The sequence below is a fragment of the Anomalospiza imberbis genome, unplaced genomic scaffold (genome assembly GCF_031753505.1).
Source record: "Anomalospiza imberbis isolate Cuckoo-Finch-1a 21T00152 unplaced genomic scaffold, ASM3175350v1 scaffold_45, whole genome shotgun sequence".
NCBI classification, from domain to species: Eukaryota; Metazoa; Chordata; class Aves; order Passeriformes; family Viduidae; genus Anomalospiza; species Anomalospiza imberbis.
Window position 1 is genome coordinate 153,540 of NW_027100060.1, and position 70,673 is coordinate 224,212.

General features: G+C 52.2%; 1 protein-coding gene across 3 annotated transcripts; it reads left to right on the plus strand.

Annotated features, from left to right (window-relative positions):
• Positions 1–32,808: 32,808 nt before the first annotated feature.
• On the plus strand, positions 32,809–47,768 carry LOC137466857 (serine/threonine-protein kinase pim-1-like). Of its 3 annotated transcripts, none has more exons than XM_068178491.1 (4): positions 32,809–33,079; positions 33,721–33,900; positions 34,156–34,305; positions 47,699–47,768. In XM_068178491.1, exons 1-3 carry the CDS (start codon positions 32,824–32,826, stop codon positions 34,260–34,262), a joined length of 543 nt encoding a protein of 180 aa, XP_068034592.1. In that variant the 5' UTR covers positions 32,809–32,823; the 3' UTR covers positions 34,263–34,305; positions 47,699–47,768. The 3 variants fall into 3 exon arrangements, with proteins under 3 accessions (XP_068034592.1, XP_068034590.1, XP_068034589.1); XM_068178489.1 differs by lacking the exon at positions 47,699–47,768 and adding an exon at positions 34,537–34,657; XM_068178488.1 differs by lacking the exon at positions 47,699–47,768 and having other exon boundaries at positions 34,156–34,350.
• Positions 47,769–70,673: the final 22,905 nt, after the last annotated feature.

Here is a 70,673-nt window from a genome sequence, read left to right on the forward strand (position 1 = left end):
CGTCAAATTTACGTGGCTAGAGGGTGGTGTGCAGAAAGGAGACAGAGGAGTCCTGTAAAAGTCCCTTGATTGGCATAAAGGGAGAGCGTGCATCAGGCGTGTGTCCAACGCAGTCTCCCAATCACTTGGATCAAGTAGCCTTCTTTTCTTCTTTCCCGGCTGCATTATCTTTCATTCCCTTTCCCCCTTGGCTGAGCTACTTGGAAGGTACTCGGGACTTCCCGATCTGCCCATCATGTCCCCCTCATTACGTGCCCTCTATAAAACACACGATCCACGATCATTTCAACTAGCTAAATCAATTGATATTTTTAGTGAGCTTTACTGATTGACATGGACTGCTCCTCAGCCAAGGCCATGCTAAACTCCTGAACTTAGGGAAGAAGAACAAAGACTTTATAGGGTTGTGAGAGACGAGGTGACATTTTGCTGAAGCCAAAAGATTATTAAGCTAAAGAATGAAAGCTGTTGGTTCTATGTGTTGTTGTTTGTGGTTTGGATATGTTCTGGTTGGTTTGTTGGGTGTTGCTGGAGAGGGGCGGGGTTGAAGCCCTGACTAAAAAGGAATTCAGATGATGGGGGAGTAGACAGAAAAGCAGGTGGTCAGGAGAGAATGGAAGTGCCCCAGTACCGAGCCAATGGGAAAGGGGACAGGGACTGCCCCAGCCGGGAAATGCCCGAAAATTTTCCACTTTGTTGGAAGGTGTGTGTGTTCTGCTCTCGGGAGGGACATGCAAATTCGGCTCGGCTGAATCGGTATGAATGAACAGTTGTTGCCCTCATTTTTAAAAGTGTTAAGTTTTCTTTTATAGTTCTTTTGAAAGTTTTAAAGTTCTCATAAAACTTTCTTAGCCTTCTGATAATGTTTACATATTTCTACTAAAGTTCTCATGCACTGTTCATGCAAATAATGATTGTTTTACATTCTTCTTTGTGGGAGGAGAAAATTAATAGACTGTTAGTTTGACCAGTGTGGTTACAGAAGTGGCAATTTCATCCTCCAATCTACTGCCACTTTTAGAATTCTATATATTGCAAAGTCAGAAATAAAATTAACTCTTTTTCTCTCTTGAACTCATCAAGCTTCTGTGTACTCCTTTGGTGCCAAATAGCAACAAAGTTTCTTTTTGCTTTGAAGACTTTGTCCCCATTTAATTGTGTCAAAAAGCCTGTTCATTTCTAACAGGATTATAAATATTAAGTTCTTCACCCAGGGCAGATTTAAAGCCCAAACTCCCATGTCACGTCCCCCAGACTTCCGGAACATCGCCAGAGCTCCCCCAAACCCTCCTGTCAGCCCCTGGAAACGCCCCAGAGACCTCCCAATCCCTGTTTCAACCCCGCAGCTGCCTGTAACTCCCCCAGACCCCACCCCAGCTGCCCATAACTTCCCCAAAGCCCCCCCAAGCCCCATATCACATTCCCTGACCTCAAACAAACCCTTATTCTCCCCCCTGCCCCCCTGCAATTTCACTCACACACGGCCATGGCCTGAGGGGACACGCTGGTGGTCTTCAGGTGGGAGCTGGCCAGGGCATCCTGACAAAGACCTGCGGAGCTTCAGCCTTTGCAGGGGAGGCTGGCAGCAGCTGCACCCCCAAAACAGCCCCTGCAGCCCCCTCAGCCATGCAGCTGCACTGCTGGATGACTGGCTCTACGTGTCTGGAGGTGCAGGGGGGGCTCAGGGCATCCTAGGGTGGGCTGGTGGGATTTTCAAGAGGCTACAGGGCCAAGGGGCCTGGAGGATCTGGAAGTGCTGGGGGAATTTGGGGAAAGGGGAGGTTGGAGGGATTTGGGGAGCTGTGTCATGACTGGCTCTATGTGTTTGGAAGTGGGAAGGCGTATCAGGGGGTCCGGGGCAATTTCTCGGGGGGCTTTGCAGGGACTATAGTGGCTGGGGGAGCTTCAGGGCATCTTGGGGGTGTGGGAGCATTTTGGAATGAGAGGGGATACAGGAGGGCTGGGGGAAAACGTGTTCTATGTCTTTAGAAGTGGGGAGGGGACTGGGGGCTGATTTTGGAGCCTCCACTGATTACTGGGTGCCCCCCTCCAGCAAAGGGCCAAGGCTGTTTTCTCCTCCCATCTGGGAGGGGGGGTGAGCTTTGAGGATCCCATCTTCAGTCGGGGGGGTCCCTTTGTCACTGAAACTGTGTGAAAATGAAACATCTCCAACAGCAAATTCAGGGTTAGAGAATCAAAGGCGTTACTTTATACTGGTCAGGACGTGCAACAGAAATCATTGCATCTACACATTGCCCGGGTGTGCAGCCAGCAACACACGGGCAGGAGGACACAGATGGCGCTTCCTGGCTGGGAGAGGGCTTGTGGCCATCTCCAGGCACCGGTCTGACAGGGATCCCCGCAGCTCCGGCCCTGCACAGCCACTCTGTTGCCAGCACAAAGGCTTCAGCAGAACCAGCAAAGGCCAAGGGGCTACTTTTCCCTTCCCCACTGCTGGCCTGGGCCGCTTGCTGAGCACAAGGACCCGTTTTCCCCTCTACCCCTGTGCTCTGCAGACCCTGGGCAGCAAATGAAAGATTCTGGGAGTCTGTCTATTACAACATATCCTACATTTATATGCTAAGGAAAAAGGAAAATAAGGAAAGAACAATGTTGAACAAATCAAACATTGCTTCTGGCTCACGTGGCCCCAGCAGACAGAGCTTCTGGGATCAGCTCTCTGCAGAGCTCCAGCAGTGCAGCCAGCCGAGCCCTGACAGACGAGGCCGTGTCCTCCATGCCCTGTGGAGCTGATCATGCAGGCTGTCGAAGATGGAATATCGAGCTCTCTCTACTGCCTGGAGGACGTACAGTGTTTGAATTGCCAGGCTTCCGACGGCGACGCTGATGTCATCTGCCATGCCTTCAAGGGCTGAAAGAGAGAGGAACAGAGCCATGGTCAGTTCCCGGATCTGAGGGGACCCGAAGAGACCCCCGTTCCAGGGCCGTGCCAGCCGGCTCTAGCCATGGCCAGCAGGGAGCAGGGACCAACAGGATCAGCCCGAAGCTGCTGGCCACGAATCCCCCAGGTGGCCCTGACGTCTCTGTGTGCTCTGCCCACACCGCCCCTCGTCCGCACAGGGAGCAGAGCCCTCGGCAGCCGGGGCAGGGCTTGCAGCTCCCCCGCCAGCCCCCGCTGACAGCCCGCTGCCCTCACTCACCCTCACAGATGAGCTGGAGCTCTTCCTTCTTCCCCCTGAGGTGCTGCCCGGCCATCCCTGTGAACACAGAGCCTGTCACGGCCCAGCGGCACAGCTCCCTGCCAGCGGCGCTGCCAGCCCTGTGGCCACACGGCCTCCTGGCCCGGCAGGGCTCAGCCCGGGCCCTTGCCGCACGCTGCCGGCCCAGGGCACGGCTGCGAGAGGGCGGCAGCAGCGCCGAGGCCAGGCGGGGCTCCACGGCGCCGGGCCCGGATGGCGCTGCCGGGGCAGCAGCCGGGGCTGGGGCCGAGCTGCGGCGGGGCGGGGAGGGAAGGGGAGCCCGGGCTCACGGCTCACCGATGAACCTGATGGCCTCCTCTCGCAGGGACTGCTGCGGGCTGTCCAGGTACTGCAGGGCCCGGCGCAGGTGCTCGGCCGCTCGGCTCCTGTCGTCGGCCAGCTGCAGAGAGCGGCAGGAGGGAAGGGTTGGCGCGGGCTCAGCCCCTGTGCCGGGCGCTCCCTGCGCCCAGCCCCGGCCTCCCCTGCCCGCACAGCCCTGAGGCGCGGCCAGCAGCCGCGGGCGCCGGGCTCTGGAGGGGGCAGAGGGGCGGCTGCTGCCCCGGGAGCCGCGGCGCCGCCCCGCCCCGCGGCCCCGCCGGGCCGGGGCTCCATCGGCCCCGGCTCGGGCCCACGGGAGCCTGGAGAAGAGCCCGCGCAGCCTCTGGGTGCAGCAGCGGGCAGGGGCACAGCTGCCAGCCCACACACTGAGCACCGCGCTCAGGGGGCTTCTCCAGCCTGAGGCTGGCACTTCCAGGCCGTCCTTACCAGGCACTCGGTGAACTTCCACAGCTTCTTGTTCTTCACCAGTTTTTGAAGATCCCTCCTCTTCAGGAACTCAGCCACACAAAGCAGCGTTTCCTGAGAAACCTGGAGAGCAGCAGAGATGCGGAGATGGCCCCACAGCCCAGGGCGCAGGACCTGTGTCCCTGTGTCCCTGTGCCAAGGCCTGGAGGAGGCTGCAGCCCACGAGGCGCTAGGGCAGGAGGCAGCTGAGCCCCCTCCCAGGGGGACAGCAGCAGCCCATGAGTCCTCACCTGTGCCACATGCTGATTCTCATCATGGCAGTGGAAGAAGAGTGGCAGCAGGCTCTGGCGCACGTGTGTCTTCAGGGCCTTCTCTTCCTTTTCCAGTGGAAGAGACACCAATGTTTGGAAGAGCAGTATGGAGAGCAGCTGCACATGGCTATTGTCCTGTATGAAAGGAAGAAAAAAAGACCTCAGCATCGGCTGCACGGGGCTCAGCTTGGCTCAGGCCTGCAAATCCACAGGGCACAAAGTGTCCAGGCAGCAGTCAGTGGCCGTGGCTGGGGGCAGCGAGCCTTACGTGGTCAAAGAGTGGCAGGAGCGCCTCAACCAGCTGCAGTGCGATGGGGCTGGGTATCAGCATGGCCTTGTCCCAGAAGATAAAGCTGAGGAGCCTGACTGTCATGCTGACTATCTCTCCATCTGCGTCCCACAGGAGCTCCACAAGACTTTCAGTCAGGCTCCACATTTTTTCGCTCTGTGCGGAACACAAGTTTGTGAAACGCCATCCTGCTGCCGCAGGGCCTAGGGGCCAAAGGGCTGTTCCGAAGCACTTGGGCAGTTGAACCAGGAGGCAGGAGAGCTGGGAGCAGCTGCCCCAGCGCCCAAAGCCCAGCCAAGCCCAAGCGACTGCATTCCCAAGCGCAGCCTCAGCCGCTGCCCCCTTCTCACCATCAAGGGATCATCGATGAGCACAAGAAGGGCCCTGAGCGCCAGGCGACGCCTCTCCCTGCACTCGCTCCGCAGGTGCCTTGACAAGATTTGCAGGATTCTCTTAGCACCACGTTCACTCAAGTTCAGGCACTCAAGAACCTGAAAGGCACAGGGCAGTGACAGGGGACCTGGCCGGCAAGAGCCCGGAACAGCACAGGGCTGGGCCCAGGCAGCAGCGCAGGGCGCGGGCACCGTCCCAGGCAGTTGCGGCTACGAGAGGGCAGAGAGCTGGGAGGCAGCTGAGCGAGGCAGCGCTGGCCATCAGGCTCACCTCCACAAGGAACGCCAGGGCGGGCAGTTCCCAGCGTGGCTCCTGTGTGCTGAGCAGCCGGAGCAGGTCGCGAGCGATCCTTGAGCACAAGGGGATGGAGACACAGGACATCTCCCTGGCAGGAGAAAAAGAAACCAAGACTTTGGGCCGGGGGACAAACCTCTCCCAGGACTGACTCACAGAGGTCTGGCCTTTCCCCAGCATCCTGTAAGGGCCCTGGGCTATTTGGGAGGTGGCTCCTTGTGGGCCCCCTCCTCTCCCAGCCTTTTCCAGTCGGCTTGGCTGTTCCTTGGTGACAAGGCCCTCTGGCCCACGACCACGGGGACTGTGTGGGGCACCCTGGGCACTGAGCACAAATGTCAGAGGCAGTGGGGAGAAGGGGGTCTCACCTGGCCAGCAGACCCACGGCATAGTGGTGGGTGTCAGCACACAGCAGCGTGTCCCAGCCACACTTGCGTTCTATTGCCACCACCACATCCTCGTGCTGCATTTGGCAGAGCAGGGACTTCAGGGTCCGCACTGCAAACCTGCATGCAGAGCAAAGCCCAGGTCACGCTGGGAGCACTGGCTCCTGCCCTGGGCACCTGGCAGGGACAGGAGGACTGGCATGGAGCACCTGTTGGGGTTGGTGGCAAGGCCGTATTGCTGCTGGCATCCCTTCCAGAAGGTATCGACCTCCGCTGGCACATCCAACGTGCTGAAGAACACTTGGAAGAGCAGATGCACAAAGAGGCGGGGGAAATACACGGTCACTACATGTGGGACACAGGGCATCTGGAGGATCTTCCACATCACCACAGTTGCCTGCAAAGGACAGAGCAGCCCGAGACAGTGCTCAGTGCCGAGGTGTCCGTGTGGCAGGGCCCGAGCATGGGAGGGAGAGGCCCGGAGAGACACAGGGGGAGCACCGGGCCTGGTGGCCCTGAAGCTGCCCCGAGGCCAGGTTTCAGCCCAGCGCCTGAGGCAGGGAGATGCAGTGGGGGAAGGAGGATGCAGAGCTGCTGGACAGGTGGCCTTGGGGCCAGCAAAGGCCAGTGTCAGAAACTCACAGCCAGGACAAAGACACCCGTTTTGTCCCCATCGGAGGTGCACGTGCTGTGCTCTGGCCAGCTCCCCAGCACATCGAGGAGTATCAGCTGCGCCGGCTCCGCAGTCCTGGGCGAGCACATGATGCTCTTCCACATGGTCAAAGCAGCTCTGTGGGGTCAGAGCTCTGTCTCAGAGGAGTCTGGGACACAGCACCGTGGCCTGGGCGGCAGCGGGGAGCTGAGCTGGCTGCCAGCCCTGCCTCTGCCCACTGCCCCTCGCCAGCAGCACCCAGACAGCCCAGCCCTGTGGGGACAGGTCCCTGAGGGCCAGCGAGGAAGCATGGCAGAAGGCTCGGGGGCTGACGTGCCAGGGCTGGCAAAGGGAGCAGCCAGAGGGCCCTGGAACTCTCTGTTGGTCAGACACCTGGGACAGGCTGTATAGGCTGATGGGCTGGGGAGCCCTGAGCCCTCTGGGCAGGTGGGCCCCATACCTGTCACAGGATGGGGCCACACGCAGGAGCGTCATTACTACGTCAGCAGGCTGCTCTTTGGTGAGATCCAGCAGGGCCCTGTTCAGCCTGTGCTCAGCAAACTGATTGGCCATGAGCCACTGGTGGATGTACCTCACCATGGCAGGCACCTGGAGAAGGCACGGGGAGACTTGGAAAGCTGCCAGAGGGAGGAATGTCCCCAGCTTCCCCAGAGAAGTGCTTCCCTTGCCACCCCACTGCCATGGCCCTCAAAGCCAGGGATGTTCCACAGAATGCTCCAAGCGCGGTGCTCGGCTGAGCAGTGACAGCAGGCCCAGCCCAGGTGGGGATGGCTGCAGGTACCTGCGCTGTTCTGCGGAAGAGGCCACGGGTGCGTTCCTGCTCTTGTGTGCGCTGCACGGCTGCATCTGGCAAAGAGCGAGCGCAGCCTGAGCTGAGGGGCTGCGGGCGAGGCCGGAGAACACAGCCCAGCCCTGCGCTCCCCAGGTAGGAACAGCCCCGGGATGTCCCAAGGGATGGAGCACGGCTCTGGGGTGTCTGTCCTGGCCCCTATTCCGTCCTGTCCATGGGCATGTCCCCAGGGGATGGGATGGGATGGGATGGGATGGGATGGGATGGGATGGGATGGGATGGGATGGGATGCAATGGGATGCAATAGGATGCAATGGGATGGGATGTGGCCAAGCTGGCTGCAGCCACCAGCCCTGCAGCCCAGCAGCCCAGCTCTGCCACTCACCCTCCTGCAGAGGCTTGAACCGCACCACCTCTTCAGTCTCCTGTGCTGGGCCAGCTCCAGGGCCTTCTTCCTCTTCCTCCACCCAGGCCAGCTTGGGCACTCTCGGGGATCTCTGCTCCATGTCAGTGACTGGATTTGTGACGACTCACAGGAGAGATGTCTCAGAAATCTCCGAGTCAGCAAGGCCTGCAGTCGTGCCTGGAAGGCACCTTCAAGAGAGAAGCCTCAGGAAGGCTACAGGACAGCAAGTCCTGCACTCTGGTCTCGAGGGCTCCTTGCCACAAGGACAGGAGACTCCTGTCAAGGATTGTGGTCTGGCCTCGAGGGCACTGGTGGCAGGGATGGGAGATGCCTCTGGGGCACCAAGTCCCACGGTCTGCCCTCGAGGACACCTGCAGAAGAGAAGCCTTGGGAAGGCCACGGGTCACCAAGTCCTGTGGTCTGGCCTCGAGGTCAGCTGCAGGAATAGCACCTCGGAAAAGCTCTGGGTCAGACACGAACAAGTGTGCTGTGCGGGGGCTCCTCACGGCACCGCTCTGTCCCGTCCTGTCCCGTCGTGTGCTCCGAGCACTGTGGTGTGGCCTTGTCACCACCAGCTCCTATGTCACCCCGTGTCACAAAGGGCCCTTGGACACGCTGTCCCGTTCCATGCCACGGTGACCATGCTGCACCATGTCACAAAGGGCCCCTGCACACACTGCCCCCTGCCCTGGGACCACCCCCAGCCCACCCAAAGTGGCTCAGGTTGGAAGGAATCCCTCACCCCAAGTGTCTAAGACACCCCGACAGGATCTTTAGGAACGGCTCAAACCATCAGCAAACGCTGCCCTGCTCTGCGGGCTCAGGGCAGCAGAAGGAGGCCCCAGGGCTGCCGACGCAGCTGCGCTGGGAAGGGCATGGGGCCTTCCACAGAAGCTGGCACGGCCTCCTTGGGACACATCCTGGCTGGTGGCCATCCTAAGCGTGGCCGTGTGACACAGACGAGGAACGTGTGGGCCAGGGCAGGAATGCTGCTCTGACCCCTTGCGCCCGGGGAGCGCTGACATCAGCAGATGTGGCAGGGTCCCTGCCCAAGCAGACCTGCCACCCCCGAGCCCTGGCAGCACCAGTGCCCGTCTCCTGCCCCAGAGACCTGTGCCCGTGGGGGGCTTCTGTGCCAGAGGGAGCCAAAGCCCACGTGCATTGGGGGCTGCGCTCCTGCCTGCAGGGGCTGTTGGCAGGAGCACCTGGAGCAACTGCTGGCAACACTTGGGTCTCTGTCAGAAGCTCTTACTCCATGCTGAAATTATCTTCTCATTGAAGTTATTGCCTTCAGCACAAAACCACCTCAGCGGCGAAGGCACAGAAGAATCTGGCAAGTAAGAATCCTCAGTTCAGGAATGCTTTACTTCCCATTGCTCGACTCAAGTAGTTCCAAAAAGTTGCAAACTTCCCAAATTAATTGGGATGGCCTGAGGAGGTGAAGATTTGTAATTTTGCTTCCCATCTCAAAGCAGCAACTCATTTGCCTTAACTTCATCCACTGAGGGTCACTTTTCAGAACATAACACTACACAAAAAAAGGGCAAAAAACAAGGGCCATGCTTTGGTTTTCTAGGAAGGGATGATAATATCCTAATTCTCTTAAGGAATAAAAGCTCTCAAGAAATGAGAGTCCACTCAGTGGTACAAAAGTAGCCCAAAGAAATGAGTAGATTACAAAAGGGCTAATCCTCCCCCTGGTACAGATTTCTAAGTGGCCAGTAAAGTACAGCTCTCCCCTCTTGTTCCCTGCAGGAGAATCAGGACCATGAAGAGGAAAAGTCACAGATATTCTTTCTGCCCTCCCTAACCAAAACTGTGCCAAAGCACAGATGCTGCCTTCAAACTGACTCAAATTCCAGCCTAGACCTCTCACCTTCCAGACAACTCCTTCTCCAACACCCCCCCAACACCAACCCCCCCAGACTCCCACACAGAAGCCCTCAACACCCCGCCAGGAGCCCCAGCTGTCCCCATCCCTCCGCAGAGCTTTCCCACCCTCCAGCAAACGCCCTGGTTCCCTGCAGGTGCCGTGGGATGGCACTCAGGAGGATCTGCTCCAAGGCCTTCCCCTGGAGCACGCTCAGGCTGCCAGGCCTATGGATCCTGGATCATCCTTCCCACCGAGCCTTCCCGTGCACGGCTGTTCCATTTGCACCTTTGCGCTCAGCTCGGACTTCTCCACTTCACCAGGAGTGCTGGGAAAGGATGGAGAGCAGCCGGGCAAGCTCTTTCTCCAGCTCCCTCTTTACCCTTGGGGAGGGAGAACATTCCACAGGAAAGCAACTGGTGCCACAAGGAGCGGGTGGCCTCAGGCACCTTTGGGGATGGAACAAGGCCTTTGTTTGACATAAGTAAGCACAAGCAATGCACATGAGTAAACAAGTAATTAGCACAGACATACCTAAGTACTTAGCACCAGTTAGCATAAGAAGAACCTGGTGGCCTAACTTGACATGAGAGTGACCTGACAAAAAGCTTTAGACACAGTCTACCAGAAGAACTAAGGGCAAGTGTGGAATCAGCCCTGTGCAGGGAAGCTGTGAGGAAGACTTTGTGCTGCTTTGGGGCATCGAGACCGCTCCTGGCCAGCGCCTGGAAATCAGCTTCAAGTTTGGGAATCAGACACAATGTATTTCTAACCCCCTGCCTATCAAATCACCACAGCCGTGTAAAGAAGGACGGTATGTTTGATACATTCCTACATCAACCCACTGAAATTTATATGTGGCAGAGAAACATTTTAGTGGGTGCAGACCCCTGCCCTCCCGCCAGGTCAATAAAAGGGCTTTTGGTAGACCATACATTTGGCTGCCGATTTGTTTGAACGAGGGAGACCCCTCAGGACTGCTGTATCCTGAGGGAACATCATTGGCCTTGGCCTGTAGGCACCTGCACAAGCTTAAAATCAGCTGCCTCAGCTTCCAGGACCTCTCTTGGCCAGCATCCTGACGTGGATGCAGGACTGCTGTGAGGCACTGCTGGGACCCAGCGGGACAGGACCGGCTGTCTCGTGTCCACGCAGCACCCCTCACACAGCCAGGGCCATCCCAAAACCAGACAAACTCTCACGTGTCAGCAGAGGGGAGCAAGGAGCACTGGGCTCCTCTCAGGGTATCTCAGCTGGGCTGGCTCCACAACATGCCCCCACTCTCAGGCCTGCTGATGCCCAGCTGCCAGAAATGCCTACCTTGTTCTCTCCAGGATGCACAGGGAGAGCCAATGAGCAGGACGCCTTGGGAGGCAAACCTTCCCAGCCTTTTCTGAGGCCAGGGACACACCAAGATCAGCCAAGACTCTCCACGCTGCCTGGCCCACACAGCCCAGCTCTGTGCTGGCTCTGGGCCACAGCAGCTTCCACCAAGCAAGAGGCAAATGCACATTGCCAAGAGTTGAAACCCAGCAGACAGGGAAGAGGTGAAAAGTGTGTGTGTAAAGGCCTTTTAATTCACAGCTCTCAGAGAGAGCTCTGGGGCTCACGGCTGGACAGAGATGCTCCTGCTCACGCCTCTGTTCAAAGGGGGAGCACACCCTGCTGCAGGTGCTTGGGTTGGTCTCTGCAGGTCCAGGCAGATGCCAAACCCGCTCTTCACAGCCTTCTCCCTTCCCTTGCCACTCTGCCACAGAGAGCCAAAGGGGGACCCTTGCACCTACCTCACTGGGAGCTCCCTGGGAAGCACTTTCCTTGAGAAGCAAGCCCTTTTCCTCCAAAGGCATTTCCCCAAATGAAGCTTTCTTGGGCAACACCAACACACTCTTAAGAAAAGCTGGAAAGGCTTAATGACTTCAGGTCCTTTCAGGACAGGCACTCCAGCTGTAGCTCGTATTCTCCCAAGTGTGTTTCCAGGTGGAGGTTCAGAGGGGCAGCCCCAGGCCCTCTACAAACACAAGCTGCCTGCTGCCTCTTCACCTGCCTCAACTCCTGCCTGCGGTCATGGCACCAAAACCAGGCTGTTCCAGCCAGAGCCCAGAGCCCTGTTCCCGCAGGAAGCTGTTGCCAGCACCTTCCAGGACTCTCCGCTGTGCATGCAGAGCTTTTCATGCCCGCTCCCAACAGGCTTTGGAAGGCAGAGCACAGCCTGGCTGGCTCTGCCACCAACACAGCCCAAACACTGGTGGAGGAAGAAGTAGCAGGGGTTGTTTTGCAGCCATGCCCAAGAGAAACTGGAAGGGTGCCCTCCCTCTGGTCTCACTTGGTTGGCTTTCTGACTGGCTCTGAGCCTGGGGCTGCCATTGCTCAGTTGTGGGGACCAGAACCACACCCGGGATCCCGGCCCTGCCTGACCGTGCTCCGGGCACTCTGTGCAGAGATAAACAGTGTGTATCAAGCTTAAAAGGGGCCTTGACCAAAAGGGCTGCTGGTAAGCTGCTCAGAGACATCTGGTGCACAGCTCAGTCCCTGTGTGAGTAAAGGTTTGGGGCTTGCAAGCAGTCGCCAACCAAGCATGGCCGGAGGGAGGGGGAAGGGTCCATTTGCCAATAGAGCGGCAGGAGGAAGGGATATTTACTGTTCAATTCTGTGACCACTAGTGATCCTGGGGGTGGGTCAAGTGAATCTGGACCTTAATGCTGTGATTCTACTTACTGCTATTGTGCGCTTGTGGTGTCTGGACATTGTGGTTAATGTAGGTGGGTTTTTGTGATTGTGTGAGTGAGTGCCTTTGTGGGCTCAGTTATACGAAGGAGGGGGCGAGTGAGTGAGTGTACCCATGGTGCGGGGCGGGGAGGCTCTGCCCACTAGTGAGGCGGCCAAGTGAGGCCCAGGGTGCCGGCTGGGAGGCTGTGTGGGCAGATAGCGTCCTGCGGGGAGGCAGCTGGGGAGAAGCAGAGCAAGCAAAGAAGTGTGGGTGAGGACACGTGGCATGTTTGAATGTGTTTGTGTAGATTGTGCATGTTTTAACTGTGGCTAGACGAACTGAGAGGATTCCACTGCCTCAGTGGTTCGGGTTTGACCCCTGGGAGTTTGTAAATCCAGTGAATCACTGGATAGATGAAGGGGATGAACGGGTTTATTTAGAGGGACTTTATTGGACCTCAGCTAATGGTAACATAAAGGTAATTTACATCATTTCTCTAGATTGGAAGCAACCCACTGTGGAGAATTTAGAAATTCATGAAGGAGTAAGTGGAATAGCCTGCCTTTGTGGGCAATTCTTGGGAGCCTTGGGCACCTCGAGAGACTGGCACCCTCCATGGGCACTATTGCAGTGCGGAGTTTGTGAGAAGCGTTGGTATTGCTGTTCAGCAGGCGGCGGGGCATATGCTCTGAGTGTGGATGGATGTTTCCTAATTGAGCCCATTTTGAACCTCAGATTTTAAAGCTTGTGTGTGGAAAATCACATCTGGTACCTGTAACCTGGGGTTGCACGTGGGAGGAGAATTGGGAAAGGACTGTGAGGCTTTGTGAAGAGAGTTTTGGGTGGAAGTGAGAAGGAGAAGGAGATAATGGGAACGCACCAGAGCAAAGAAGTTACCCCGAGCTAGCTCTTTAGGGTGTATCTTAACCCACTGGAAAGAAGTCACCAGTAGGGGGGGATTGGAGAACAAGATTTAATCCAACACTGCATGCGGTGGTGGCCATTATACAGGCTGGAAGATTGAGCCAAGTGGCCACCGGCAGGAACTTTAGATTGTAATACCTTGTTGCAGTTAATGCGGTTTTTAAGACAGGAAGGAAGTAGGATGAGGTCTCTTATGCTGATATGTTTCTTGCCTTACGAAATCATCTGGAATGGGAGAGGCACTGTGGGCTCAGCGCTCCCTCAGACCCACTGGTGTTAGCCCTTGAGAAGGAAAACAAAGGAAATAGAGGGCAAATTAAGCAATGTTGCTCAGCGTGCAGCATAGGACAGCCATGTACCAAATCAGATAAGGTCTACCGTGCTGCAGCTCAAGAACAAGATACAATAGATTTGCTGAAAGTGCCTCCTAGGAGACGGGAGGATGAGGATGAGGATGAGGATGAGGATGAGGATGAGGATGAGGTGGACTTTCCAAAAAAAGAGGATGCAGGCTTGGAAGGGACATCTACTCAAACCCACTCCCCTCCTGGCAGTCCGGTTTTGTCCAGAACCAGGAGACAAGCAGTGTTACAGGCCGCTCTGCGAGAGGCAGTGGGACCAGAAGGAGGGAGACTGATGGTTAAAGTACCATTCTCCACCCCTGATCTAGAGGCGTGGGAAAGGATTGCTAAAAATTACCACAGCAACCTGACACTTATTGCGAAGCATTTACAATATGTTATCAAACAACACAACCCAGATTGGAGAGACACCCAGGTATTACTGGATACTTTCACTGAAACAGAAAAGCAGCTGATCCTGAGAACAGCAGGGGCTTTGGCAGAGGATCACCGTAAAAGCCAGTGATTGGATGTAAGAGAATTTTTCCCTCTCCAAGGGATCCTAAATGGGATCCAAATATATCGGCAGAGTTTCAGAAATTAGCAGATTATCAAGATTGGATAGCACTGGGAGTGGAGAGAGCTATCCCAAACACCAAAAAATGGTCTGTCCTGTATTCTATTAAGCAGGGGCCTTCCGAGACTCCATCTGAGTTTCTAGAGTGTCTAAGTGATGCTATACATCGCCATGCATCATTAGACCTGGGGTCTGAGATAGGAATTGTGGTGCGGAGAATCACAAATGGGACATCTCGCCATGATCAATATGATCAAGTGAAGCCAATTTTATTGTACAGAGGCCTGTATTTAGAATCAGTTCTGCTGTGCAAGAGTCTCTATCTAATACATGATTGGTTAATCCTAGCTGTTTATGCGTCTAAAATTAAATGCTGGTTGGATCACCCGATTCTTCATGCGTCTTGCTTTGGTTGTCTGGCCCACCCTGAGTTCTCTTTTTTATTTTGCTGACAACTTTGCGGATTCCTCTGACTTCTTCTTTTCCTGTCGTCAAGGATTCACTGACCCCGTTTCTAGAACTGGTTCCTTTGTTACCAGAAGGCTGGACTGTGCATCTGCTGAATGTGTCCATTGTCCTGCAAAAAATCCTCAACAGGGGATGTTCTATTAGTTCCAGAAGCAGGGTGAAATCTATTAGGGTGGGATTTACAGGTGCAGTTAGACATTGGAGTACTGCCAGAGGAAGGAAAAATGGTGGTTAAACTTCTCCAATTAACAGAAGAGAATGAGGACAAAATTCATGAGATGGTGCGGGCAAAACCAAAAAATTAAGGTAAATTGAACATGAAACCTGTAGTAATAAAAACAGTTGATGAGAACCATCCAGTTCAGGTATGACAATACCCACTCTCCCTGGAAGGGAGACAAGGACTGCAGCTGGCCACCCAGGACCTACTTGAGTAGGGTGCCTTAGAACCATGTATGTCCCCCATAATACACCTGTTTTACCAGTAAAGAAGTCTGATGGGACTTACAAGCTTGTCCAAGATTTAAGAGAAGTTAACAAAAGAACAGTGAATCAGTACCCAGTAGTGCCTAAGCCCTATACACTACTGAGTAATATCCCCCCAGCACACCAGTGGTTTAGTGTGACAGACCTAAAAGATGCCTTTTGGGCATGTCCACTGGCAGGAGAAAGTAGGGATATGTTTGCCTCTGAATGGGAGGACCCCGATTCAGGGAGAAAGCAACAGCTTCGGTGGACTAGGTTACCACAAGGGTTTTCCAAATCCCCAAACCAAACAATTCTCCATCAAACCTGAGATAAAGATCATCCAGTATGGAGACGATTTGCTTCTCTCAGGATGGGAAGAAAACAAAGTTCGAGAATCCACCATAGCATTGTTAAGTTTTCTGGGGAGCCAAGGACTTTGAGTATCAAAAGGGAAACTCCAATTTGTAGAGAGGGAAGTAAAATGCCTAGGACGTGTGATTTGTCAAGGGAGCCAGTGGCTGAACCCTCAGAGAATTGCAGGGATTGCCTCACTCCCACGGCCAAAATCTAAGAGAGAAGTCAGAGGGCTTTTAGGCCTGTTGGGATAGTGTAGGCTATGGATTGAAGGATACATGCAGGCCATCAGGTTCTTGTTTGAAAAGTTAATAGAAGAAGAGATAAGGTGGGAAGAAGACGACAAGCAAATTTTGAAGCTTTAAAGAAAAAATTAGTCAGTGCAGCAGCACTGAGTCTTCCTGCCTTAGACAAACCCTTCTATCTGTTTGTGGATATAGAAAAAGGGGCAGCACATGGAGTGTTAGCCCAGGACCGGGGAGGATCCAGGAAACCAGTGGCCAGTTTATCAAAACTGCAAGACCCTGCCAGCTGGGGGTGGCCAACCTGTATTCAGGCGGTGGCAGCGAGCGCCCTACTCGTAGAAGAAAGCAAAAAATTAACCTCTGGGGGAAAATTGAAAATATATACCACTCACTCAGTAAGGAGTATCCTCAGCTAAAAGGCTGAGAAATGGCTCACTGATTCCCAAGTGCTAAAATATGAAGCCATCCTAATAGACAATGGATAATTAGAGTTAATTGTGAGTAACCAACTGAACCCTGCCCAGTTTTTAGATGGAAATCCAGGTGAGGAATTAATATATAATTGCCTAGAGGTTATAAATTATCAAACTAAAGTAAGAGAGGACCTAACACATCAACCATTCCAAGGAGGGAAATGATTGTACATTGATGGATTTCCACAGGTAATCCGGGGACAATGGGTATCAGGATACATTATAGTAGATGAAGAGTTAGTGGCCCTAGAAAAAGGAAAGTTACCTTCCAACTGGTCAGCCCAAGCATGTGAGTTGTATGCCCTAAAGCAAACTCTGGAAATATTAGCACAGAAAAGAGGAACAATATATACAGACTCAAAATATGCTTTTGGAGTAGTGCATACCTATGGGAAAATCTGGGAAGAGTGTGGGCTATTAAATTCAATGGGGAAAGGAACTAAAAACTTATTTTAGAAGTGATAGAAACCTTACAAATACCAGAAGAAGTGGCAGTAGTATATGTTAAAGGACATAAAAAAGGGGTGACTCAAGAAGAACAGTGGAACCATTTAGCAGATTTAGACGCTAAGAATTCAGCCAAATCAGGGTCAGAAAAACTAATGATAGCATTAACCCCTATGGGAGAAATAGAAGAAGTTCCCGTATTCAGTGAGACAGAAGAGAAAGAATTCCTTAGAATAGGAGCTAAGAATGATAACAAAGGGAAGTGGAGATTAGCAGATGGGAGACAAATGTTGAATAAACTCCTTGCCAGGAAAATGTTAGAAGGCATACATGGAACAACACATTGGGGTACACAAGCGCTAAGTGATCAATTTCTAAGGGACTGGGGCTGCATTGGAATTTTTTTGGGATAGCTAAGCAAGTAACTGAAAGGTGTGTGATATGCCAACAAGTGAGTCAGAAAATCATGAGGAAAACACCCAGAGGAGGGCAAGAACTAGCCTTAAGACCCTGTCAAAACATCCAAGTAGACTTTACCGAGCTTCCCCATGTACAACGGTGGAAGTTTTTACTAGTGATAGTAGGCAACTTGACTCACTGGGTAGAGGCGGTACCCACGGTTAAAGCCAATGCCAATGTTGTGAGTAAAACACTTCTAGAATCAATCATTCCCCAATATGGGATGGTGAACAGGATTGATTCAGACCAAGGAACTCATTTCACCTCTAAAATATTGCAAAAAGTTGTTCAAACCCTGGGAGTAAATGGGAATTACATACTCCATGGCATCCACAGAGTTCTGGTCACACTGAGAGGATGAATCAAACTCTTAAAAGAGCTCTAGTTGAGCTGATGACTGAAACCCACGTCATAGATAAAATGTCTCCCTTTGTCCTTATTAAAAATTAGAAACCAACCCCGGTCAGATCTGGGGGTGTCACCCTATGAAATGACATTTGGTTACCCTTTTTGACCTCACCCCAGAGCATTGCCATCTATGAGGAAGGGGAAGCCAATGCCAAGAAATATGTTATGTCTATAGGAGAAACCTTACAAGGGCTATAACATAAAGGAGCAATTCCTCAAACTAACACCCTGGATTTCAGAATCCATAATGTTAATTCTGGGGATTGGATCAAGTAATGATCAAGTCATGGAGAGATCAACCTCTAACTCCTCAGTGGGAAGGTCCCTTTCAGGCACTGTTCATCACCGAATCAGCCGTGTGAACTGCAGAGTGGGGATGGACTCATGCCAACAGATGGACTCATGCCAACAGTTAAGGCCCGGTAGAAGAACCCAAAGAGTGAACTACAACATCCAGACTGGGTGAAACGAGATTGACTCTTAAGCAGAGACTGAAAGACAACCAGAAAGACACCAAGATGCCCAAAGTCAAGCTTCCACCAACCAGTTTGAGGACTGTCTTCCTGTGTTAATGGGTGAGAATTATCAGCATCTGTTGATGGGAAGTACACAAGGGTCTGTAAAAGGTGATGGGACAGCTTCTTTAAGAAAATAAGACAAAGGAAGCAGGGCAAGACCCCTTTGTTCACTACCAAGAAGACCCCATAGCCCTGCTGTGGGTAGCAACCCCGTAGGCATGGTAAGGTAGGGACAAAAGGCCATACTGGACCTCTGTAATTCCCCAACTGTCTTTGAATACAAAAGGGACTGGAGGGCGAGACCGAGCTGGCCTCTGGACCCCTAAGACACAATGACTATGGATCGCAACCACATAGGCACGGTAGATGGGAGTCAGAGCCATACTGGACCTCTGTAAGGCCCTTTTGTCCATTCCAAATAAGTGTGTCTAAGGAAAACCTGAGATTTTTCTCCTGTTCCCACTGTCCTTGCCCACATCAACAGCTGCTAGTATGACTCATTCAAGAGAGAGAGAATTTTTTTAATGTAATTGTTCAAGCAAAATGACTTATAGAAAAAGAAAAGGGGGTTTGTTATAGATGGGTAATCCTATTGTTGACTCTCACAATTAAGGGGTGAATATTAAGTATATGTTAAGAGAAGTTGTGTAGGTGGATCGTTATCTTTCCCCTCCCTCTTGCATTGTTATCACGGGATGCCCTCAGTAGTCAAGGCATTTGGGAGGGTCGGCTTGTTGCTATGGCAGCGCCTGATCTCCAGTCAAGCTGTAAGAAAGTGATCTCCACCACTGGACAGTGAAGAAGAAGTGGATTGACAAGACTTTGGGAGGGGCTAGAGGTATAAAAGATAGAGCATCCATTTTGTAGATGAGCACAGGGTGACTGAATGCTTTGCTTCTGGCACTGTATTTATTCTTTATTCACTCTTCTGTTGTATTTTGATAAGGTCGTAATAAACCATTTACATTTGTGAAAGTGAAAATAGTTTCTCACATGGGGTTAGGGAATGTGGGGCAAGGTGTCCACACTGGGTCAGACCTCAAGTTAAACTTCTCTGACCTGGCCAGACCTCTTTAGGAGCGGCCCTACATCAATATCAATCACAGAATGCTGCAATCACCTCTTCTCTAATGAGAACAGTAATAAAAGACACTCTTTAAAATAGGAATACATATTTCTTAGAAGCTCTTTGAAATATTTCTCCATAACTGTATAAGGAAACCTTCTTAATGAACTACATTAGAGCAGAGGGAAATCAAGGCAGAGCCATGGTTTGTCAGAAGTTGCTTGATCCTAATGAGCCCTGTGGTGCATTTGGAGCTGAGCCCTGGAACCTCAAGGCCTGAGAGGAGATTGCACAAACCTTTCCAGGAGTCAAAGTCAGAGGAAAAACCCAAAATGTCTCAAAGCATTAATGGGTGCCACTGAGGTCCATCCCAAACACAGGCTCCTCATGGACTCCTTGGAGGAGAGAACTGGAGGCCAGGATGGTAAAAAAAAAAGTCTCAGAAACTCAGTGTGGAAAGGAAAATCCAAAGTACCTTAAACTCCTTGAGTATCTCAAAACATCAATGAGCCCCACTGAGTGTCAGTACAAAGCTCTCAAGGGACACGTTAAAGCAGATAATTGGGGCCATGATTGCACAAACCTCTCACAGAGTCTGGATCAAAAGGGAAACACCAAGTACCTTAAAAGAACTGAAGTACCTTGAAGCATTAATGAGCCCCACTGAGTGTTGTTCCTGACAAAGCCTCTCCAGGGACTAATTACAGCAGATAATTGGAGGCCATGATTGCACAAAGCTCTCAGAGACTCCAAGGCAAAAGCCAAAGCCAAAGTGCTTTGAAAAACCTGCAGTCCCTGGGAGCATGAAGGAGCCCCCAGGGCCATTCCTGAGCAAGGCTCCCCAGGGACTCCTTCCAGCAGATCCTTGAGGCCACTGGGATGTGGGCTAGGGGGGGATGCTGAGGGCAGGAAAAGGGGGTGACAGTGCCCAGCCTGGCTGGGGCTGTGCCAGGAGGCCCCAGCCTCAGGACAAGGTGTCTCCTCACGGCCCTTGGTGGCACGGCCCTTGGTGGCACAGATGCTGCTGTGCCCCAGGGCACCAACACTTGGCTTCTCTTTGTCCCCACCTGTCATCAGTGCCTCCAGTTCTCTGCTCTGCCTGGGGCCTGGGGACACTTTCTCAGTCGTGTCCCTCAGTGGAACCCATTAAAAGTCAAAGAAACTTTGGAGTTGGATTCTGTCTTGGAGTTCTGGAGAGGTTTCTGCAGCTCCCTCTCAGGGCCTGATGTTCAGGGCCTGAGCACAAAGCCCCAGAGGGTCATTAAAGTCCTTGTGCTGTGTCTGTGCTGCTGAGCTGGGCCGGGCTCCTGGCACAGAGGGTGATCCTGGTAACCAAGGAGAGCTTCAAAAGCACATTTCTCTGGATGAGCAGCTCTGCTCCCAGCCCAGCAGGGCTGGGGCACTGCCTGCAGCCAGCCCGGGCACAGCACAGAGGCACAGAGAGCTTCCATCAGTCAGGGCTGGGAAGGTGCTGAGAAGTGCCTGGGGCAGAATCAGTGCCAGCCCTTGGCACAGGAACCTCTGGCTGCAGGACAATGCAGCTGCAGCTCCTGGAGTGATCTCCTACAGCTGGAACATCCCAATGCCCACAGACCCTGTGAGTACATTCTCTGATCATCTCTTATGCAGAGCAGCCAGGGGTGCCCAGGGCTGTCCTGCAAAGCAGGGTCCTGCAGCTCAGGGCGCTGTGCTGGGCCAGGGACTCTGCTGCCTGCCAGGGACAGCTCTCAGCCGGCCCGGGGAGCTGCTCCCAGCGCTGGGGGACAAAATGTGGGTGGAAGGAGACAGCTGGAAAGGCTGGAAAGTGTTCTTCTTGTGTGGTGAGGATTCTGTATTGCTCAGGATTGCTCCCAGCATGACATTTACCTCCAGAACATTTCCAAGCATATTAAACAGGGAGCACAGCCAGTCATGGGCTACAAAATGGGAAAATCCTGCATTTTTAGTGTACTGATCTGTGTTGCCTGTATGGGAAATTGCACATAGATATTCATTTCTCAGTTCACCATGAGAAATATAAAAAAAATTGTCTCAGATCTGAATAAACCAGGCAGTGACAGAAACGAGCACAGGGCCCCTTAGAGGCAGCATCAGTGTTGCTTTTCCAGCCTCCTCAGGGTTGCTCTGACATTGCCATCAGAGCCTGCAGAGCCAGAGCTGCCCCTGGGCAGTGCCTGAGCTGGGAGGGGTCTGCAGGGCAGAGCTGAGCCCCCAGGGCTGGGCTGGGCTCTGGCAGCACTGGCAGGGCCCAGCCCTGGGCACAGGGGAGCAGCTGCTGGCAGGGCCAGCTCCAGGCAGCAGAGCCCTGGGCAGGCAGGGGGGGGAAGTGCCCCCAAGCTGTGCTGGGATATTTAAAGTCCTCTCCAAACCCAACTATTCCATGATTACTTTTATTACAGAACCCCATGTGCAGCCACAGCCAATGTCCAACAGCAGCTCCAACAGCCACTTCCTCCTGCTGGCACAGGCAGACGCGCGGCAGCTGCAGCTCCTGCATTTCTGCCTCTTCCTGGGCCTCTCCCTGGCTGCCCTCCTGGGCAACGGCCTCATCATCAGCGCCGTAGCCTGCGGCCACCACCTGCACTCGCCCATGTTCTTCTTCCTGCTCAACCTGGCCCTCAGCAACCTGGGCTCCATCTGCACCACTGTCCCCAAAGCCATGCACAATTCCCTCTGGGACACCAGCACCATCTCCTACATGGCATGTGCTGCACAGCTTTTTCTGATTATCTTCTTCCTTGGGACAGAGTTTTCCCTCCTGACCATCATGTGCTATGACCACTATGTGTCCATCTGCAAACTCCTGCACTACGGGACCCTCCTGGGCAGCAGAGCTTGTGCCCACATGGCAGCAGCTGCCTGGGCCAGTGCCTTTCTCAATTCGCTGCTGCACACGGCCAATACATTTTCCCTGCCCCTGTGCCATGGCACTGCCCAGGTCTTCTGTGAAATGCCCCAGATCCTCAAGCTCTCCTGCTCCAAATCCTACTTCAGGGAACTTTGGCTCATTGTGGTTAGTGGCTGTTTAGCTTTTGGCTCTTTTGTGTTCATTGTTTTCTCCTATGTGCAGATCTTAAGGGCCGTGCTGAGGATCCCCTCTGAGCAGGGACGGCACAAAGCTTTTTCCACCTGCCTCCCTCACCTGGCTGTGGTCTCCCTGTTCCTCACGACTGCCACATTTGCTCACCTGAAGCCCCCCTCCATCTCCTCACCATCCCTAGATCTGGCCTTGTCAGTTCTGTACTCGGTGGTGCCTCCAGCCCTGAACCCCCTCATCTACAGCCTGAGGAACCAGGAGCTCAAGTTTGCAGTGAGGAGACTGATGACTGGATGCTTTCAGGAACATTAAACTGCTGGCCAATTTCTGCAAATCACTTGTAATAAAAGTTATCTTTGATGCTTCTTGTTGGTTTCATTTTGGAGGTTCTTTTTCTTTGTTTTACATTTTAATGTTGTCCACAAAGAAATGTCCTTGTTTGTGCCATTTCTCATTTTGTTTCTCTCCGCCTTCCCTGTGGCCACAGACTGTGTCAATGAGGGGCTGTGCTCTTGGTGGATTTAAAGGAACTAAAGGGTCTGCCAGCAGAATTTTCAGCAGAGATGCCCTTTTGTTGCCTTCTCTGGAGCTGCAGCAGCAATGTCTGTGTGCAGAGCGGGGGACAGAGTGGCTGGACAGCAGCCAGGCAGAAAGGGACCTGCAGGGACTGATGGACAGCAGGCTGGACATGAGCCAGCAGCGTGCCCAGGTGGCCAAGAAGGCCATTGGCTCCTGGCCTGGATCAGGAACGGTGTGGCCAGCAGGACCAGGGCAGTGATTCTTCCCCTGTGCTCGGCACTCGTTGGGCAGCACCTCGAGTGCCGTGTCCTGGCACTTGGACTTGTTAAACCTCACCTTGCTGGATTTGGGCCCTGGATCCAGCCTGTCCAGGTCCTCGTGCAGAGCCCTCCTCCCCTCCAGCAGATCAACACTCACAGGCAGCTTGTCATCTGCAAATTTCCTGATGGTGGACTCAGTCCCCTCATCCAGATCATGAATGCAGACATTTAAATCCAAGCTGGCTGGCTCTGACCCCTCGGCCATCCTGTGGGTGCCCTGTGATGGCACTCAGGGTGATCTGTTCCATAACCTTGCCAGGCACCAAGGTCAGGCTGACAGGCCTGGAGTTCCCCAGATCCTCCTTCCAGTTTTTCTTGGGGATGGGCTCACACTGGCTCCTCCAGTACTCTGGGACCTCCCTGCTGAGCCAGGACTGATGGTAAATGATGGAGAGCAGCTTGGCGAGTTCATCCACCAGCTCCCTCATCCCCCTAGGATGGATCCCATCTGATCCCATACACCTGTGAGCATCTGAGTGTCTCAGCAGGTCCCCAACTGCTCCCTCCTGGACTACAGGGGGCTGTTCTGCTCCCTGTGCCTATCTACCAGCTCAGGAGATTTCTTGTCCTGAGGACAACCTATCCTAATATTGAAAATTGATACAAACAAGGTGTTAAGTTACTCAGTCTTTTCTTTGTCTTTACTTACTATATTCTCCACTGCATCCAATAAAGATGTTCTCCTTATCCCAGATTTTGCTATTAATTTATTTACAGAAACCTTTTCAATTTTTTTTCACAGAAGTGGCCAACTTAAGCAGTAGTTGAGTTTCACCTCTCAACTTTTCTTTCTCCATGACCTAATAACATCCTTTAACACTTCCAAAGTTGCCTGACATTCTGTCCAAAGTTAATGCACCCTCTATTTTTCCTTTGAGTTCCCACAGAAGCTCCAGGGGCAGTCAGGGCAGTCATTTTCCTCACCAGCTCATCTTTTGCTACACTGGCACAGGCTGCTCCTTCCCCTGTAAGATTACTTCCTTGAAATGTGTCCATCCTCCCAGGACGCCTTTGTTTTAAAGGGCTGTTTCCCTTAAAAAAATCAGTACCTTATTCGGTACTCCCCAAATCTGCATCCTAAATAGGCCAAAGTCTGCCCTTCCTAATTTCAATGTGGAAGTTTTGTTGCTACCCCTCCTTCTTTCACAAAACATTGAAATCTTGATTATTTCATGGTCACTGTGCCCCAGGCAGCCTCCGACCCCCACATCTGCCACCAGCGCTTCTCTGTTTGTGAGCAGCAGGAGACAGAGCTTTCCTTGGGAGTGGAGTGTTTCCAAAAATTCAGTAAAACAGAAAACTCCTTAACCCCAATGCAGCATTAAGAAGCAGCATTCTTTATTCAGCCGGATGCACGGGGGATAGCTCCTCCCAAAGCCGAGCGTGCTGAGTACAGGAAAGTTTCTGTTCATATTCTGTATTTTGCACACATATTCATTGATTGTCCTGGACTAAACACACATCTGATAATCATTCCCCCAGAATCATTAACGTATTTCCCCTCCCCTTTTGCATGCTCTCTTCTGTTCTGGGGGTCTCTCTGGTGGTCCCTGGTGGTCGTGGACCCCAGTGTTCCAGTGGGCCTGGCTGAGCTGGCAGGACACTGAGGCTGGTGAACTTCCAGTTCCCCTTCTGACACAATGGGCATTGTGTGGTTTCCATAGGCCTGGGGTTTTGGAGAACAAGCTCCGGTGTTAACTCACCTGGTGTAGATAATTTATCATCTGGTAACATGAGGTCACAGAGTTATGTGAGGTCATCGAGCAGCTACAGCATCATAGACTGCCTCTGTGACATCCCAGAGCCTGCTGTGACATCATAGGGCAGAGGTCTGATATCCCAGAGCAGGCTGTGACATCACAGAGGGGCTGTGTGACATCCCAGGAGGGCTCTGTGACGTCACTGGGGTGGTCACTCCGCCCCAGCTCCCCCTCACAGTTTCTCCCAACAAGTCCAATGCTGTTCATGCCCAGCGGGGTCCCTTATCCCCTGGTATCCCCCCGGTCCACCTGGAGCCACAGCCCCCACCAAAGGACATTCCACAGGATCCCCCCCAGAGCCTGACATGGGGAAAAGGGGCCAGGGCTGTGTGACCAGGACATCAAGGACGTGGATTATCCAGGTCCCTGTGGCCTGGGCTGGGTTCCCCAGGGCAGGAAAGATGTCTGGCAGCTGGAGCAGGGTTAGGGAAGGGCCTCCAAGGTGGGGCTAGAGCCCTTGGGCTGTGAGCAGAGGCTGAGGGAGCTGGGCTTGTCCAGCCCAGAGCAGGGAAGGCTGAGGGGCTCCTCATCCCAGCCTGGCAGCGCCAGCAAGGAGGGGATGGAGAACACAGAGCCAGGCTCTTCACCCTAAGACAGCTTTGTGGCTGCCCCGGCTTTGGGATGGGCCCTGGGCCTGGAGCAGGAGCAGCTCTGGAGGGCCCCAAGGCCGGGGCTCTTGTGCTGGCCTGGGCAGATGGGATGGCAGCAGGGGCTGCAGAGCTCTCAGCACCTCAGCCCGAGGGGAGCAGGGCACCCAGGGAGCCTCCTTTGGCCTTGGCCAAGCCCCTTCCCCCATGGCTGGGGCTGAGTCCTGGCTGAGCTGCAGCTGCTGCTGTGCCCTGGCCAGGGGCTGAGGCCGTGGGGCCAGTGGCCAGAGCAGCCTGGGCTGAGCAGAGCTGTGGGGCCAGAGCCGGCTGGGCTGTGCTGGGGAGAGGCCCTTGGTGCTGCACAGAGCTCAGGGCAGCTGGCAGAGCTTGCAGGGAGCTGGGCTGGGCTCAGAGAGCCTGGCACAGGAACCATCAGTGTCCATCCCAGCCTGGCTGAGCGTGCAGGGCAGGACTCAGCCCAGGCCTTGTGGGGCAGGGCCAGCGCCTGTGCAAGGCATGGAAAACAGGCAAGTGTCTGAGAGAGGAGGCTGCTCTGTGCCCTTGGGGGCATGGACACAGCAGGGAGGGGGCCCAGGACATTTGTCTCCGCCCGCCTCTGTCCCCAGCCCTTGGCAGCCCTGGCTGCTGAGCCCAGCTTTGCCCTGGGCTGAGTTTGGCTGTGGCCCAGCTCCATCCTCCTGCGGGGCTCAGGGCCTGTTCCCGGCCATGGCCAGCCCTGGCCGGCCTCTCTGCTGGCCCAGAGGCCGGCAGAGCCCGGGGCAGGGCTGTCTGTGCAGTCCCACAGGTGCCACGGGCTCTGCAGGAGCTGGCAGAGGCTGCCCAGCAGGGAGGCCATGGGGCACAGAGCCCCAAGGCTGCTGTGGGCACCACGGCACAGGGGCCGTTCCCAGCCACAATGCTCCTGTCCTGGGCTGGGCCTGCACAGGGGCTGTGGCACCATGGCCGGGCCAGCACAGGGTCACAAAGGGGCCACGCAGCCGCTGCCGGGGCTGGCAGCAAGGCCGGGCACAGACAAGGAATTGCTGAGCATGGCCTGCGCTGGCCAGGGCTGACTGTGCCAAAGGCAGAGCTCAGCTGCCCTTGGTGGCTGCAGGAACACTCAGGAGCCCAAAGAGCCTCCATGGCTGTGCTGGAGACCAAGGCTGGAGCAGGGAAATGCAGGCTGCTGCGCCATGGGGAGGGCATTGAATTCCAGCACACACCTCAGCTCTCTGATGATCCCGGCACCATGCTGGGCCCTGTTTCAGACTGGAGCAGAGCAGATGTTGATGGCACAGGAGCCCTGCGGGGCTGGCAGGGACCTGCAGCTTGCAAGGTGCTCTGCTCTCCCTCAGCTCCACTCTGAGAGATCCAATCCCAGTTCGGCACCTCAGGGCACAAGTGGCACTGCCTGTCCATGGGCACACAGCTGATATCTGCCTGGAAAGGGGCACAGGTTTAAATTCTTGTACATTTCATAATATACAAGGACATTTTTATTATCTGGGTCACTTGAGTACTTTTAAGAAATACCAAAGTCTTCCCTCCAGGAACAGGAATTTCCTGGAAGTGTATTGATGGGAGAAGGAGAAGAAATACTGATCTTCCCCTTTACTTGAGTCACCAATATTGTTTATTACATCATCTCTCTCTTCCTTCAGGTATTTCCACCTCTTCTGTTGAAATGGCCATGTCTAAGGACATCTCTTCACTAGACCAGCTGGATCTATGTCCTTCCTGTTACTCCCAGATTTCCTCCTCCAGATGCTCTCTGGTCACGCAAGGGCCTCTCAACTGACTGGTTACATGCTTTGAGCTTCAGGGAGTTGCCCAGTCTTTAAGAAGTTCAAAAATAAATATCACATTAATCAACACCTTACTTATATTAATATCTGTCACAGTATTGCCTTTTCTTATGTCTCTGTCTAAAACTGTTCCTGTATGGAAATCCCTTGGGGATGGGGGACATGTCAGATGCTGCTGGGACATCACAGAGAGCTGAGGGAAGAGCTGTGATGGTTATTAAACTGTTCAAATGTTCAACTTGTGTTTGTTGGCAAGAAACCTTTCTGTGCTTCTGAGTGTCACCAGTCCCTGAGCCCAAAGGACACAAACCTGATGAGTTGTGGTTCCCTGCAGGGGCACTTGGACCTTGGCTCTGCACAGGAGAGCTCTTCATCCACTTTCCCGCTTTTCCTCCCTCTGGGCATGGAAGGAGCTCGTGCCTTCAGTGTGTGACTCGTGTGTGCAAAGAGCAAATCTGGGCAGAATTGGGGCAGGGAGGGTTTGGGGGGACCTTGGGACCTGTGCTGGGCACAGAAGGTGTTTTCCATTGCTCTGAGACTGTCTGCTGTGCAAAGTGGATTTAATATCCAGCAGAGGAATGAGTTTTGCATTTGATGGAGCTGTGCCTTCCCTTGGCTTTGCTGACTGACAAGAAATGAACATCCCTCTAGGTCTGGGGCAGCTCCTTCTCCAAGGAAAGCAGGTGGGAGTTGGAGCCAAGGAGCTGAAACTTTGGCAAAAGGTTTAATAAGACATTCAATGAACACAAAACACTTCTCAAAGCTGTATATTGGTCCATTCAACTTCACAAACTCTAAGCCATCTGAGTTTTAAGTTGCTCAACATTTTCAAGAAGTCAGAAATAAAAGAACGAGAGACAGAAATAGAGAATGATGAAAAAGATTTGGAGAAGCACACACAGAGCTACCAACTCCTGGATTCCAGCACTGTTCAGATCGGAATTCCAAGAGGAGGTAGGGTCAAGATGTGTGCTCGCCTTGTGCTCAGCCTTAAATATCCCTTGTTCTTCCTGGGCCCTTCCCCCAGGTGGGACTTGGGGTCATTTGGTCACTCAGGAGCTGGGCTGGGGGCTCCAGAGGTGGCTGTGGAGCATTGCCTGTGCTGTGCCAGGGACTGGCAGACACTGCTGGGCTGGGATAGAGGCCCTGGGGGGATTGGGGTTCCAGGGCAGGGCAGGGCTGGGGTTCCAGGGCAGGGCAAGGCTGGACCTGCCCCTTCCTCCCCCACACACAAAATGTTTCCAGCCCACAATCTCCTCCAGTCTGTCACAACAGGCAGTGTTGGAGGTGAAATCCCAGTTGTGGCCACGGGCATCTGCAGGAAGAAGGACAGTTCTTTTCCATAGGAATGAAAGCCCCAGTTCTCAGTTTATTTCTGATTTAATTGCCTGGATTCTGTTTGGTTTTGTTGTTGCTTTGTTTCCTGTTTTGTGCCTGAAGTGTCCAGTCAAGAGCAGAGTGACTCTTGCCAAGGAACTTTGTGGTGCTGTTGCTCAATATTAAATCTGGTTTTTGCTGCTCCCTTGCTGGGGATTTTTTCAGCGCTCTCAAGCCCTCGTTGGCAACAGGGTGAAGGAGCCCTGGGCCAGGCTCTGGCCCTGGGGGACACGGGGACGCTGCCGGGGGGTCCCTGTCCCCTGTCCCGCCCCCCATGGCCCTGTGTCAGGCTCGGGGGTCAATTTCGTGGAACATCCTCTGGGGGAGGCTGAGGCGCCGGGGGCGGGGGGACCCGGGGGGACAGGGGACCCCGCTGTGCACGAGCAGCGTTGGACTTCTCTGGGGGAACTGGGAGGGGGGGCTGGGGCAGAGTCACCTCCCCACTGACCTCACACAGCCCCTGTGATGTCACACAGCCCCTGTGGTGTCACAACCCACCCTTGGATGCCACATAGCTCCCTTGTGATGTCATAGGCCCAACTCTGCGATGTCACTCTGTGATGTCACAAAGCTGTGCTGTTACAGAAGATTCTGTGATGTCAGAAATTCACCCTGTACTATGACGTCACAAAGTCATCCTGTGACATCACAGTCTGTTCCATGATGTCATAGCCTGCTCTATGATGTCACACAGCCAACTCGGTGATGTCACAACCCACACTCTGATGTCACAGAGCCACTCTCTACATGACGGCAGAGTCTGCCCTATGGCCTCACACTATGATGGCACACCCTGCTGTGTGATGTCACAAGCCCCTCAGTGATGTCACAAAACCCTCCCTGTGATGTCATACTGCCACTCAGTGATGTCACAGCACACACTTTGACCTCACTGCCCGCTCTATGATGTCATACAGCCATGCCATGATGTCACAGCCTGCTCTCTGATGTCACACTGTCCCCTCTATCATGCCATAGCTGCTTGATGACCTCACACAACACGCTCTGTGATGTCATAGCCCAATCTGTGACCTCACACAACCCACGCTGTGCTGTCACACATCCCCTCTCTGACATCACAGCTGCTCTGTGCCTCCGTGACACAGCCACAGAGGCGCTGCTGTGACACAGCCCCCTCTGGGACACCCCACAGCCCCTGCCAGTGCTGAGCCCCTGTGAGCTCTGTCTGTGCCCTGCTCGTGTCCCTGCGATGCCCTGGCAGTGCCCCAGCCCTGCTGGGCTGTGCACAGGAGCTGCTCCTGGCCACAGCTGTCTCTCTGCAGCGCTGCCCTTGCCAGGAGCTGCCTCTGGGCCAGGAGCCCGGCCCAGCTCAGCAGCACAGACACAGCACCAGGACGTTAATGACCCTCTGGGGCTTTGGTGCTCTTTGCATCGGACCCAGACCTCAGAGTGTGCTCAAAGAACTTCTCAAGAACTCAAAGTCAGATTCAAAGCCCAGACTTTCTTTAACTTTTAATGGGTCCCACTGAGGAACACAACTCATGTGAAAGTGTCCCTGGGTTCCAGTTAGAGCAGAACACTGGAGGCAGTGATGACAGCTGGGGACAAACAAGGCAAAGGTGTCTCTGGTGCTGAGCAAACCTGGATATCACCATGGTGTCCTTGGACCTGCATTGTCACACTGACCCACGGTTCCATGAGGTTCCCCAGTGTCACCATGGTCACTGTCAGAGGCTGGATGAGATCAGTGTCCCGAGACACCTTGGGTTGAGCTGTCAATCAGTCCCACAGCTGGGACAGTGCTAACCCGGCTCTGAACGCCCGAGCAATCACAAATCCCAGCTGGGGGGAGGCCCACGAAGGCCCAGGGGCTTAAAACCAAGGAGCACAAGGTCAGCCCCTGCTATGGACTCTGCCTTCTCCTGGGGCTTGTGTCTCACCCACACTGGAACCCCAGGAGCTGGGAGCCACATGTGTATCTTTCTGTGGAGCTTCTGTCTCTCTGTCTCTCTGTCTCTTTCCTCTCCTTCTAATGCTCTTTCTATGGAACATTTTTGGGTCCCTGAACAACTGAAGTGTTTAAGGCTGAGAGGTCCAGCTTGTTCTGGTGCTTTCCATGAACTGATTGAACTCTTGATTTATGAACCAATGCACTAGATGTGGAATCCTCTACACTGAACTCAGAAACAAACGCCCTCTGTCAGAGCATTTTCATCTTCTAGATCACTTCCAAGATGCCCATGGCGATGTTGCAATGATTATCACACAGCTCTCCATTTCTGGATGCAGGCTCTGCAGATTCTTTCTCTGCATTCAGTCAGGCTTGACTTCCCTGACAATTCCTGGTAGCCCGTCATGGTTTCTTAGGGCAGAACAGTAACAATGAAAACCTTACCAATGGCACAACTGCCCAGCCCACAAGGAAAAGAAAGAACAAGCTGTCAAGTTCTTCAAACATTTGTCCTGCTGTGCTGCAAGAGTTGAGCTGCACACAAGGTGTGGAAAGCCTAGAGAAGCTGCAGTTGGTGCCACATCTTGTGACAGAAGCTGCACCTCGTTCTCCAGGAAAGGTTCCTGGAAAGAGCAAACAGGAGTGTGGAGAAGATTCTGGGAAAACTGAAACAGCTTTTAAGAAATGAAATTAAAATGGAAAGAAACAACTGAAGATGTTTTTCTCTGTTTATTTTTATGCTCCTCTTTTCCATCTTGCACTACTGCTCCATCCCCTTAATCCAAATAGATCTCATCTCTAAGATCCATGACTTGGCGAATTTTAGACACTCTAAAATACCATGAGCTACACACAGTTTGCCTTCCCCGTTTGTTTTTTTGGGGTTTTTTTTGTGTTGTTTTTTTTTTTTTTTTAACCATTGCTGGAGATGTAAATGCAGTGCCTGGGTCAGATACAAATTCTGCATTCAGGGAATGTGCCCCGATAGGGTTTGATCCTCAGCGGGGACAATGCATGGCAGCGACCGAGGGGATTCCTGTTCCCCTGTGTAGGAGTCCAGACTCTGGGTCTGGGCTGACCAGGGCAAAGTTCCCGTGTTTGGACAGGCTCAGGGGCTGCCCCCGGGGAGCGGGGGGCTGGGCGCGGGGGCGAGCAGGCAACGGAAAAACGGACACGGGGACAAACGGCCCCGGAGCTTCAGTTGCAGTGGCAGCAGCGGCGGCGGCAGTCGCAGCAGCGGCAGCAGCAGCGAAAGCAGCAGCGAAAGCAGCAAAACCAGTCACTTTGAGGACTCCCTCGCCCGCTGTCCCGCACCCTCTCCCGCTCTCCCTTTCCCGGTGTCCCCTCCTCTCCCAGTCCCCCTCTCCCCTTGCCGGGCCATGTCCCCAGCCCGCCCCCGGCCCCGGGCGGGGCGGCCCCGTCCCCGCCCCGGTTCCCGGCCCCGTCCCCGTCCCCGCCCCGGTTCCCGGCCCCGTCCCCGGCCCCGGACCCGGCCCCGGCCCCGCCCCGGTTCCCGGCCCCGTCCCCGTCCCCGTCCCGGTTCCCGGCCCCGGCCCCGTCCACGTCCCCGTCCCGGTTCCCGGCCCCGGCCCCGTCCCCGTCCCCGCCCCGGTTCCCGGTCCCGTCCCCGTCCCCGGCCCCGGCCCTGTCCCCGTCCCGGTTCCCGGCCCCGGCCCCGTCCCCGTCCCCGGCCGTCCCGCCGGGGTCTCGCCTCCGCCCGGCTCTGGTCGTGCTGGCGGTGGCGCTGCTGGGCGGGCATCAGTGCCTGGAGCTCGGGCGGCACCGCCGCCCTCTGGCTCCGCCTGGCCCGAGCCCGGCCCCGGCCCCGACGTGGGCTCCAGTCCCGGCCCCGGCCCCGGCTCCTCCCGGGCCCCGCGGAGGACACACGCGGCGCGGCCGCTCCCGCCGCCCCCGCTGCGGCTTCCCCGGCCCGAGCTCCGCCGCTCGGCACCGCGGCCGTCGGCCCCGAGCCGCCGCTGTCCCGTTCCAGGGACAGAACGCCTGGGGAGGGCCGGCCCGGGGCGCTCGGGGAGCGCTCGGGGGCCGCTCCTGGCCCCGGGCCGAGCGCTGACAGCCCCGTCCCGCCCGCAGGGAAGGCGCAGGAGGAGGCCCTGCAGGAGCGGTACCGGCTGGGTTCGCTGCCGGGCAGCGGCGGCTTCGGCAGCGTCTTCGCAGCCACGCGGCTCTCGGACGGCGCCCCGGTGAGCGGCGGGGCCGGCGGCGGGCGCAGGAGGAGGGGGCGGAGGTGGAGGAGGAGGAGGAGGAGGTGGAGGAGGAGGAGGGGGATGGGGCTGCGCAGGGCAGGCGGGCGAGCTCAACTCGCTGCTCTCCCTTGCTCGCAGGTGGCCATCAAAAGGGTGCCACGGAACCGCGTCCGGCACTGGGGCGAGCTGGTGAGTGAGCGGGGCCAGCGGCAGAAGCTGGGCCGGGATGAGCCGAGGCCCGGCAGGGTGGAAGCCACCAGGACACCTCGAGGGAGAGCGGGCGTAGGGCCAGCGCAGGGCGCAGAGCATCCCGGGCTGGGTGAGGGGTTCCCGACCCCCGGCACGGCATCAGCCCCACTGATGGCATCGCGCTCCTCCCGCAGCCCGACGGCACCAGCGCACCCCTGGAGGTCGTGCTGCTGGACAAGGTCTCCACTGGCTTTCCCGGTGTCGTCCAGCTGCTGGAATGGCTTGAGCTCCCCAACGACATCGTGATGGTGCTGGAACGCCCAGAGCACTCTCAGGACCTGCACCATTTCATTCGGGAACGGGTGGTCCTGTCCGAGGAGTTGGCGCGGGATCTGTTCCGCCAGGTGCTGGAGGCCGTGCGGCACTGCACCAGCTGCGGGGTCCTGCACAGGGACATCAAGCCCAAGAACATCCTGGTTGACCTGGCCACCGGGCAGGCCAAATTGATTGACTTTGGCTGTGGCACCTACCTGCAGGACACAGCCTACACTCGCTTTGCAGGTGAGCCCACACAGGGGTGTGCTCTCAATCCCGTCATCTCATGGCCCAACACCTCACAGCCCAAGCTGGGTGTGGCAGCGGGGATTCTCCCTTTTGCTGCCCTTCATGGCACTGAGATTTCAGCTGAGCTGCTTTTGAGCAGGGCTGGGTGGGGAGCCAGCTTCCAGCCCTGCTGGCAGCCTTTGCCCACCACTCTGGGCAGGACTGAGGCTAGGGCTGGGCAGCCAGCCCAACAAAAACACCCCTGGGTGGGGTAGCAGAGAGGGGTGGCCAGAACCTGTGTCCCAGCCGGTTTGGGGTGCAGGTGAGAAAGGGCTTGGACTGCTCCACTCACCTGGTTTCTTTTGGCTTCATAATGGTTTTTGGGGCAGTGCAGGCAGGGAGGATGAGGGCATGGTTTTCCCAAGCACTGAGTGGGATTTTCCTCCTCATGGTCGGGCCTTGCCAGGGCTTCCACTGCTCTCTTCCAACCCCAGTGGCTTCTTTTCCATCCCCGAGTCTGTACACAAGTCCCAGGTGCTGGCGAGAGGGCAGCGGTCACCCCGTGTGCCACTGGGGCGGCCCCCACACACCCAGGGATGCTGGAGCCAGGCTCAGGGAGCAGCAGCGTCCCCCTGATGAACCCCATCTGTATTCCATAGGAACACGGTCATACAGCCCCCCGGAATGGACCCAGTTTGGCTGGTACTACGGCAAGCCAGCTACCATCTGGTCCCTGGGCATCCTGCTGCACCAGATGGTCTGCGGGGAGCACCCTTTCAGGAGGGGCTGGAACATCAGCTGGGACCATCAACTCTCGCTGCCACAACGGCTCTCTCAAGGTGGATCCTCATCTCTGGCCACGGGGGCAATACCAGTGCTGGGAGACAGCAGCAGCTCGTGAGCATCCCTCTCTGGCAGCTGCTGAGGAGGTGGCACATGTCCTGCTCTCCTGCTCTCCTCCAAAACAGGGAATTGATGGGGAAGTTTAGGCCCAGCTCTGAGCACATCCAGCATGGCCTGGGCACGGGAATAGTGGGGCAAAGCCAACAGGAGCCTTCTCCAACTGACCGGTGGTTTCTGGTTTCTCTGTCCAGAGTGCCAAGATCTGATCAGGAGGTGTTTATCCATGCTGCACTCGGACAGGCCCTCATTAGAAGAGCTGTTCCGTGATCCCTGGCTGCAGGATATTGATCTGCCCTAGAAGAAGGGAGAGAGCCACAGGCACACTTTGATGCAAGGCCCTGGTAAGTTACAGCTCCACACATGCCTTGGCAATCAGAAGCAAAGGAACGCAGACATTTTGTCCTGCCTGTGCCACTGCCCAGGGGTCATCAGATGGGAACACGCAGCCCTTGTGCTGGAGCTGAGCTGCTCTGCCCAGCACTGCTGGCCACCATCCGAACTGGTTTTGCTTGTCCTGGTTCCCTGACAGCTGGGGCCCTGGGCAGAAGCCTGACAGCCTGGGCTCACCCCAGGGAAGGAGAAGAAGCCCCTGGAGAAGCTGTACCAGGTGGGGCTGTTGCTGCTGGGGACAGTGAGGACGACATCAAGGATGACAACCTCTTCCTCCACCTGGTCACCGGCAGCTGAGGATGATGGACTTTGATTCTGACACCTTCTCCAAAGCCAGGCTCCACAGGGAATTTGCAGGTGAGTCCACACGCAGGGGGATGCTCCCAGATTTGGGCATTGCACAGCCTGGCCGGGAACCAAAGGTTCCCCCATTGCTGGGGCGGATGCAGCTGATCCTTCAGTCAGCTGCCAGGCTGCTTTTGGCAGGGCTGGGGGGATGGGCTGGGGTGCTGATGAAATGGGAGTGGGCTCCTGGCCCTGCCAACAGCCCCAGCACCCACCGTGCCCCGGGCTGGGGCTGGGGCTGGGGCAGCCAGCCCGACACAAAGAAACCCCCATGGTGGGAGCAGAGGTGGGACTCCAGAACCTGTGCAGGGGCTGCTTTGCTTTGCAGGCAAGGAAGGGCTTGGGCTGCTCCACTGCCCCTGTTTGCTTTGGGATCACCGTTATTTTGGAGGGCAGTGAAGCGGGGAAGGGAGACAGCCTGGGCTTCCCTCACCTGTGGGTGGGTTTTTCCCTGGCCTGCAGGGGTTGGGCCTTCCTTAGCCCCTGACAGAGATAAGATTTTTGACCTTTTTTCTTGTTCCCCTTTTTGTCTGTAATCTATTTTCAATCATTTGTTGTGTGTTTTTCTAGAGGAAGCGTTCCAGGTGGGGTCCAGTCTGGATGGGGAAGTGCTTGGGAGCAGCTGTGGCGTGGATGGGCCGTGCCCTGGGAGAAGGATGAGGACATCGTTTGGGACCAGCTTTTCTTCCAGCGAGGGATGGCGTGAGGTGGGTCCTGTCTGCTTGGCATGGTGGGATCAGAGCTTTGGGGAGATGGCAGCGAGCACAGGAGCATCCTGCTCTGGGCAGCTGCTGAGGGCTGGATGTGCCGTGGCCGGCTGCAGGCTGGGCACATGTCCTGCCCTCCTGCTCTGCTCCCAAAGGCAGCAGGGATGGGCAGCTCTGGGCACAGCTCTGGGCACGGCCAGCATGGCCTGGGCACTGCGGGCGGCTGGGACAAGGGGCCAGGAGCCTTCAGCTGACGGGCGCTTTCTGGTTTCTCTCCTTGCAGCCAGGCTCTGCGGGTGCTGAGGCTGCTCTGGGCTCTGCCAGGGCTCTGCTGGAGCTCAGCACCGGGCTGCAATCAGCCAAAGAAGAAATGGGGTGACCTGCAGCACAGACCTGCTGGAGCATTTCAGCATCACAGCTCAAGTTTGCAGAGTGTACACCTCCAAGGGCAAACATGACACCACCCAAAAATTAAACTTGTTCAATAGCTTCTGAAATGAAATCAATCTGGGATGACCCCAAATGATATTTTGCAACTTGCTCAAGCTGTAGCTCAGCCCTTCTCTGAACTGTTCTCTCCCCCACCTGCCTTTTACTTCCCAACTGCTCCCTCTTGTCCCCCAGTGAGTTCCCAGCCCATGGCAGTCTCCATCACACTGTTGCCTTCCTTGGTGCCCCTCACCATGAGGAAGGCCGAGCCCCAGGCTTGGGGACTCATCCTGTCACTGGATGAGGAGCAGCAATGTCTCAGAGGTCCAGTGGGATTTTAGTGTCATTCAGAGCTGCTTTCCAGCCCTCAGCTGTCCTCACTGCTGAGTTCCCACTCCCTTTTCCTCGTCCTTGCAGCAGGATGAGCTCTGTGAATCCCCTTGAGCCTCCCCACTCTGCCCAGCCCACGCACCCACCTCAGTTATGCTGAAGCTGCAGCTTCTCTGTCTCCTGTGGCACACCAGTCCAGTCCCCTGTGCGGGGAGCCCCAGCCCCAGAGCACAGCACTCAGCAGTGCACTCCGGGCTGGAGCAGCTCCCTCCCAGCCCCAGCCCAGGGACTCCTCTGGCCCCGGGGCTTGGGGCACTGTCAGCACCCGCTGCTCCAGCCACCGCTTCTGCTGGTCCTGACAGCAGCACCCAAAGTGGGGCTGATCCCGAGGGAGCAGCAGCAGGGCCTGGATCTGATCCCTGACTCTGGGGCAGGGCTGGACAAATGACACCCAGCAGCAGCAGCAGCACATGGAGCTGACTCTCAGCACAGCCCCTGCCACTCTTGCCTCCCGTGTGCAGCGGTGTCACAGCAGCCTGAGGCACCTGGGAGCACCCTGAGCCATGCCAGGGTCAGTGCCAGGAGCATCCCCTGGCGCTGTTTAAAACCGGCTCAGCAGGAACTGGGGATGCAAACAGGATGAACCTGAGCATCTCCCACCAGCAGATACCTCAGAGCTTACACAGTAACACGGCCGTGACTCTCCCAAACTGGATTTAGGAATGGCACACCTACTGCAGCCATTGGATCATGAGCTGCCCAGATCCCTTTGGGACTCCTGCTTTTGGTGTCTCTGCCTCCTCTCCCTGCCCCAAGGAGGCTCCTCTCTTCCTCTCCCTGCCCTGACAAGACAGTCACACAAATAAAGACATGGGATTACCAGGTGCTGAGGAGCTGTAGAAGGAGCCTTCTCTAGGTCTGGCCTGTTTCCAAAACCCGCACAGTCTCCCTCAGCAAGGAACCTCCTTGTCCACCCTCTCCAAGGGTGTCAAGCTCAGGAAGGGATTCCTGACACCCTGTCCAGCTGGGAGAGCTCCCGTGTCTCCATACCAGGGGATAAAACCAAACCCAGGAACCCTGGGGGGACTGAGATTGTGGCATGGGGACATCTGTATTTATTTCCCAGTGGCAAACAAAAATGTGGAATGGTGCCAGAGCTTGTTTTGATCTACATCAGCTTTTGATAATTGTCCCTCCTCCTGACAGCGACTCCTCTGCAGCTGCACTGGGAGATCTCTGGGGCTGAGTCCACTAAGAGGAGATTTCAGTGGGGCTGAGGTGCTCGAGGGGGCCCATTTCAATGCTCTGCTGAAGTCCAAGGACATTGTGTTTCCCCGAGGAGCAACGCTCCTTTCTGGCACTCACTGCCCCGTGAGGGACATTATTCAGTTGCTGCCATTGGGTGAGTTCCAGCCACAGGGAGAGGGAGGAGGAGATGATCCCACCCATGGCTGCTGCTGGGTCCAGACTCTGGGTGAGATAAAGCCGAGACAGAGCTTCAGCATCTCCCCCAAAATCACAGAATCACAGAAGGGCTTGGCTTGGAAAAGACCTTCAAGTTCATCTCCTTCCATGCCCCCTTCCACTATCCCAGGCTGGTCAAAGCCCTGTCCAACCTGGCCTTGGACACTGCCAGGGATCCAGGGGCAGCCACAGCTTCTGTGGGCAAGCTCTGATCTCTGCCCAGGTGAGCAGGGAGAAGACCCAAGGGAACGGCTGGAGCTGGGCCAGGGCAGGGCTGGGCTGGAGATCAGCAAAAGCTTCTTCCCCCAGAGGGGGCTCAGGCACTGCCCAGGCTCCACAAGGAATGGGCATAGCCCAGAGGCTGTTGGAGTTCCAGGAGCCGTTGGACCCCGCTCCCGGGGCTGCACAGGCTGCGATTGTTGGGGCGTCTGTGCAGGGCTGGGGGCTGGACTTGATGATCCCAATGGGTCCCTCCCAGCTCAGCCCCTTCTTAAATTCTCACCCTTTGGATCAGCCTTTGTGTCCCTTCGAGGCGCTGGCAGAGCTGCTGGGGACAGGGCAGGAGCGGGGCAGCCCCAGCGTTCCCCTGTCTGTGACACCCAGAAGTGACAGCCCCAGCGCTCCCCTGTCTGTGACACCCCAGAGTGACAGCCCCAGCGCTCCCCTGCCTGTGACACCCCAGCGGTGACAGCCCCAGCGTCCCCTGCCTGTGACACCCCAGCGGTGACAGCCCCAGCGTTCCCCTGTCTGTGATACCCCAGAGTGACAGCCCCAGTGTTCCCCTGTCTGTGACACCCCAGGGTGACAGCCCCAGCGTTCCCTTGTCTGTGGCACCCCAGTGGTGACAGCCCCAGCGTTCCCTCCCTGGAGTCGCTCCAAGGGAAGCGTCCAGAGCCGCGTCCAGTCAATGGAACTGTCCGGCCACTGACCAGCCCGGCCTGGGCTGATGTGGATTGCTCTGCAGACAGCTCGGGGAAGGTGTAAGAGGCCGTCTGAAGCCCCCACATTTGCCTACCGGTTGCCACAAGCAAAAACCCCTTCCCCCATTACAGTACCGGCTTGGAGAGAGCGGCAGTGCAGGTGCAGTTGCTGTACCGTTACGTTAGCTGTTCCGAACAAGGCCTGGCAAGGAGTTGGCAAGGAATTGGCAAGGACTTGGCATGAAGCCACCAAGGAACGGCCTACTGCATATTTGCCCACTCTCCTCCTGAATCTGAATGAACTTTTAGGGTGACCCTAATCATCTCTCACTGAAGACCTCTCATCTGCCCCGTGACCACTGTGACAGACGGACGGAGATGGAAAACCCTCCTCCCAAGGACTGAGACTGAGACCCCTCCCACAGGGAGAGGGGAAACCACTAATGACACGACCTGTTCTTCTTCAGTAATTCCAACGGACTTATTCTTCATTGTGTTCGTCCTGCCTTGGTGGTTTCAGTGGACTCACCTGTTCCCCCACAGCAATCACAAGAGACTCTCATTGTCCAGCATGTTCCCCCCTCTTTCCTCTGTGGACTATAACTGTGAGGATCTCGCCTGTGTTGGTAGCTATTCCTATCCCCCTCTTTTCTCTCTCTCTCTCTCTCTCTATCCTTTTATCTCCTTTCTGATCCCCACTATCGCATTTACTGTTTTGGCCCTTAATAAAGGCGCATTTGTTGTGATTAACTGATAGTCTCTTGCTGTTTGCCGTTTTGCACTTTTGGGATTGGTGAAAAGAACCATCACGACACCCCGCACAAGCAGATCGTGACAGATGGCCAGGGTGTCAGACCCAGCCAGCAGGAGTTTAGGAGGGCTAGGTCGTGTTTGACCAACCTGGTCTCCTTTCATGACCAGGTGACACTCCTGGTGGATGCAGGACAGGCTGTGGATGTGTCTGTTTGGACTCCAGCAAGGCCTTTGGCACTGTCCCCCACAGCACACTCCTGGAAAAGCTGCAGCCCACGGCTGGGCCAGGAGCACTCTGTGCTGGGTTCAGAACTGGCTGGATGGCCGGCCCAGAGAGTGGTGGTGAGCAGTGCTGCATCCAGCTGGGGACAGTCACCAGTGCTGTCCCTCAGGGCTCTGTGCTGGGCCAGCTCTGTTCAATATTTTTATTGACCACATGGATGAGGGCATTGAGGTTTTCATTGGTAAATCTGCAGATGACACTAAGCTGGGAGCACGTGTCCATCTGTTGGAAGGCAGGAGGGCTCTGCAGGGACACCTGGAACAGTTGGATGGATGGGTAGAATCCAATAGGATGAAGTTTAATAAATCCAAGTGCCCAGTCCTGCATTTTGGCCACAATAACCCCCTGCACTGCTCTAGGCTGGGGTCGGCGTGGCTGGACAGTGCCCAGGCAGAAAGGGACCTGGGGCCACTGGTCGACAGCAGGCTGAACATGAGCCAGCAGTGTGCCCTGGTGGCCAAGAAGGCCAATGGCTCCTGGCCTGGATCAGGAATGGTGTGGCCAGCAGGAGCAGAGAGGTCATTCTTCCCCTGTACTTGGCACTGGTGTGCTTGGCATTCCTCCCCTGTACTGGCACCCTACCTCGAGTGCCGTGTCCAGTTCTGGGCTCCCCAATTTGGGAAGGACATGGAGGGGCTGGAGCGTGTCCAAAGAAGGACAACAAGGCTGGTGAGGGGTCTGGAACACAAGTCCTGTGAGGAATGCCTGAGGGAGCTGGGGTTGTTTAGCTTGGAGAAGACTCAGAGGTGACCTTATCACTCTCTACACTCTCTGAAAGGTGGTTGCAGTCAGGTGGGGGTCGGTCTCTTTCTCCTCACAGCAACTGACTGAACAAGAGGACACAGTCTTAAGCTGCACCAAGGGAAATTTAGGTCAGCTATTAGGAAAAAAGTTTTTTTATGGAAAGGGTGATAAATTACTGGACTTGTTTGTCCAGGGAGGTGGTGGAGTCACCATCATGGGATGTGTTTAAAAAAAGACTGGATGTGGCACTCGGTGCCATGGTTTAGCTGAGGTGGTGTTAGGGCATGGGTTGGACTTGATGACCTTAAAGGTCTCTTCCAACCCAGCAATTCTGTGATTCTGTCATTGTGTGACATCACAGACCAGGTTGTGGCATCATATAGTTGGCTGTGACATCTCTGGTTTATTATGCGACATCACAGAGCAGGCTGTGACATCAGAGCATGCCTGTATGACATCACAGAGCAGAGCAAGCTGTGAGGTCAAAGAGTGTGCTGTGACATTATAGAGTGGCTGTGTTCCATCACTGAAGGTGTTGTGACATCACACAGTGGGTCTGTGTGACCACAGAGGTGCTGTGTGACATGTTAAGTGAGTTCTGCCATCACAGAGCAGGCTGTGACATCACAGAGCAGGCTGTGACATCACAGAGGAGGTTGTGATGTCACAAAGTTGGCTGTGACATTACAGGCTGGCTGTGTGACATCACAGAATGGGCTGTGAGGCCACAGAGAAGACTCTGCCATCATAGAAAAGGGCTCTGTGACATCACAGAGCAGCGGTGTGATGCCACAGAGAAGGCTGAGACAATAGAGAGTGGGTTGTGACATCACAGAGCTGACTGTGAAATCACAGGGCAGGCTGTGACATCACAGCGAGGCTGCATAACATCACAAAGGTAGCTGTGCCATCATAGAGCTGGCTGTGACATCACAGGGTGGCTGTGACATCACAGCCTGGGCTGTGACATCACAGGGCAGATGTTGTGACATCACAGAGCACACTGGGACCTCAAAGAGCAGGCTGTGACATCACAGGGCACCTGTATGAAATCACAGGTGGCCTGTTACATCTCCGAGTGGGCTGTGTGACATTACAGGGCAGCTGTGTGACATCACAGGGGCTGTGTGACATCAGAGGGGCTGTGTGACATCACAGGCGGTTGTATGACACCACAGGGGCTGTGTGGCATGGGGTTCCAGGGCAGGGCAAGGCTGGACCTGCCCCTTCCTCCCCCACACACAAAAAGTTTCCAGCCCACAATCTCCTCCAGTCTGTCACAACAGGCAGTGTGGGAGGTGAAATCCCAGCTGTGGCCATGGGCACCTGCAGGAAGAAGGACAGCTCTTTTCCAGAGGAATGAAAGCCCCAGTTCTCGGTTTATTTCTGATTTAATTGCCTGGAATTTATTTGGTTTTGTTGTTGCTTTGTTTCCTTTTTTGTGCCTGAAGTGTCCAGTCAGGAGCAGAGTGACGCTTGCCAAGGAACTTTGTGGTGCTGTTGCTCAATATTAAATCTGGTTTTTGCTGCTCCCTTGCTGGGGATTTTTTCAGCGCTCTCAAGCCCTCGTTGGCAACAGGGTGAAGGAGCCCTGGGCCAGGCTCTGGCCCTGGGGGACACGGGGACGCTGGCGGGGGGTCCCTGTCCCCTGTCCCGCCCCCCATGGCCCTGTGTCAGGCTCTGGGCTCAATCTCATGGAACATCCTCTGGGGGAGGCTGCGGCGCCGGGGGCGGGGGTACCCGGGGGGACAGGGGACCCCGCTGTGCACGAGCAGCGTTGGACTTCTCTGGGGGAAATGGGAGGGGGGGCTGGGGCAGAGTCACCTCCCCAGTGACCTCACACAGCCCCTGTGATGTCACACAGCCCCTGGGGTGTCACAACTCACCCTTGGATGCCACATAGCTCCCTTGTGATGTCATAGGCCCAACTCTGCGATGTCACTCTGTGATGTCACAAAGCTGTGCTGTTACAGAAGATTCTGTGATGTCAGAAATTCACCCTGTACTATGACGTCACAAAGTCATCCAGTGACATCACAGTCTGTTCCATGATGTCATAGCCTGCTCTATGATGTCACACAGCCAACTCGGTGATGTCACAACCCACACTCTGATGTCACAGAGCCACTCTCTACATGACGGCAGAGTCTGCCCTATGGCCTCACACTATGATGTCACACCCTGCTGTGCTATGTCACAAGCCCCTCAGTGATGTCACAAAACCCTCCCTGTGATGTCATACTGCCACTCAGTGATGTCACAGCACACACTTTGACCTCACTGCCCGCTCTATGATGTCATACAGCCATGCCATGATGTCACAGCCTGCTCTCTGATGTCACACTGTCCCCTCTATCATGCCATAGCTGCTTGATGACCTCACACAACACGCTCTGTGATGTCATAGCCCAGTCTGTGACCTCACACAACCCACGCTGTGCTGTCACACAGCCCCTCTCTGACATCACAGCTGCTCTGTGCCTCCGTGACACAGCCACAGAGGCGCTGCTGTGACACAGCCCCCTCTGGGACACCCCACAGCCCCTGCCAGTGCTGAGCCCCTGTGAGCTCTGTCTGCGCCCTGCTCGTGTCCCTGCGATGCCCTGGCAGTGCCCCAGCCCTGCTGGGCTGTGCACAGGAGCTGCTCCTGGCCACAGCTGTCTCTCTGCAGCGCTGCCCTTGCCAGGAGCTGCCTCTGGGCCAGGAGCCTGGCCCAGCTCAGCAGCACAGACACAGCACCAGGACGTTAATGACCCTCTGGGGCTTTGGTGCTCTTTGCATCGGACCCAGACCTCAGAGTGTGCTCAAAGAACTTCTCAAGAACTCAAAGTCAGATTCAAAGCCCAGACTTTCTTTAACTTTTAATGGGTCCCACTGAGGAACACAACTCATGTGAAAGTGTCCCTGGGTTCCAGTTAGAGCAGAACACTGGAGGCAGTGATGACAGCTGGGGACAAACAAGGCAAAGGTGTCTCTGGTGCTGAGCAAACCTGGATATCACCATGGTGTCCTTGGACCTGCATTGTCACACTGACCCACGGTTCCATGAGGTTCCCCAGTGTCACCATGGTCACTGTCAGAGGCTGGATGAGATCAGTGTCCCGAGACACCTTGGGTTGAGCTGTCAATCAGTCCCACAGCTGGGACAGCGCTAACCCGGCTCTGAACGCCCGAGCAATCACAAGACCCAGCTGGGGGGAGGCCCACGAAGGCCCAGGGGCTTAAAACCAAGGAGCACAAGGTCAGCCCCTGCTATGGACTCTGCCTTCTTCTAGGGTTTGTGTCTCACCCACACTGGAACCCCAGGAGCTGGGAGCCACATGTGTGTCTTTCTGTGGAGCTTCTGTCTTTCTGTCTCTCTGTCTCTTTCCTCTCCTTCTAATGCTCTTTCTATGGAACATTTTTGGGTCCCTGAACAACTGAAGTGTTTAAGGCTGAGAGGTAGAGCTTGTTCTGGTGCTTTCCATGAACTGATTGAACTCTTGATTTATGAACCAATGCACTAGATGTGGAATCCTCTACACTGAACTCAGAAACAAACGCCCTCTGTCAGAGCATTTTCATCTTCTAGATCACTTCCAAGATGCCCATGGCGATGTTGCAATGATTATCACACAGCTCTCCATTTCTGGATGCAGGCTCTGCAGATTCTTTCTCTGCATTCAGTCAGGCTTGCATTCCCTGACAATTCCTGGTAGCCCGTCATGGTTTCTTAGGGCAGAACAGTAACAATGAAAACCTTACCAATGGCACAACTGCCCAGCCCACAAGGAAAAGAAAGAACAAGCTGTCAAGTTCTTCAAACATTTGTCCTGCTGTGCTGCAAGAGTTGAGCTGCACACAAGGTGTGGAAAGCCTAGAGAAGCTGCAGCTGGTGGCACATCTTGTGACAGAAGCTGCACCTCGTTCTCCAGGAAAGGTTCTTGGAAAGAGCAAACAGGAGTGTGGAGAAGATTCTGGGAAAACTGAAACAGCTTTTAGGAAATGAAATGAAAATGGAAAGAAACAATCCAAGATGTTTTTCTCTGTTTATTTTTATGCTCCCCTTTTCCATGTTGCACTACTGCTCCATCCCCTTAATCCAAATAGATCTCATCTCTAAGATCCATGACATGGCAAGTTTTAGACACTGTAAAATACCATGAGCTACACACAGTTTTTGCCTTCCCCTGGTTTACTTGGAAAGCAGTGATGGAGACTAAGTGCAGCCCTTGGGTCAGGTACAAATTCAGCATTCAGGGAATGTGCTCCCCTAGGGTTTGATCCTCAGCGGGGACAATGCACAGCAGCGCTCAAGGGGATTCCTGTTCCGCTGTGCAGGAGTCCAGACTCTGAGTCTGGGCTGAACAGGGCAAAGTTCCCGTGTTTGGACAGGCTCAGGGGCTGCCCCTGGGGAGCGGGGGGCTGGGCGCGGGGGCGAGCGGGCAACGGAAAAACGGACACGGGGACAAACGGCCCCGGAGCTTCATTTGCAGCGGCAGCAGCAGCAGCAGCGGCAGCGGCGGCGGCTGCAGCAGCGAAAGCAGACAAAGCAGTGATTTTGTCGCATTCCTCTTGATTCTCCTCTCCCTTTCCCGCTGTCCCCTCCTCTCCCAATCTCTCTCTCCCCATTCCCGGCCGGGCCATGTCCTCAGCCCGCCCCCAGCCCCGGGCGGGTCTGCCCCGGCCCCGTCCCCGTCCCCGGCCGTCCCGCCGGGGTCTCGTCTCCGCCCGGCTCTGGTCGTGCTGGCGGTGGCGCTGCTGGGCGGGTATCAGTGCCTGGGGCTGGGGCGGCACCGCCGCCCTCTGGCTCCGCCTGGCCCGAGCCCGGCCCTGGCCCCGACGTGGGCTCCAGTCCCGGCCCCGGCCCCGGCTCCTCCCGGGCCCCGCGGAGGACACACGCGGCGCGGCCGCTCCCGCCGCCCCCGCGGCGGCTTCCCCGGCCCGAGCTCCGCCGCTGTCCCGTTCCAGGGACAGAACGCCTGGGGAGGGCCGGCCCGGGGCGCTCGGGGGGCGCTCGGGGGCCGCTCCTGGCCCCGGGCCGAGCGCTGACGGCCCCGTCCCGCCCGCAGGGAAGGCGCAGGAGGAGGCCCTGCAGGAGCGGTACCGGCTGGGTTCGCTGCTGGGCAGCGGCGGCTTCGGCAGCGTCTTCGCAGCCACGCGGCTCTCGGACGGCGCCCCGGTGAGCGGCGGGGCCGGCGGCGGGCGTAGGAGAAGGGGGCGGAGGAGGAGGAGAAGGAGGAGGAGGAGGAGGAGGGGGAAGGAGGAGGAGGTGGAGGGGGCGGAGGAGGAGGAGGATGGGGCCCGGCGGGGCGGGCGGCGCGCTCAACCCACTGCTCTCCCTTGCTCGCAGGTGGCCATCAAAAGGGTGCCACGGAACCGCGTCCGGCACTGGGGCGAGCTGGTGAGTGAGCGGGGCCAGCAGCAGAAGCCGGGCCGTGCCGGGTGGCGAGGAGCCGGGGCCCGGCAGGGTGGGAGCCGCCGGGAGCCCTGCAGGGAGAGCGGGCATGGGCTGAGCGGGGCATGCAGAGCATCCCGGGCTGGCTGAGGGGTTCCCCAGCCCTGGCACGGCCTCAGCCCCACTGACGGCATCGCGCTCCTCCCGCAGCCCGACGGCACCAGCGCACCCCTGGAGGTCGTGCTGCTGGACAAGGTGTCCTCTGGCTGCACTGGTGTCATTCAGCTCCTGGAGTGGCTTGAGCTCCCTGACAGCGTCGTGCTGGTGCTGGAGCGTCCGGAGCGGTACCAGGAGCTGTCGGGTTTCCTGGCGGAGCGGAGGTTCCTGCCGGAGGAGGAGGCGCGGGGGCTGTTCCGCCAGGTGCTGGAGGCTGTGCGGCACTGCACCAGCTGCGGGGTCCTGCACAGGGACATCAAGCCTGAGAACATCCTGCTCGACCTGGCCACCGGGCAGCTGAAACTGATTGACTTTGGCTGTGGCGCCTTCCTCCAAGACACAGCCTACACCCAGTTTGCAGGTGAGCTCTGCCGGGGGATGCTCCTGGGCATCTCATGGCCCAGCCGGGGTGCAGCCCCAGGGCTCCCCCTATTGCAGCCAGGATGGGATTAATGCTGGAGCCAAGCTGATTTGGGTGGGGGTGTGAGGGGGACCAGCTCCAGCCCTGCTGACAGCCTTCAGCACCCACTGTGGCCTGGGCTAAGGCTGGAGCTGGGGCAGCCAGCCTGACAAAAACCCCAGTGGGGGTAGCAGAGAGGGGCGTCTGACCCTGTGCCCTGGATGGTTTGGTGTGCAGGCGAGAAGGGCTTGGACTGCTCTGCTCCCATTGTTTGCCTTGACTGGTTAACATTTTTGGGGGGCCGTGCAGGCGGGGAGTAGAGCGGGCTTTCTCCACCACTGGATGAGTTTTGCTTTTGTGTGTCATGGTTGGGCCTTCCCAGGATTTCTGCTGCCCTCTTCCAACACCAGTGGCTTCTTTTCCAGCCCCAAGTCTGTACACATGTCCCAGGTGCTGGTGAGAGGGCAGCAGTCACCCTGTGTGCCACTGGGGCAGCCCCCACATGCCATGGGGTGCTGGGGTCAGGCTCTGGGAGCAGCAGCGTCCCCCTGATGAACTCTGTCTGTGTTCCACAGGAACCCTGTCCTACAGCCCACCAGAGTGGATCCACCACCAATGCTACCACGGCGAGGCAGCAACGATCTGGTCCCTGGGCCTCCTGCTGTACCACCTGGTCATGGGGAAGCACCCGTTCAGGAGGGGCCAGGAGATCATCTGGGGGCGGATCTTGTTCCCACGACGGCTCTCTCAAGGTGGGTCCTCATCTCTGGCCACGGGGGCAATACCAGTGCTGGGAGACAGCAGCAGCTCATGAGCATCCTGCTCTGGCAGCTGCTGAGGAGGTGGCACATGTCCTGCTCTCCTGCTCTCCTCCAAATACAGAATCCATGGGGAAGTTTAGGCCCAGCTCTGGGCACACCCAGCATGGCCTGGGCATGGGAACAGGGGGGCAACTTCTCCAACTGACTGGTGATTTCTGGTTTGTTTCCCCAGAGTGCCAGGATCTCATTAAGAGGTGTTTGTCCATGCAGCCCTTGGAAAGGCCATCCTTAGAAGAGCTTTTCCGTGATCCATGGGTGCAGGGTGGTCTTCTGCCCTAGAAGATGGGAGAGATCCACGTGCACAGTTGGATCCAGGGGCCTGGCAGGTAACAGCTCCACACTTGTCCTGGCAATCAGTGGCAAAGCCAACCAGACTGGTTTTGTCCTGCCTGTGTCACTGCCCAGGGGGCATCAGATGGGAACACGCAGCCCTTGTGCTGGAGCTGAGCTGCTCTGCCCAGCACTGGTGGCCACCATCTGAGCTGGTTTTGCTTGTCCTGGTTCCCTGACAGCTGGGGCCCTGGGCAGAACCTTGACAGCCTGGGCTCACCCCAGGGAAGGAGAAGAAGCCCCTGGAGAAGCTGTACCAGGTGGGGCTGCTGCTGCTGGGGACAGTGAGGACGACATCAAAAATGACAACCTCTTCTTCCACCTGGCCACCGGCAGCTGAGGATGATGGACTTTGATTCTGACACCTTCTCCAAAGCCAGGCTCCACAGGGAATTTGCAGGTGAGTCCACACGCAGGGGGATGCTCCCAGATTTGGGCATTGCACAGCCTGGCCGGGAACCAAAGGTTCCCCCATTGCTGGGGCAGATGTAGCTGATCCTTCAGTCGGCTGCCAGGCTGCTTTTGGCAGGGCTAGGGGGATGGGCTGGGGTGCTGATGAAATGGGAGTGGGCTCCTGGCCCTGCCAACAGCCCCAGCACCCACCGTGCCCCGGGCTGGGGCTGGGGCTGGGGCAGCTAGCCCGACACAAAGAAACCCCCATGGTGGGAGCAGAGGTGGGACTCCAGAACCTGTGCAGGGGCTGCTGTGCTTTGCAGGCAAGGAAGGGCTTGGGCTGCTCCACTGCCCCTGTTTGCTTTGGGGTCACCGTTATTTTGGGGGGCAGTGTAGGGGGGAAGGGAGACAGCCTGGGCTTCCCTCACCTGTGGGTGGGTTTTTCCCTGGCCTGCAGGGGTTGGGCCTTCCTTAGCCCCTGACAGAGATAAGATTTTTGACCTTTTTTCTTGTTCCCCTTTTTGTCTGTAAGCTATTTTCAATAATTTGTTGTGTGTTTTTCTAGAGGAAGCATTCCAGGTGGGGTCCAGTCTGGATGGGGAAGTGCTTGGGAGCAGCTGTGGCGTGGATGGGCCGTGCCCTTGGAGAAGGATGAGGACATCGTTTGGGACCAGCTTTTCTTCCAGCGAGGGATGGCGTGAGGTGGGTCCCGTCTGCTTGGCATGGTGGGATCAGAGCTTTGGGGAGATGGCAGCGAGCACAGGAGCATCCTGCTCTGGGCAGCTGCTGAGGGCTGGATGTGCCGTGGCCGGCTGCAGGCTGGGCACATGTCCTGCCCTCCTGCTCTGCTCCCAAAGGCAGCAGGGATGGGCAGCTCTGGGCACAGCTCTGGGCACGGCCAGCATGGCCTGGGCACTGCGGGTGGCTGGGACAAGGGGACAGGAGCCTTCAGCTGACGGGCGCTTTCTGGTTTCTCTCCTTGCAGCCGGGCTCTGCGGGTGCTGAGGCTGCTCTGGGCTCTGCCAGGGCTCTGCTGGAGCTCAGCACCGGGCCGCAATCAGCCAAAGAAGAAATGGGGTGACCTGCAGCACAGACCTGCTGGAGCATTTCAGCAACACAGCTCAAGTTTGCAGAGTGTACACCTTCAAGGGCAAACATGACACCACCCAAAAATTAAACTTGTTCAATAGCTTCTGAAATGAAATCAATCTGGGATGACCCCAAATGACATTTTACAGCTTGCTCAAGCTGTAGCTCAGCCCTTCTCTGAACTGTTCTCTCCCCCACCTGCCTTTTACTTCCCAACTGCTCCCTCTTGTCCCCCAGTGAGTTCCCAGCCCATGGCAGTCTCCATCACACTGTTGCCTTCCTTGGTGCCCCTCACCATGAGGAAGGCCGAGCCCCAGGCTTAGGGACTCATCCTGTCACTGGCTGAGGAGCAGCAATGTCTCAGAGCTCCAGTGGGATTTTAGTGTCATTCAGAGCTCCTCTTCTGCCCTCAGCTGTCCTCACTGCTGAGTTCCCACTCCCTTTTCCTCGTCCTTGCAGCAGGATGAGCTCTGTGAATCCCCTTGAGCCTCCCCACTCTGCCCAGCCCACGCACCCACCTCAGTTATGCTGAAGCTGCAGCTTCTCTGTCTCCTGTGGCACACCAGTCCAGTCCCCTGTGCGGGGAGCCCCAGCCCCAGAGCACAGCACTCAGCAGTGCACTCCAGGCTGGAGCAGCTGCCCTGCAGCCATGGCTTGGCTCTTTGTGGCAAGGGAATGCTCCCTGTTTGCAGCTGTCCCTGCAGGATGGCCCCAGGGCAGAGCCCAGCCGGGCTCCCACTGCAGCCCCTGAAGCTTGGGGCAGACAGTGGTCCCAGAGCTGGGGTTCACGGGGAGCACCCGGAGCTGTGGCTTTCAGTCAGTGTTGGCAAATGTTGTGTTCTCATCTCCTGCAGCCTGTGGGGAAAGCAGCCTGTGCTGCCAGGCCTGTGTGTGCCAGGGGCTCTTGGATGTCTCTGTACCCATGGACAGAAGGCTCTGTGTGTGCCAGGGGCTCTTGGATGTCTCTGTATCCATGGACAGAAGGCTCTGTGTGTGCCAGGGGCTCTAAGATGTCTCTGTACCCGTGGACAGAAGGCTCTGTGTGTGCCAGGGGCTCTTGGATGTCTCTGTACCCATGGACAGAAGGCTCTGTGTGTGCCAGGGGCTCTTGGATGTCTCTGTATCCATGGACAGAAGGCTCTGTGTGTGCCAGGGGCTCTAAGATGTCTCTACCCATGGACAGAAGGCCCTGTCTGTGCCAGGGTTTCCATAATGTCTCTGTACCCATGGGTATGGAATAGCATGGACACTGAAAGTGTCAGTCCCGTTGCTTGCACGCTCCTTCCTTTGTGCACAAGACACATCCAGGCACACCCCCATGTACAGATACATTAAAAGGACAGGGAGGGACAGAGATTTCCCACAGTACTCCAACTTTGGCATAACTCACCTTTTAGCTGGTGGCCAGGGGATTTTTTTTCCCAGCTCTGTGTGAGAAGGTGTCCAGGAGCTGAAGGAGCAGCATTTAGAAGCAGTTTCAGGATTTCTAGGCAGGAAGTGGAGCTGACAACCATCCACGTAACTTGCCGTATTCATCAGGATGTGCTGCTGGTTCTTTGGGAATATGGCCCAATGGAGAGACGAGACTTGGAAAAATCCCAGCTCTCTGTGGGTTTGTGCAAAGGGGGAGCAGCAGAAACACTTTGTGTCTGCTTTGGGGACACAAGGTCCAAGGAGCTGCGGTGGCAGAGGGTGACCTGGGCTGGTGGCAGGTGAAGTCCTGGTTCATGGCATCCCAGAGTGGCACAGGACAAAGCTCCAAGCACTCCCAACCCCACTGATGAAGTCTTTGTGATGCTGCACATCCTATAGGAAAAGCTGCTGTCACACAATGCACTGGGATTTCTAAGTTTCATTTTAATTACTTTAGGTCCAAGTTTCAAACTGCAATGTTTTTGTTCTCAAGACACAGTCGTGCACAATCCATCTCTCATCCTCCTATTGCTTCAACAACAATTTAAAAAAATAAATCTTAATATTGGAAACAAAACCCAGTGTCTTTAAAAAAAGAATGCTGGGGTCAGTCAGTAAGATGGATCCAGGCCATCAGAACAGGCACAAAGTAAATGAGTTCTCCTTTTAAAAAGATCAGTTACCTCTTAAATACAAAGTTACAGAAGATTTCATTACACATTTGTTTCTTTTTGTTTTCTCTTTCATATTTTTCTCATTTTTAAAATTTTTTTCTATTTCTTTTTAAGTAGATAACACATCATGTAAAATAGGTAAGATTTTTCAGCAAAAATCAGATTTTTCAGCAAAAATAAGATTTACAGCAAAATAAGATACATTTCTGATAAACAATGAAAATATTTACTCCTCTGTTTAATTTTCTCTGGATACCCTGCGGTAAAAAATCTAGCAGATATGAGAAGAGGTGTCAAGTGTTTGCTTTGGACTAAGCTGGAGTTCAGCACTGCTGACATCCTGATCCAGCCAAGAGTTGCAGAATTCTTTTGCACATCCCGAATGTGTTTGCAGGCACAGCACCTGCAGTGCTGACACACCAGTGCACGTGAATAACTCTGTTACTCCCTCACAGAAGTTGGGCTCTGCCCCAGAGCGAGGTGCTCCAGCCCTTTGCTCCTGGTTCCCGTGGGGAGCAGCTCCCTTCCCTCTGGCTGAGCTGCTCAGGCAGAGCCCGGCAGCTCCTGGCCCTGCAGGGCTGAGGCTTTTCCCCGTTGCTGGGCACAGACTGATGGAGCAGCACCGCTGAACACGGGCACACACAGGGACCAGCAGCAGCTGCCTTTGGCCACCTGAGGCTCCAAGGCCCAAACTCAGAGCAGACAGGGCTGGAAGAGACTCACAGGCTCCCTGCTGGCTGTGCTGCCCCACTTGTGCCCACCTGGGAGCCCCCAGGGCCAGCAGGGACTTGAGATGGCAGCCCTGGGCTCCTGGAGCTTGTGCAAGGAGCGGGGCTGGGGACTCCCTGTCCATGGGGAGCTTCCAGATGGAAAAGGCTGCTGTGCCCAGGCAGCTCCAAGGGCACAGAAAGGAGGGTCTCCACCACGGGATCTGTGCCAGTCCCACAGTCCTGGGCAGCAGCCACCGAGCCCTGGGGGAGCAGAGGGCACAGCAAGAGGGACAAAAGCAGGCAAGGTCAGAGACTGGAGAGAGCCAGACCCGGCAGCAGGAACAGCTGCTCCATTGCACTCTTGGAGAAAGCTCTTGGCTGCTTCAAAGCGCTGAAAGGCGTGCAGGGCAGAGAGGAGGCCACACCAAACACTGCTCCTGTTTGCACAGCCTCCCCTCTCCGTGTCCCAGAAGGAATTGGATGGACTGTGCTCTTCTCTCCGAGTGTCTCGTTCAGCACGAGCGGCTGAGCACCAGGAGCTGAAGGAGCTGAAGCCTCAGGCCTCAAGAGCTGGGCCTGAGGAGACACTGTGAGCAAATGAATGCTGCTAACATGGACCTGGCTGAATGCAGCAGATGGAATCATGGAATCACAGAATCCTTTCTGTTGGAAAAGACCTCTGAGCTCATCCAGTCCAGCCGGTCACCCAGCAGTGTCGAGCCCAGCACTAAACCACGTCCGTGAAGTGCCAAGGCCTGGACAACAGCCCTGAGTGAGGCCCTGAGCCAAAGGTGGCCTCTGGATGAACCTTCCAACCAAAGGTTATCTTTGTATCTGCTCACTAATGAAATATGCATGGTCATTAGCGCTGTGATAGATGTATCCACTCATTAGTGAAACATGGATTGACCTTTCTGTGTTTAGAAGCCAGACAAGGCCATGAAATCTGACATCTGGCCTTGTCTGGGGCTGAATGGTCAAAGTCACCTCCCTTGGTTCCTCTTGGGCCCTGGCCAGGCTTTGGGAGGAACCCAGGAGGAGGATGAAACCAGATGTTCCCGCACCAGAAGCGCTGTCAGTTTGTTCATTCAGCACTGTCAGAGCTGGGCCCTCTCCCAGCGAGGCTGGAGCCCCACCTGTGGCTGGAGGCACCTGCAGGAATTCCCAGTGTCCAGGAGTGGCTCTGCAGCCCTTGGCTGTGACAGCTTCCCCAGCTGCAGTGTGGATCTGGGGCATGGTAAAGCCTGAGGGTAACTGGGGCTGGATCTTTCTTAATCACTGCTGCAATCTCTGGTGCTGCTGGCTGGGTGCATTGCTGAGCTGCTCCTTTTGTGATTCTTTGCTGCTTTGAGCTACAGTCAATGACACTGAGTCCTTCAGTTGGTGTCTGTGTCTTTGGTGCTGACCCTGCCCACTGGGGAAACAAAACTGGCACAGTCTGGCCAGATCACAACAAAATGTCACTTTTTAAATGTAAATGTGAGGAATCAGTCCCATCAGAAATTCCCAGATGGGAAGCCCTTCCCTGGAGTTCCCTGCCTCTGGAGTGGGCTGAGGTCAGAGCACCCTGTGAGACGTGGGGCACTCGGTTAATAGAGGCTGAACCCCTGGATGTCTTCAAATGCATCCCAAAATTGCATATGGAAGAAGGAAAAGAACTTGTGGGTTTGGGAAGATGAGGGAGAATTTTCTTAATGGCACATTGGAAACAGCACCAACAGAAGGAAGAATTGGTTTTGGAATGCTCCCACATGGAGGGACAGAGGAAGGTTTAAATCTTGGGCTCAGGTTCATTTGTGCAAGTGAAATATAACATTATTATTATTGTCATTAATAACAGTTATATAAAAAATATAACATGATTATACATTTTTTCAGATAGAATTAAAAATTGATACTGTGAAATAAAGGCTGACAATGCCAATATGTTAGTTTTGGCTGCTGAGTGTAACACTAAATACCCTACAGAAAAGGACTGGCCAAGACCCAAATGTCACAATTGAACTTTGTGAATTGTGTATCATGAAGAAAGGAGGAAGGGATGATGTGGAAACCCAGGACACCGGGAGTATTTCTCTGTCTGCCCTGTGTTAAGTATTTATTCTCTATCTATTGATATGATTGATAACATCTTCCACTTACTACCATACTGTAAAATAAGCAATTAAGGCTCGATCAGGATTTCAGTTTCTTCCCAGAAGTAACAGTGATTTTATTTTTCACAAGCCCACAAGATTTCAGGCGAGCTATGTTCAGTGTCCTAAAGAATTCTTTTCTCCAAGGGCTATCCTTGAGGTCCAGTATTTTTTCTGGCTCCCATTAAAAAATACCAGAAGCCTTCTGCCTTGTTATTTACCTTCTTGCTTTCCACAGAGCAGTGACATTGCAGTAGGAAAGCCAGCACCAGCTGTATTCATGCTTTAAAATCTTTAGGAATTAATTGCATTTATATAAGTGCCAAGAAATTTTATTCTTAAGACTGTATTTTACTACCCTTTCTGCTGGAGCCAATCTTTGCACCCCACACGCACACACACAAGCCAAAACCCAGAAATGACTGTACTCAGCAACGTGGCTACAAACCTCATCGGGAAAACCAAGTACATTATAAACATTAATTAATTTCAGCCACATGCCCTCCTCAGTGAAGTGGGTAATTACTACCCCCATTCAGCACAAGTGGGAAAACTAAAGGAGAATGATTTGCCCAGGTCAAACAAGGTGCATGGCACAGAACAGAGCGCCCATAACCCTAGCCAGCAGCCATCCTTTTCATCCTATAACCCACCTAACTAAATTCTTTCAGTCCAGTAGGCAAATTACCAGAAGTCCATATGATAAAAGCAAGGCTACTGTTTCTTCCTCAAATATAACTAATATGTCCATCTCCTCACTTGCCTACTTTAAGTATTCTCATGAATATTCACAGCAGAGTTTCCCCCTCAGAATGTTCTGGAGAAAGAAAAAAAGAGGAACGACCTACTTAAAAAAATCTATATCTAATGACCTACTGCAACCTGGAATCTTTAATTGGCTGTAAGGTGATTAACTGTGTATGCACAGCCTAAAAGGCAAAAACCAAAGTTTGTGGACTGGCCTGCAGTAAGGAGGCTTGAACTGGCAACCTGACAGAAGCTTAAGAGATTCACCTAATTTACATATATATTCGGATTTTTTGCTTTTCAGGGGGGCAGAGGGAGGGACAGGGTACATCATAAATAAGCCCAGTTTCCTTACCACAGCAATAGAAGCACTTTGTTAGCTGATTTCATCAGCAGTATAAACCTGCACCTAATTGTTTCTCTCTGCACCCTGGGCTTAAAGGAAATAAGTTAGCTGATGGGTTAATTCAGGAGAATTAACTCCCATAAACACAAAGAACAGTTGGGTTGGAAGGGACTTTAAAGATCACCTGGTTTCATACCATGCTTGCCACCCTGTTCCCTTCACAGTCTCCACTTCCCTTCAGCCTGTCTCAACTCCTTCATGGGTTAAAGTGGAGGGCACTAAAATTTTTTATAGGGCTGGGTGGAATAAAAAAAGCCCACAGTGCTCTCCAGAATCACTAGAAGAAGTCAGAGCCTGCTGTGCTGACTCTGCCACCAAGCTTTTTCCATCAGCCTCAGGAGCCCCACCTCACATCCTTTTATCACTACTTTCCATTTCCTTACCTCAGCAATTGTGTCAGATGTGAGCAAGGGATATGTGGTGGTCACACTATCTCAGCTCATCAGTCCACCACTAATGCCTTCCTGTGTAAAGACATCCCTTGGTTACATAATATATCCTTGACACCATTTCTGTTTACATTAAATTAAAATTAATCAGCCAGGCACTTGCCACAGCAATCCATGTAACTCAGCTTGGCAGCTTGATATTATCAGTGGCTCAGCAACATTAGCTTTGTAGGGTTAGGATCTCCTGGGGACTCCTTCCACGAGAGGACTGCAGGTGTTGTAGTCATAAAACATTATGCTCCCTCCCAAGCATCTGTATGACAGCCTCTTCCAAGGACAGCAGAGAAAACTGCAACGGCAGCTCAAACCTGATTTATTAGCATGGGCATCACAGGTACACAAGTCCTTAAGCTATCAACTCACCCTCCAGCAAGAAATGCTACAGTTCATTAACCCTTTCAGTAGGTGTCCCAGTGCAGGTCTGCCTACTGTCAGACATCAGACTGAGTCACATCAGGGAGGCTTTAATCAAGTTGGCCTTTTCCTTACTTATTCTGCCCCCAAGATGTTCAGTTCTTCAGACTTTTGATGCAAATTATTCCCAAGTGTTTACTAGCATTTTAGTTCCTAACTACTGTAGGAGCAACCCTGCTTTGCTGTTGTCAGATCAGTTGCCCACGCTGAGCTGCTGGGTATCAGCTGGCAAGGGCAGACCACAACATCTTCTGGTGACCTGCTTATTTACTAGAAATAAATATCTGTAAACATCCCTGAACCCATGCCAGAGTATTCAGATAAACCATTTTGGGACAAAACTAAACAAAAAAGACACCAATGCATGAAAAGAAACTCTTTAGAAACTAGGTTTTCGGTCTCTGCTGCTTTCTTAAAGATTGGCATGGTCATTTCAAAGCCTGTTAAGGATAGCATCAGAACAGTCAAGACAAACAGTGACAGTCTTTGCACCCAGACAAGTAGATTGTCCCAGCCAGAGGAAAGGCTGCCTAAAGGTACAGCTTCTGCCAGAAGAGAGAGCAGCTGTTGCACTGGAAACAGAATCAACTTCAGCATTAGATTACAACCAATGTGACAGGGTTTTGTTTTCCCTTTACATTTTCTGTTAGCCAAAGAACATTGCTGTGCTTAGGTTTCATCCCATCTAAAGGCAGGCTATTAACCAGGATGGTTTCCCAGGAAAAGGGCAAAACACACATACAAACAAACAACACTTTTTTTTCAAAAAAAGAACATTTTTCCTACTACTATTTTCAGTGCAGTGAATAACCCAAGCCAACCTATACATTAATAATTTTCCTAGAGACAGATATGCTTCACTCTTGACCTGCAATTGCTAACTTGTCTAGACACTTGTGCACATGTGTACATGCATGCAAAAACATTTATATAAATCTATACTTGTGTGTGAAAAAAGACTTGTTAAATCAATGCAAACCCCACTGACATCCCTCCTTTCCATGTTCATGGAAAAAAAAATAATTTTCCCATCTGAAACAATTCATTTCCCTGCCAGCACTGCAGTGATAATTTTTTTGTAGTTTTAAAGATAAAACTTTTTTGTTTTTCTGGTGTGGAGAGATTTAGAACAATTTGTCAAAACCTTAATTAACTTGAGAAACCATGGGAGTTGCCAGACAAAAACTATTCTTTTTAGAAAAAGCCAGGAAAATATGAATACTTTCTTCCAGCTTGGAAGTCTGCTGCTTCATTCTTTAATTAGTCATATTGCTGAAGGTTGGATTACTCATGGAATTACCTAAAAGGTGTCATAAAAAAGATTTGCAATTTTACTACTGAAGTTACACATAGGTTCTAAGATTTGAAGAACCTGACATTCATATCCATATATTATGATGCTGAGGAAAACTCGAGACAATACCTGCTACCTTTAAAAGGCTCCTATACCTGAAAAAGGAGGAAAAAAGATTGTTAAATTATGCTAAACCTAGCCAAAGAAGAAGGATGTTGAAAGTGAATTTTCAGTAAGATCTGAAGATGAGAGAAAAGGGCTAAACTCTGTGCTTATGAAGAACAAGCGGTTCACAGTCATTATTAGGCAGCAAAAAAATCCAGGGATTTCACAAAGATCTGATTCAATCACATTCAGTAGAAGTGCAGTGTTTTCACTGCTGCCTTTGCCACTCTGAGTGCACAGGTGGCTACAGGGGAACAGGCTGAGGCTGCACTCTGACCTGAGATCTGTTTAAAATCTTCCCCAGTTTTGTTATTGTTACAACTGGACCCAGCCAGTCTGTTAACTCTGCTACTGAAATAAGGGTTTAGAGAAACAGAATCAAATCAAGCATGGGATATAAATCACTCTGCTTAAAAGCAAGTGCTTTTATTCTCACTGTTAGAGTCCTAGATCAATTCAGCAGATCTTTCACACCCCCAGCAGGAATGGGCACAGCCACTTTTTGTGTGGTTTCATCGTAACACGCACAGGATTTCAGTAGATCATCCGTAAACCTGAGCTGCTGAGAAAGAACCAAATGTGTCAATGCACAGTGCAGTGCCCAGGAAAGGTCAAAACGAGGGACCAAAGGCAGTGTGGACCATCAGCCATCATGAACCATGCTGAGAACACTTTTTTTGCTTCTAGAGTACCTGCACCATGTTGGTCTTTCTTAGCCACAATAAGAAGAGATCAGAGGGATGAACATTAAAGTGCCCCCTTCTTTAGGAGTTCCAGCATTCTCACAAGTATTTTCCTACAGCAATTATCAAGACAGCATCCTCTGCTGTCATGTTTTATTATGGCTCTAAATCTGCATTCCACAACCAAACTGCTAGTACCAACAAGATCTCTGTGTGAGTGGGTGGCTGTGGGGGCGTGAGAGTTAAGGAATGGCAACAGAATCACCCAAAAAGAAAAGCTTTCCATTCTGCAGTCCCAACCTACCCACCACTGACTGTACCTGTTAAAAGCAATATAAACCAGTAAACTCAGTACCAGCAGACCACACTCCTGTAAAATACTAAAATAGCAATGCTGCAAGTACTAAAGACTAGAAGAGGATGTGAAACTGCCAGCAAACTGCATTTAAGCTGGAAGAGAAGAGACTTGTGTTTGTCCTTATTACTGTGAGGGAGAAAAAAATAACATATTCAATGTAGCACATCCAAAGCAACTCCATTTTATCATCTCAGGCTTCATCTTTGCAGCCAAAGAAGGATTTCTGCTGATTGATTGAAAGCATTACCTAGAGTTTGTGCTATACTTTATTTATTCATTTGCAAGGAAGGAGTCTCAGCGCTCATTAGGTATTTATTCCATTGACCCGTCTTATCAAGGCTTTTGAAGTGCTATAAAACAGGCTAATCAGGTGAGCAACATTTATATTCATGGTCAGAGTGGCTACAAATGAATTGATCAGGTCCAAGGAAGCTTTCAATGGACGAGGTTTGAGGTTTTGCAGCCCAATACTCCGAGATGCTGAGGCTCTTCTAAACGTTACCTTAGGGATAATAACTGGGAACCTCCCTGTGTGAAAATGAACTGCTCAGCAAGTTTGGTTTTCCCCAGAGAGGGTGGCAAACTTTGAAGAGCGTGATTCCAGTATCATGGAACTGGTACATCTCTAACCCACGGACGGGAGGAGCAAATTTGTGTTTACAATAATGACAGGAGAGTCACTACAGCCACTGGGCACACCTGCAAGGACAAGGGAGACCAGCTTCAGACACGTTGTGGTATTTAGAAACATGTCCATAAGAACACAGTGCAACTGCAAGAGCAGGACAGAGCAAAGGCACCGTGCATGTCCAGCTGCCAGCTGGGATGGAACACGTCCAAAAAGGCATGGCAGTACTTCACTTGGTGTTTCCTTCCAGTACCCTGCAGTGTAAGGACAGCCAGCAGAATTTTTAAATTTTTATTTACAAAATAACGGCATCATTTTTTCATCCAGTGCTGAACCAAGACATCTTGTGCTGTGCTTCAGGAATTGTTACCTTTCAGATCAGATGTAAAGCCAAGCTAATGCCCCAATCCCAAGAAGCATTAAAGATCACTCCTACTGCATTTTTTCATTAATGGTAATCCTGATGCCCTGGCCATATTCCCACCGAGATCATTGCTATTTACCTCTGCAAATTCCTCCCTTTGTTTCTACAGGGCCTAAGCAGACAAAAATCATCCCTATGTAACAGCACCAGCATGTTTATTCTGTTCTTCCCCCAGGTTCTCTGCTTGCTGTATTGGGAACATGGTGCACTCCTGTCTCTCTTAGCAGCAGCATTACCCTGTGTCATTTCAGCAGGGGATGGTGCAATGCCACATGCAGAGTGGAAAGAGGGCTTTTGTCAACACTAGACTGAATATCCTCCAGGTGCTAAGAATTTCCTGAGTAAGCTGAAGCAAACACACATTAGTCAATGTTAAGTTCGAATCTCCCCAAGCACAAGAAGGAAAAAAACCCAAGCCTGAGACCAATGTGACTTTTACCAGAGAGAGTACAGAAGACAAATCCTTGGTGAGGAGTGAGTGGCACTCGAGTGTGCAGACACCACACTGCACCATCCAGGACTCTGGCACCAAACCCCAGCTTCAAGGTTCAGGGAGATGGTACACTTGCATCTTCCCCCCTTCAGCCTCATTTTTAATTGCAATTATTTTATGTACAGGTAGGTTGTTATTCACTAAGGCGGAATTCATCTCTTGGAAATTAAGCTAAACTTCAGGAATGAAACCTGGTCATGTGGACATGACCAGGAAATTGGTGAGGCACTCCTAGAGGGAAAAGTCTATAAAGAAACATTTAAGACATTTCCTGGCTCACCGTTTGCAAGTTGCATCACCTCCTAGCAGGAGCTCAGGCACTAGTTTTTACAGTACAGACGTTTTTTCTTCCCTACTTTTAAACACAGAAGAGGTGTTTTACTTTAAAAAGGTATTTGTCCAGAGCAAGTGTAGCAGAGATTAATCTCTCCATTCTTCAGAGCTGGCAGCACAGTCCCTCCAACAAACATGAGAGATGTGGGAACTATTTAAAGGAACGCTCAGCCAGCTGCATGCAGCACACTGCATGAAACAATATTCCAATCATTAAATACACCCCATGGAACATCCTTTCCTTGACATTACTGTTTAATGGCACAAGGTAATAGCCATCAAGTTACTGTATGAAATCCCAAAATATTCAAAACAGAGGGAAGCGACAAGGGGGTAAACCTATCAACTGTGACCTGTTAATGGGGCGTTGGCTTCTGCTCAGGTTCCAGTAATCCATGGGCACAGGGGGTTCACTTTTTACCCCTTTAAGCTGGCATAGGCCAGAGAGACCATGCCCCCCTTCGTGGGTCACCAGGCTGCAGGTGCCAAATACTTTTTATTTTCTGGGCAAGCAGCAGGTCTCGAATCTGCACATGGCATACTCAAGACTGCTCAATGCATATTAAAGTACTTTCTTTTTGCAACCTCATCTCTCCTTTAGGCAAAGCATGGACAATTTTAAGGAGCAATTTTCAGATTTTTTTCTCTCACTGCTGAGCTAGCACAGCCAATGGATCATCACTCCCATTTTCCTCCTTCCATCATGGCTTGTCAGTCACAATTAGAACCATTGCTCAGCTCCTGGATTGCTGCTTATGAACAAAGGCAACTTTGAAAAACAAAAAAAAGTCAACTTCAAACCATCTGATCTCTGCTTTCATCCCTAGCCAACAGCAAACAACACTAAAACACAACAAATCCAGATGTTCATGCATTCAACAGAAATGATCAGAACATGTCACTGTCCTAATCCAAGCATTAAAACTGCAACAATCAAAATGAGGTATTAACAAGGGACAAAAGGATTTAGAGAGTACCCAGTGGCGTTCCTATCATTACCCAGAAATTATTTTTACAGTTACTGTGCTTTTTGAAAGTTTTGTAACAGATCATTAATTTGACACAGAGCAGAAACTTCCCAAAAACAGTCCTAGTTTTTGAGCGGCACTAATCCAGCTGTACAATTTGTCAAAATTTTATCCAAATTTATGAAAACAAATTCTTTACTATATTCCAGAAGATGAAAAACACTCTGCAGATGGAATGCTGGATATAATTCAGTCAGTAAAGACAGTCATGTTCATCAGAAATCAAAGGTATTAAATGAGGTTCAGCTTTGCACAGGATGTGCAGAAAAACATCACCTGCCTCATGGGAATTGTGTAGCTAACGCTCCACCCAAAAGCACTTTTAATTTGAACACAACATGACAACTTGCTTTTCATCACTTCCCATGAGCCTTCTGGCTGATGAGACTCTCCAGGATTTGCAGCAGAGACTGATGGTAATACCTGGCCATGGCTTAAGGTTGGCATTGGAGAGACACGTTGTAGTTTAACTTCTGTTTTAGAAAGAACATCCAAAGCTGGACTAGAGCTACTAGAACCTAACTTCTTAAACCAAAGCAGGACAAAGCTCTACTCATGGTGCTCACACTGTGTCTGTGTTTCCACAGCAGGGGCATTAAATTCAGCAGTTGGTTCTGGTGGATGTTGGGTATAAGGTCACAATTAGAGATTCAGCCCGTAGGTTGCTGTTCTCCTTCCCCTTCATCCTCACCAAAACTAGTTCATCCAGGTCTTAGACATGGTCTCCCAGTTCAGAGAAAAATTTAGGAAAGAAACTGTCAGGAAAAAAATTTCCTCCTATCCCAACAAACTGGTACTAACACCTGAGGGATATAAAACCCATGACCACACATTAATGATAACCAGCACATCTACAAATTCAAGATTGCAAATATTTACTATCTCATTTCAAAATAAGGAGAGCACCCAAACAATGCCAAGGGAAAAGGGAAAGGAAACCCTTCCACAAGCTCCCTGAGAGCAATTGGTGTCACAAGGACTAAAATGTTGGGAAAACTTCTGTGTTGATGGGAAAACAACATCAGAGGTCAGAGATGCTCTGTATGCATGTCACTACCTGCAACACCATTTCGCTGCAGCTGACATGTCTACAGAAAGGATTTCCAGCTGCCGATGTTTACTGAGCTGAAAAAGGCCAAAGAAATAGAAGTGACCTTTTCATGTGAGCCTGCTGGGTAAACATGAGGCATTGCTAGGCTTGAAAATGGATTAAAGGGGGCAGAAGGGGAGAAAAGCTCTTGAAAGAGCCTCCATGGATAACATCCAGCAGTGCTTCCCTGCTCCATCTAGTGAGATCTCAGCAGTCATATGGGCTTCACTTTGTTGCATTTTCAGAGTAGGGGCTTTTGGCCAAGTGTCACATCTGACAGCATATAAAGACTGGAAAGCTCTCCTGCTCAGTCACCTAGGAAGGCAGACCCAAATGAGGCTGCAGGTGCACCCTGTGCTTTACTGCTATCACCACTTGAGAGACACAGAAACAATTGCATGAAATCTTGATTTCCCCATGGTCCTTCATCTAGGGAAAAGGCAGCACTTTGTCTCTTTAGGCCAGGGACAGAAGCTGCCTTAGCTTTGCACAGCCAGGATTTCAGCAGTGGTCTCCTCTCACACCCCAGCTCTTCAGCAGTAAGAGCTAGCCAGGCCCTGGCTCTCACTTCAACACACAGCACCACCTTATCTCTTCTGTCACTGCTACTAAGACCTCTTTAAAAAGTGTCAATAGAACAGGATTGCAAAGAGCTCTATTTACCAGACACACTGAACATGCATGATCCAACATCAGCATGCTGCTTCAGCAGCATGCACTGGAAACACTGAGCAACTCCAAAAAGCTCAAATTGCATGAAGGCAAGCTTAGTCCAACCCTCCGTATTTTCAAAAAAAAATCTCAGACCAAGAGCTGAAACCATAGTGAAATTTGTAGAAGTACAACTACTCAACTTGCTCTGGTCATATCAGCACGAAACTGCTCTTGTGAAGTCATAAATAAAAATGGACAGCAGCCAACAATATGAAAGCTTCATAATTCCTTGGTTTTTAATATAGCAAAGTATTGTCTCAAAAAGCATATTTGTCCTAACTGTAGCATTCTTCCATATCACGTTAAAATTCAACATTTTGGTGACTTAAAAGCCTGCTGAGGCAAGTGACTATCACCATGTGAAATGGACATGAAAAGAAACAAGCAGGAAAAGAAATACAGCCTGACCAGTAACACATTTAGAACAGTCCTGCCATTTGAAGAGAACGTGTCATTTCACAAGACAGAGCAGTATTTCCCTTTGTGTGCATTCTTTTTTTAATTTTACTTTTGTCCTAGAACATTCAAGTGCATCTTTAATGTATTATTCAAACAGAAGCCATGATTAATTAATCAAAACTCCGTTGTATAGGGAGAAGAAAACTGGGCTCTTGTGCAACACCCGGCCAGATGCTCCAACTTAAAGGGAATCATAAGGGAGGATGTGTCAGCAAAAGTGCTTAATTATGCAGTAAAAAACGATTGAATTTCAGAGACAGCTTTTAGGGTTTTCGCAGCATCTCTTTTCAGTGCTTCTCTTGACCATATATAAACCGTGTGCCCCTGTGCATATCCCATCTACCAGAGATACTGCAAAGAGTCTTGATCCAATCTCACGGAAACCGGCTCACACAGAACCACAAGCAGCTGGATTCAAAACTGACCAATGTCTCTAAATTATGCTGCTTTAAATGACAAGTGTCCCTTGTGAGAAGCTCAGTACTTCTTAGGTAAGGAAGATGGTCTGTGTACCAAACCAGGAATCAAATCTGCAGTTAAGAAGGCTCTTCTCTGCTTTTGGCTTTGTTGAGCTGTATAAGCCTGCTCAGTTCTTGGTGCTTCTCTTTTCTTTCCTACACTGCATCTTCTTAAAGCTGAGTATTCAGCCCGCAAAAAAAAAGGAATTTAGAATTGTTTCAAATGCTTTAAATCATCCTAATATATTATCCTAATCCCATCTAGGTCGGGTTTGAGCAGGGCTGTTTCAAAAAGGGAACAAATTTCTTTTCAGGTTTGTCATGGGCAGGAGAGGAATCAAAACCTGCAGTACCTACAAAGAAAATGCAAACTGAGTATTAAGAGAAAAGTTCCTGACAGCAATAGCAATGATGTGTGAGAACAGGTTCCTGAAATTTTCTATTCTCAGTAGGCCAGACCTTCTGAAGCATAGGCTGGATACATTTCTGTCCAAAATAGTTCAGGTTGAGTTGCTCTTGCCACAGGGAAGAAATCAGCAGTATAAGCTCTCATGATGTCTTCCAGCTCTACTTTTCTACAATTCCACATTTTTTTAATATCAGAAATTTAAAAGTTTCAAATCAGCATATCTTTATCAAAGGACTGAGCTCTTATCTGTTTCCATTCATCAAAATATTTGTATTTGTCCTAATTCAACTATACATAAGAAATAGGTTCATCTTTTTTTTTTTTTTTTTTAGTGTTTTGCACAACATAACCTTTTTTCCTCTGGTTAATACACCAAATCAGAAGCTACAGGAAAACAACAGCCCAAATAACTGATTTTTTCCCCTGTCATTTAAAGCACAAAGTAAGGTTTTAAGAGATTAAAAATAATGTAACAAAAACATGGAATGAAACAACTATTCACTACTCATCAGTCCTGGAGCTCAAGGACCACCAATTTTGTTTCCAACCAGTGTTATTTCTCTTGAGAATAACTATCTGAAGCCCATAAGACAGAAAAAAAAAACAGACCAAAACAAAAAAACCCACCCAAAAAAACATAAAACAACACAAAAAAATACCCCCCAAAAAAACAAACCGAAAACAAGACCAGCTAGATGTAGATGGACGGTGCACATGCATACAAAATCTCAAGGCAGAAAATGTGTCGTTTTGAAGATTCATATTTACTCACAATTCTTTATTGTCCCCTCAACTCCATATTTCTTTCCCTCTCCTTCTGCATCCTTCTCAAGGTCACACTTTTCCACTTTCACAATCACATGCATTATCAAACTGCAATGTCGTGACATGGTAAGGATGCAGACAGCAATGGCAGCAGACTCAAGAAGAGTTATCCACGAGGAAGAGTCCACCACAGCAATTCTTCCTCAGCCACACAGTCAAACTTTCTGATTTGACTACCTAAACAGGCAATATGGGTTTTGCTTTTCCCAAGAAAACATATACCAGTATGCAGAACACAACCACCAAAAATTTAATGCCAAATTAATTACTCAAAAATATGCAATATGAGCAAAGACAAGTGCTTGCTGGATACTTCTCTTAGGTGAGAAGTAACTGGCAGATGCACCTGTCCATCCTGAATTTAAAGAAACCGCTCTGCTTAGGTCCCTTAGAACAATCAGTCTGTAAAAAAGTGAAGCCAATTACTCGTTGTTTGTTCTTTTTCTGAAAGCTGACAATTGCTAGGGGCAAAGCTCCATGATACACAGGTATCTGAACCCACTCTGCTTCAATTAGCCATTATGTCCAAATGGCCTCAGGTGAAACCAAGGGGCCTGAGGAGGCCCCTGGAAGGCAGGTAGCCCTTCTGCACAACTCTTGAGCTAATTAGCCCTTTCAAGAAACAGGAATAATTAGTGTAATTTGAGTCCCTTGCTACAAAGGGCACATTCCCTGCAGGTCCCTCTGCCTGGTGCTGCAGCAGGCAGACCTTGAAAGCTGGACAGCTGTGCTTCTGCCAGAGCTGTGTCTATAACATATTGATGCTAGCAAATCCTTCTCAAAAATTGATTCCCATGCTTACTTCTACTCCTTCTCCATTTTGTTGTTAAAGATTAATTTTTTCAGACCTATGTCCCTGGGGCTGTGGCTAGTTTCATTTTTAGCACTTACATTCACATGGATGATACAAAATGGGTTGTTAATGGGTATACTATGGTGCAAAATGGGTTAGTTACATCATCTTTCTTTGATCAGTAATAGTTAATACTAGTTATGACAAAAGATAACCTACAGGTTTCCCTATCACCTGATTTTTTTTTCATCTCACTGAATCAGAAATAACTGGGGAGCAGGTGCCAGCAAGACTGGTCCTGTCATTGGTTGGGAACACTAATGTATCTTAATCCAGCTGGCCTAAACTCTTCCATTTTTTAGAAGTTGGGCATCTCCCTTCAATATCTCCCCTGAACTCCCCTAGAGATACAAGTCCAATCAAGTGTGTGTATGATTGTGCCCTTTCTTCCAAGCATCCTCTCTGCTGCCCAAAACATTGTGCACCATTAGCATCAGAGTCCAGACAACCCTCAAACTAATAAGGACAGTCCCAAGAAGCAGCTTGAGCTGATTTCCTTTGCCCTAGTCACTATGTACAGCTCTTTTTACATTTGCTCCACCATTCTGTGAGGTGTATGACCAGGAGGTATCTGTCTCACTCCACTTTGTGAGCAGCTCAGGAAGGAAAAAAAAAACAACTCACCAACATGTTTTCCCATTTCCAATAGAGCAGAGCAGTTAAAAAGAATCAGCAATTAGCCATTATAAACCCAAGCCTTGCTTTCCACATTTGCACATCAAATGTGGTGATGAAGATGGTCAGAGTAACAAGAAGACAGAGTGGCAGTGCTACAGATGCCCTGAGGAATTCAGTCCATGTTTGGCATCCTCTAAGGGAGATGAAAAAAAATCAACTCTTGCTTTTTTCTTCACTGGCAATGGAACAAAGCTATTTAATTTTAGAACAAAGCCATCTCATGTCTTTCTTCTAAGGACAAGCAAAGGAAGGTTGGAAAGCCACAAATCCACAGGCAAAGCCATGGCTGTGTCACTGCTCATCACCAAGGAGTGGGGACAGGTGACAGGTCTGGAGTTGAATCCACCTCCACCATGCCAGATATATCCCCAGCGTGATGGCACTCTCAGGCTTGCTCCCTTGGCCAACATGATCCTAAAACTGCCAGAACAGGCAGCCAGGGGGGACCTTTGCTCTGGTGCACCGTTGACTTACTGCACACACATCAGTCAGTGAGGAATGACTTTGCACTCGAGTTCAGATTCCTGTTGAAACTCCTGCTTTGGACACAAACCCATGTAACTGTCTCCAGATGCAAGGGTCACAGCTGTACAGTCATGCTGCCAGATGTCTACCATGGCCAGTTACCAACCACTGATTGATTCTCTTCATTCAAGTGCCAGATCCCTCCTATTACAGCTCCTCTCCCCCTTGATGCCTTGCATCACAGCCAGCAGACTATCCTTCATCCTGAGGATCTAGGGTGCTCTTTGCCAGCTGCATCCAATCTTGCATCTATTCTTCATCTCCATTGCCACTACCAAATTACTGTGAGATAGCTCTTCATGCAGATGAAGGCTGAATGTTAATTAATAGTGTTAATATCTGCCAGTGTGTTTCCTTATCATCTCCACCAAGCTCTTTTACCAAGACATAATCAGGCTGTTTTACTTCTATCCTGGCTCTGATCCTCTGTCTGCATCTCTTGTTACCAGCCAGTCCTTCTACATCAGGTAAGTCCAAAATCTCCAATAGAACAAAACCAACATTCTTTCTCAAAAAGATCATGTTTCTCTCTTTGCATGAAATCAATCCAGCTATCTGCATCTAAAAGAGTGAAATATTCTTTTCCTTCTAGAGTGACTTTTTAGCCAGTCCTGGATCTTAAACCACTATTAAAACCTATTATTTGGATTGTACTGCCCCAATGCACAAACCTCACCTTCTCCCACATTTCCCCCTGCCTGCTCTTTCATTTCTCTAGGCCATGTCCCAAAAACTTAGCTTTCTAACACAATCATATTATTCTTCTCCAACAGCAACTTCCATTTGCTGCCCCATCCCTGTATTTTCCAATCAACTTCTCAGCACACAGTTTTCCAGCCTTATCCCCTCCCAGTTTTACTAGGTCTTCTCTCATTCTCCACTTCACATTGCCCCACAAAGAGAAAAGCTTCCTACCTGGTTAGAACACATTTCTACCCCAGTACTGGTTCTTCAGTGGTAGAAAACATTTCAGACCACAGCAGATTTTCTTTCAATTGAGATAGCTCAACATCAGCTTCTCAAAGCTTACCAACAACCAAGGCTCAGCTTCTCTGCTGCAAGAAACTCAGCAGACTACTTAAAGCTTCACAAACTTCTACAAAAGACCCTCAGCTCTCTACACATCCCTCATATCCTTTCCTGGTCATTAATCACTCCTTCCACCTGAGAGGGCAGGAAATTGCAGACAGATGGGTCCCTTTCAAGGGCCTCTTGACACCCTGAGAGCTTCCCTCATCTTCCTTCAAATTGCCTTCTTCTGCTTCTCCCCATACCCTAAAATCAATGCTCATCTCCTGTGTTTGTGCCCATCTGTATCTTCTTCATCCTTTTTTTTTTTTCTTCCTTTCAAAAGTTAATTGTCTAAATCACAAAAACCTTTACTTGGCTGAATGGAGTGATCGCATAATCAATGGATCTGTAAACCCCGTGTTTCTGCTGCTCCTTATCGCCTGTTCACACCTTTAAAACAGCAGCAAACATCCACCCTACCTCCTCCCTGAGCGGGGCCACTGCAATCCCGTTATCTGACTCCTACATAAAGCACTCCAGAGCATTCCTTGAGACACCTTCTGCCTCCCAGGTCATGGCTGAAACAGTTCTTTAAACCAGGAATCAAACACTTCTCTTTAAAGCATTTCAGTGCTTGATAGAGAAACATCGTACATCGATTGCAATTAACAGGGAGGAGACATCTCCTTGCTCCACACGAAAACGTTGTCAGCCATTAACACCTTCAGGAGGCTCTGCTCGAGTGGAAATAGTGCACCTTGTGATCTCGGCTATCAATCTGCTCAGCAGGGGAAGGGGTCAGAGTGGTGAAAAAACAGCTATTTGGGCCTTCAAAACAGTTTCTCTTGCAATTCATTCTCCCCTTGAGTTTCTGTTCTAGTTAACAAATGGTGAAGCTGCCACACTTTTGAATTTCCACAGAGCTATCCTCAGTAAAAGCTAAGACCGTTTCAGGAACAAAAAGCAGTATCTGATATTCAAGTTCCCTTCACCGTACCTTTACAGCAGCCAATGAAGATCATCTTATGGCAAAATATTGCCAAGATTAATTTTAAAACCACTTTCCTAGCTACATTCTCCATCTAAATGTGTCAGAAGCCAGCATTTCTGTTCTGAGGAATTCAGACAGGCTTGGTTTCAGTCCCAAGAGGGAAAGACAAGATCATTAAATTTCCCATGAGTATCAGTAAATATTTTTCACCTGATAGTCAATAACACTAAAGCATTTCCTCTCTATAATGTCAGAACATTAAACATTAATTTCAAACATATAGAGAGATGTCACTTTGGACACTTCAATGATTATCAGTGATAAAATCCCCATAATTGGTTCTGAAAGGAAAACATTTGTGCCTTTGAGGCACACTTGCCTCCCTGCAGCACCTTCAGTACCCCAAGAACCTCAGCAAAAATCCTACGGTAATGCCCTCCATGCAACTGAGGAGACTCAGCAAAGAGGAGAGACATGGAACCCAAATCTCTCCAGGACAGAAAAATACCACTTTGAACAGACAGGGCCCAGGAATACACAGGGCCCATTACCAGAAGTGAGGGTCAAAGAGGACAGAGGAACAAGGAACTTTTACACTTCTTGTTCTACATTTGGTATAGAATATGTGTCCACCATGTTGTCATTATCTTGGTGCCAAAGCAAGTCAGTTGGCAAGGTTTCTCATCACAGCCTTTGACACTGTCAGAATGCAGACAATTTTGGTTGATATTTTAGTGTAGAAAATGTCACTGAAAATGACATATCTCCAAGAAACTTTCTGATTTTGACTAACTGTATTTTCTAACAGAAAATTCTTCTGACAACTTTCTTCCCCCTGACAACTTTCTTTCCCCAAGTGGCTCTAATATTAGTATTTCATGACTTATGTGTCTCAGTGGTGTTTTCAGTTTACTGACGTCATCTGTCCTGTGTAAACTCAACACAGAGGGTGAATATTTATGTGTCATCCATCTTCTTCTGTCCTTATTGCACTACTGCATTCATTCCCCATCCTTCATTATACCATGTATTGCTACAATGAAATATTTTCATCTCCTAGCAGCTGCTACTGCATCATGTATTTCTGGATCATCCGAGTAGCTTGTTAGCAGGAAAATTTACTAATGAGTTAAAATTTAATTTGTCTTGTGTCATCCCAGTTCAGACATCAACTACACAATACCATATATTTAAGCAGAAACCCAAAATTACAGACATCTCTTCTCTTCTTTGAACTCTCTCCAGCAACAATCTCCACATATGTCCTTAATTTAACAAAATGATCTCTATATGAAGGATTAAGTGCAGGTTTCCTGAATGACATTTTGTAATGAGATGCTGATTCTTTTGT

Coding starts and splice junctions, on each gene's coding strand:
- LOC137466857 (XM_068178491.1), top strand. CDS start 32,824: ATGGTGCTGGAACGCCCAGAGCACTCTCAGGACCTGCACCATTTCATT. Junction 33,080..33,720: donor AGCCTACACTCGCTTTGCAG/GTGAGCCCACAC, acceptor TGTATTCCATAG/GAACACGGTCATACAGCCCC. Junction 33,901..34,155: donor GCCACAACGGCTCTCTCAAG/GTGGATCCTCAT, acceptor TTCTCTGTCCAG/AGTGCCAAGATCTGATCAGG.